The following is a 68864-nucleotide window of genomic DNA, read 5'->3' as shown; positions in this document are numbered from 1 at the left end:
TTAAAAAAGGAAGTTGAAATAGAGAAGCAGCTTAAAACTATTATCTTTTATTAGAATGCTTTGAGGGTTTATTTCTTTTTAATTTCTCTATTCTGCAGCTCCTGCTCTCGGTACCACTTAATGATTTCTTTGTTGTATCAGATTCAGTAACATTTGTTGTGTAAAGCATTTACTGTAAACAGTCTTAGTTACCTCATCTGAGGTATCTCTGGACAGGTCTGTAACCTGTTAAATTCTCCTCCATGGTAACTACAGATTGTAAAGAAGGACGAGTTCTCCACGAAATGCAACCAGACGGATCACCATCGGATGTCAGGGGGAAGGCAGGAGGTAAGAGTGCTCTGCCAGGAGTCTGCACTGAGGCTGTTTGTGTGTCCCCTTTCTCAACATAAGCTCTTAGCTGATGTCAGGGTGGGAGGTGGTCTCCTGCCTTCTGACTTCTGTGTGTTTGGACATACATGAAAACCCAGGCTGGGGGCTTTTGGCTGAATTACTGTTTCAGGCAGTTCTCTGTGCCAAGGTACCCTTTGAGCCCCAGCACCCTCCTCCTTCCCCTGCTGTGACACCATTCCTGTTTGGTAGCAGACCTGTCCAAAGAGAGACAGCAGCACATATTGTACATCACACAACACTCCAGGCACTGATCTCTGTGGTATTGCTGTCTGAGTAATTAAGATCTTTCAAAGGCCTAGGAGTGAGTACCAGCTGCATTTGAATACCTGCTGGTCAGAGAGGCACCTTCCCACTGCTTGTCTTGCTCGAGGGATTAAAGGCTTCATTTGGTTGTTTATCCTGTGTCTGTCAGCTCTACCCAGCAAAGCAGATTCCTGACTCAAGTGCCTGTGTTAAGGTGCAGGTATCAATGTCAGGATAAATACCTGTTCCAGGTACTGGTGTTTGCTGCCAGCTGGCTCCACGTGACAGATCTGATACTTCAGGAATGCTGTAAAATGCCTGTCTGCTAATGGGAAACAGCTGGGTGAAAGGGTTAGTGAGGTGTTTTCTGGTGCTGTAGCAGATGAGAAATGCTTTAATACTTCCAAAGCGCTGCGTTAAGTGTGCGTGGCATTATGGTAATTGGAGGGTCTGGCTTTGGGAGATAAAGCAGGAAGGTTTGGAATATCACTTGGTAGGCTGCTATCTCAGTGTAAGCTGTTATCACACTAACTCATTGCGGGGTATTAACTTGTCAGAGCTGGAGCTGAGGTACTTCAGGAGATGGTTTCAAAGCACTCTTTGGATTTAGATGCATCAGTATTAAGTCAGCAGGATTTAACCTCCTAAACCTTCAGTGCCTTTCAAAAGCTTCCTGTTTTATGTTTCACATCAGGACAGGGCACAGGAGTCAGATGATGGGCACACAAATGAGTTAGTGCAAGATACGTCAGGACGTAAAGAAGTAGTAGATGAGCTACTTTGCAGTAACAGGTGATGTTTGTGGTTTTATTCTGAGGAGGTGTATTGGTTCTACCTGTGATTTATTTGAAGGGGGGCATGTTTATTGTGTGGTGACTGATAGTTACCATTATCACTATTTGTTAAGCCTATTTCCAGGCCAGCTCTGTAGCAACACGTGCTTGTTCCCAAATCCAGCCTGATCCTCTGTCTTTGGCAGAGCATATGCCGTCTGTGGCTCTGCCAGTGAAACATGCTGACAGGGTGAAGTCATGTTGGGGGACATCACTGAAAGGTCCTCATCTTGCTCCTTTCCTCCTTGTGCTGCAGGAATTCCGGACGTGGCTACGGGAAGAGTGGGGTCGGACTCTGGAAGACATCTTCCATGAACACATGCAAGAGCTCATCTTGATGAAGTTCATCTACACCAGCCAATATGAGTAAGAGCTCCAGCTCTTGGTATTGAGGCTGCTGCAATTTCACAAGCACATTGGAGCATTTGTCCTGAAGATAAGGGTTTTCCTTGGGCTCTCACAGCCAGAGGAATGCTCTCTCTCTGCAGGCTCCATGCAGGGATACACAGTGCTTTCCAGAGGTGTAATTACAGCAGTAAGAACAAGGTTCCAAGTTCTGTACAACAAATATGCACAGTAAGGTGCTTTTGAGTCATTTAACTGTGTTTAATTGGAAGACAGGGCAAATGCCTCTGGTCCCAAGGAGTGTCTGCTTATTACCATATTAGTCAGCAATATCCTTTGTAGTGCAGAAATTATACAGTCCCTGAGAAACTGGGGTGTTTTAACCATCACTCCAAGCTTCTAATACCTCAGAATAGTTCAGAGTACAGCCACCTCACTGTAACATATGTTTAAATATGCTTCACTCTTAGGTTTTCTGAAAATTCCAGGGAGTGAGGAAGTTTACTGTGACCTTGCTGTAGGAATTTCCTGGTGTGCTAAGTAGGACTGGGAGAGAAGTGAAGGGAGGGAGAGAGGAAGTGCTTGCAGAGGTGTAAAGCAAAATCCACTAAGCTTGTTGGTATTGCTGAAAAGACAGATCCCACCTCTCTTGGCGACATCCTAAAGCTGCTGGAGGAGCAGAATGCCAACACATTCCTCATGGTAAGGGATTCTCCCTTAACCTCTCTCTAATGTTTTTGTTTTGCACAGCAACTGCTTGACCTACCGCCGCATCTACCTCCCCCCCAGCAGCCCCGACGACCTCATCAGGCCAGGGCTCTTCAAAGGCACCTACGGGAGCCACGGGCTGGAGATCGTCATGCTGAGCTTTCATGGGAAGAAAGCCAAGGGGACTAAAATCACTGTGAGTGCATTTCCCTTTCTCTCAAGTGCTTGTTAAAGTATTCTCAATGCCATGGATGAATAGGAGGGATCTCTGTGTCAGAGATAGTCAGTTGTTGCCACCCTAAACCCTGTTCCCTGGGGGGGTTGGTGGCATTGGGTGAATCTCAGCGCATGCAGAGTAACTAGAACCTCATCTGCAAGGTTTCTTCTGATTCCACCTAGCTTCCCCTTCCCTTCCTCTCCCTTCCAGCTGCTTTCTGTGAGCAGCTGGTAGCAAGTCACCGGAGATCCCTTGCGTGTGTCTGAGGAGCAGGTACCAAATGTTGGCAGCTCTCCACTGAAGTCAGGCAAGTGAGCTCCTTCCTCTGCAAGGAGGATTCTGGCAAAATGCAGCCACAGCTTTGACTTTCTTTCACCCTTGCAAGTACAGCCTGGCTTGTAGCTTTTGATTTAAAACTGTTTCTGGGAGAGGGGGAAGCAGAGATGACAATTGACAGCTCAGGGGACCACAAGGTCCAAGTGGCCCTTTTTTGTTGCCAACTCGTTGACTGTAGAATCGGGTGAACTCTGTCGAAGTCAGGTGATGACGTGGGGAGGACACAGCTCTGAACTCTGTAGCTCCCTGCCTCTGCAGCTGTGCTGTTGCTTCCTGTCTCTAGGGAGATCCCAACATCCCAGCTGGACAGCAGACTGTGGAGATCGACCTGGCACACCCTCTGCAGCTGCCCGACATCGAGAACCTGCGTGACTTCAGCGAGCTGTCCCGCATCGTCCTGGAGGTGCAGGAGCAGGTGCGGCGGGAGGAGCAGGAGCAGGAGCAGCGGCAGGAGGAAGAGGAGCGTTCCCAGCAGGCTGCCTCCCAGCCTGCTGCCAGTCCCCTGGGAGGAGAAGGTGCCGAGGGGGAAGAGACTGCAGCTGGTGCAGAGGGAATGACCCCGGACAAGGCACCAGCTTCCCAGCCCTTCGTGCTGCCCATGGGAGTCATTTCGAGGAATGAGGACTATCCCCGGACCTGCCGAATTTGGTAATGGGGACTGCTGGTGCCAGTTGTGCCAATCACTTTTTGAAAGGGAAGGGGGAGTCTTTGAGGTGTGTCCTGTATTTGTGTGCCATTTATCTGCCTGCAGATTCCCAGTCCCTTGGGATCAGATTTCACAGAATCCCAGAATGGTTTAGGTGGGAAGGGACCTCAAAGCGCATCTTGCTTTACCCCCTGCCGTGGGCAGAGACATTTTCCCCTAGACCAGGTTGCTCCAAGCCCCATCCAGCCTGGCCTTGAACACTTCCAGGGATGGGGAGTTCACCACCTCTCTGGGAGTTCACCACCTCTCTGGGTTCTGCCTCTGCCACCCAATCTCCCACACTCTCGTTTGCTCCCTTTTTCACCACACTGCCATCTGCCATCCCACTTCCTTGCTAGATCTTATCCTGCTTACTTCTGAAGCCAGCACCTCTCCTGTGTTCCACACACCTCCTTTTTTTTTGGTGTTTTGTTTCCCAGAGCTGCCCAGCTCATATATTTAGAACTCTGTTCAAGCTGCTTCCCGTTCCTGTGTGTGTCATTTGTGTTCCTTGGCTCTGGGAACACAGTGCTCTCTCCCACCCTTCCCTGGCCTCTGGTGCCTTAGGGCCAGACCTGGAAGGTGTTGAACACTCCAAACAGTAGATCCAGGCATGCAGAGAGCCTTGTTGAATGGGAGCTGGAGTCAGTGAAGCATCACACTAAATGAAGTGTGGAAAAAGAGCCCAAAAGCTGAGGCTTAGGCAGGTGACATTCAGCCACGCATCTGTGCTCATGGAAAAAACTACCAATAGCTGGTTAATCCCAGAAGGCTCCTGCTGTCACAACTGAGTTGTGCTTGGATAAAACCCTGCTCCACCTGCTGCTTGCTCGGAGGTGGGACTGACCTTTATTCCTCCTCAGATCATGGTAGATTTTTCTGCTTTTTAGATTTTTCTGTCCCTTCCCTTCAGTTTTGCACAAGGTTTGTCTCTCAGGTCACCCTCTCAACATGCCTTTCATTTCCTGTGAGGATTGTCTGGGCCTCTGTTGATCCTTGAGTTGCAGAAGTAAATCTCAGATGGGCTTCTGGGCTGAACTACAGAATAATTAGGATGTGCAGGTGCTAATTAGAATAACCCAAAGCAGCAACCTGCAAATAGCAGTGGAGAGTTTCTTGTCTTAAAATGGCATCAACAGGTGTTTAAGAAAAGACTGGATGTGGCACTTAGTGCCATGTCTAGTTAGGTCATAGGTTGGACTCAATGATCTCAGAGGTCTTTTCCAACCCCGTTGTTTCTGTGTCTGCACAGCGTTTTATGTGAGGAAAAACCGAGTGTAAAACTCGCTGTTCTGTGGCGCCCATCAGCGTGTTTGACAGTGACTTCATCTGTCACTAATGTTGTTCCACGTTGTTCGTTTTTTTACTAAACACTGGGTGATCCTGGCTGTTTCTCACCCCTCTTTTGCTCTCCTCTCCTGGCAGTTTTTACGGGACGGGGCTCATCGCCGGCCACGGCTTCACCAGCCCCGAGCGGACGCCGGGGGTGTTCGTGCTCTTCGACGACGACCGCTTTGGGTTCATCTGGCTGGAGCTGAAATCCTTCAGCCTCTACAGCAGGATCAAGGTCTCCTTCCAGAACGCAGAAGCGCCTTCCCGTGAGGCCTTTGATGAAATGCTCAAGAACATTCAGTCCCTGGCGACCTGACGGGTGGTTTGTGACGGACAGGGCTCGGGGTTGCAAAGGCTGCTGCGCTCCCCCAGCCAGAGCTGGGGGGGGATTCCTTGCTCTCAGTACCTCTGGATAAAAGCATGCACTTTTAATAAAAAGCCTTTTTACCCCAAATGTACACACCCCAGTTAAAATATCCATGACTGCCCTTTCCTCCCTGCCACTCCACGCTGCTTCCCAGCAGTCCTTGTTACCCAGTCTGTGGCATAGCTTTGTAGAGCTGAAGGGATCCTGCAGAGGAGGAAAAAGATCTTTCTTACTGCAAAAAAAAGAATGTATTGGGACAAAAATAATGCCAGATGAGAGGGACAGGCAGTGACAAAGCATGTCCTCCTCTCCAGAGAAACGTTTCTCTGGGTGTAGCATTGCCAGGAGAGGGTGGTGTGATACCTTCATCCTTGGCTTGGGAATTGGAGTGTGTGGTTTCCTTTGGAGAAGTACCCTCAGCTTGGCAGCGAGGGGAGGATCCCCACTGCAAATGAGTGTGTGTAGCATTATCCTGGCTTCTGGAGCTTGATGGATGTGCTGTCCCTGGGGCTCCAGGTCTGTGTGTCTCCCTGAGGAGATGGTTCTTTTTTCTTACAGGAGCTGGGTGTGGAACTGGAAATGGGTGTAAACTGCAAAAGCTGATGTGTTCCAACTGCTTTGTATCTGATTCACCTCAGATCTTGTAAAAGTGGGTCTGAAAACGTAAAGGAAGGAGCAAAAAGAAAACCAACTGTGAGATAAGGGCAGCTGGAGCCTGCTGGCTCTGATCTGTGATGGGCAGCAGAAGGTGCCACGTGTCACTGTCACTGGTGTGACCCCAGCTGGGTGTCATTCCTGTATCAGGTTGCCCTTTGCAGTCCAAAGGACCGACTAGGGATTCTCCTTGTGTTGCTGTGGCTCCTTCTGGCGCCTTTTGCAGTGGGTGCTGACAGGTGGGTGCTGCTGCTCCACTCACAGCACCCTTCTGTTCCCTTTCTAGTTGTACTTGTCTCATCCTAGATGATTGTTGCTTCCACAGAAAGCTTTTGAGCTTGATTTCTTTCCATGATACCTGCATTCTGTGGCAGATCTGAGCTCCACTGGGAATTGTGGGCTGCAGGCAAGGAAGTAGATTCCCTATAGACTGTTCTGTACAGGAAATCCTGGCCAGTGCTCATCTACAGACTCTGAGTTGTGCTATAAACCATCAGCATTAACATGATCCTTTGTTGCAGTTTCCCTCTGGCTGTGATGACAAAGTCCAGATTCCTTCTCTTCTACCCAGATCATTGTCTAAAAAAAACCTCTGCCTTTACATCTTCTGCAGGTTTAGGTTTGTAAATGTGTCTGTACATGTGCTGGGAGTTCAGTCCCTGCCTGGTTCCACTGCCTGTGAGCAGCTTTTATTCTCACTCTCACAAGGGCTTTTTGCCATTTCTGGCTGTCGTGTGTTCCCTCAAGCTGTGTGAGAACCCAGGCTCCAGCAGAGACGTTGAGCAGCAGGTCATGTCACTCACAGGATTAATTCCTGTCTCTTTGGATAGAGTTTTACAAACGTCTGGGAATTTGAAGGTGATTTAGGGCACTTTTTTCTTTGTTTCCTACAGCTTTGTCAGGAGTGGAAAAGCTGCCTCAGTGTTAGAGGTGAGGAGCTGAAGTGTTGTTACTGTCCTGGTGAATAAGCTGTAAAAAGGAGGTTGGTTGTGAGCAGCCTGTCAGAGGTGTTCCTGTGGGCATCAGCAGAAGGAAGAGTCAGTTCAGATCACACAGGGCTGGGAGAGAGGGAGGTGGCAGTTCCTGTGCCTTGGTGAGTGGGCAGAGAAGTGACCTGGAGCTAAAATCAGGCATCTCAGCCTTTTGCTGTAGCTGCTGAGCTCTGTGCAGAACATGTGCCTGATGTTGCAGACAGAGGTTTCCAGGTTTGATGCAGGTTTCTGGGACACCTAAAGATGTTCAGTGCTGGGTTAATGGTTGGACTTGATGATCTCAGAGGTCTTTTCCAACCTGAATGATTCCATGACTAGGACTCTGGTAACTGGGTGGCCAGTTTATCTTGGAGTTTGCTGTTAGGCTGGTGCAGTCAGCGTGTTGGCTGCCTTGTGTTCTCTTTAACAGCCTAAAGGGATGAGAGATGTCCCCTTTGGAAGTTGTTTCCTTTGTTTGTCCCAAGAAACAGCTTTTCTTCTGCTGGATCCATAGCTCTGATTGCAGATTCCTCCCCACTTCAGTGTCCCCACAAAAAATAAAGATGATAGAGTTTTACACAACTGACTTGATAGTTTTTGCATTCGGTTTTTAAATTAAGATTAAAAATTTTAAAATTGAGATTAAAATTTTATAAATTGAGATTTTAAAGTCCAGACTGCATTGAATGCCCTGCAAGCACTTGCCTGAGGCCTGAGTCACTCTCCTGAGTACTGACCTGACTCTGTATCCTCCCTCCTCCTTGCAACCTGTTACAATGGCTTGGCTGAGTGTGTAAAGTGCCTTCCACCGCTGTCATGAAAGTTGTTACCTGCAGCTTCCCAGGAGGCTGCTGGGGAGTGCAAACCCATGGATACCAGTTGTCAGGAGGGCTTTGCTCCGTGCTGAGTCTGGATCTGCTTTGTCACCTGGGCAAGGACTTGTTGGTTGGCTGTTGGCACAGGTCGTAGCTTGTCGCTTCTGAACCTTTCCAGTGTCAGTATCAAGGGTCTCCTGAAGGCGAGACCTGCTTGGCTGGCTGGAGAGAAGGGCTTTGTGGAGTCTTGATGCCTTGTGGGAATTTTTCACAGCTCAGCTTTGCCCCTGTAGTGGCATCTTTTTATTTATAACTCACCTGGTTGGCCTCAAAATGTCAGGATGTGCCTGATTAAAGGCAAAACCGCCGGGACCCCCTGGCTTTGTTCTGTCTAGAGCAAAGGAAATAGCAAGTTTGGTATTAATATTCCTCCTCTGACACCTTTTCTCACCTTCTGCTGCTCCAAGCCTGGCAGGTTTTTCAGTTTTTTGTGGCATTTCAGAACAAAATTCCCCCTGATTTGGCTGGGGGTGAGTAAAGCCGTGAAGATGGTGAATTTGGAGACTGGCAGAAGTGCTGGGGGTGCTCCTGTGCCTGTTCCTCTGTGCATGGCTGCATCAGTGCTTTCAGAGCAAAGCAGGATAACATGATGGGGAGTTAAAACTCACAACTCTGAAATCTTTGGGAAAGGGGAACGAGCAAGGGGAGTGGGGACAGATTTAGGAGCAGGCAGTTTGGATCTGAGGATCACCCATGGCTGAGGGGGATGTGACCAGTGTCCTGATCCTGCTTTTCCTAAAGGGAAGCAGTGCTGACAGGACAGGCTTTTGCTGTGCTGGTTCATCTTCAGTACAGGCTGTACCACCCCCTGCACAGCATGTCTTCACTGCATACCCTGCTTCTTTCCCAAACCCTAGTTTTCCAGCTTGTTGGGATCTTTCTGTGAGCTGTTGACAGGGATAATGTGTGGTGGGGCCTTGCAGATGGCGATAAATTCCTGGTGCTGACGTCTCCTCGTCCTGTTGGCTCTGTGGAAAATCTTGGGGACAATTGGCTTGATTTCTTGATCCCAGATGGGTGGAAAGTGCTGGCGAAGATGGAAAACAACTTGTCAGGGGTAGGAATACTCTTGGCAGAAGCCTTTTGCATTAAACAAAAGCATTTGCAATGAGGCTGCAAGAGCCCCAATGGCCACAGCAAGACCTGGGCCTGAATTCTGGCTCAGGAACAAGTGAGTGGTTTACGTGCTCAGACTGTTTTGTGCTCCTCAGTCCTGCCCTCTGTGTTGTCAAAACACACGGATTTGGCCAGCTGGAAAGCAGGAGCATCAAAGCTCCTCATGCAGCCAGTTTGTTTGCCTTGGGCCTTATTTCAGAGCTGTGAATGTGCTGTGCTCGGGCGTTGTGGTTGTAGGAGACTCTGCAGTGCACGGGGATTTGTCAGGCTGGTTTTTACTGAGGAGGAGGAAAAGGTGGAATTATTTGTAAGTTTGGGTGTGAGCTTCATTCTGGAGTGAACAGCAATGCTGCCATAGGAGTCTGGAATGGGACAGCAGTAGTCAGAGGGCAGTTTGTTGGGAAAAGTGCACTGGGGAGAAAGGGAATTCCTGTGCAAATGTGCATGGAGGTGTCAGCTACCAGGAAAAACCCAAACTGCAGCTGGCTCAGTGTTTACTTTTAAACAAATGACTTTTTATTGCTTTTTATTAATTTAAAACTAGTGGAACCTAATGGGAGTGTTGAGTGTTGTGTGGAAATGGATTGTCTAATCTCAATTTGCTAGTTTAGGGAATGATAATGGATTAACTCTCTCTTGTAGCTGGTTGCTCACGTGGCCAATAACCCTCCGTTGTGTTCAGCTGCCAAAGGATTGTGCTGCCCTCAGACAGCATCACTTACCAGTGGGACAGTGAAATATTTGAGATGTGAAGTGGAGGATAAGGTACCAAACTGTGAGTGCCACTGACCTTTGGGGTTTTTGCGTGCTGAATTAAAATGTATGATTCTGGTTTTTGTTTGGATTGCAGTCTTTTTAATTTTTGAGGCAAAGAGCACTCAGATCAACTGTGTTTATTAGCTTAATTAAAGCATTCTGCACTTTTTTTTCATTGATTGATACTCCTCCTTCCCTGTTTCCGTGTGTATTTTGCACTCACCACTTTAACATGACACTGATGGATTAATCTGGGCATCTCCTGTAGGCCTTGAGTGTAAATAAGTCTCTATAAAGTATCCCGTGGTACTTATTAAAAATGAAGGTGAAACACCAGATCCCTGCTTTGTACAGAGGGCAGTGGGAGCAAAAAGGTGAGATTTTCATTCCAAAATACCATTTGACATCCAGCACCTTGGTTTCATGCCACAAATATCCTTGTGGAACATGGTAACTTGTAGTTTAAACACCTTACCTGCCCAGTCTGCTCCCCTGTTCAAGGGAGGGGGTTTTGCCTGTCCTTTTCTTCGTGGGTTTGAGAGGAATGGGATGTATAAACCCAACACTTGGCCTACTCCATCCTGGGTTTTGGAAAACTGAGCGAAACGTGTGTGTTACTTTTACACCTGATCATTGTTACCCGAGAAGCCTTTTCCAATTTCAAATAATAAAAAGCAATGTTTTGTGAACTTACTTCTGGTTGCTTCCTTTTTTTGTTTTGTTTTGTTTTGTTTTTTGTTTTGTCCCAAAGGAAGGTGTTGGGTGGGTTCCACCCTTCTGACGTGCAGCTGCCTGTCTTCCAGTGCGTGATAGGAATTAATTTTCCCTCGTTTTGGTGCTTGGTGAGCAGTTAGGATTTCCTCAAAATGTCAGGCACGTCCCACACACACCTCATGCTGTGAAATCCTGCTTTTTCCTTTGTCCCTGTTTCCTGTTCTTTCCTCCTGCATCTTCCCTGGGGTGCCTGTGGTGCCCGACCCCCTCCTGCAGCAGAGACTGGGGTGGCAGAACTAACGACCTGAACCCTCACTGCCCTCCCAGCCACAGCTTTCCCTTGCTTAAAGGCAGCATGAGGTAATCCTGAACTACTTTTTTCCATTCTTCCTTCCACTTGATCTGAAAGGGATCAGCTGGCACAAAACCAGCACAAGGGATGGTGTCAGCCCCCTTCTTCGTGGCATCAGACTTAAGAGTCGTCTGTATTTCTTACACTTCAAGTTCACACCCACTTCAGCTCTGAACTACTTTTCCAAGTGAGGGATTATGTTGAAATGGGAGAACTTGTGGCATGAGCTCAGCTGCCACCATGGAGCCGTTCATGCTCCTGTGCCAGGACGTGAGTTGGAGCCCCCAGTTCCCCGTGCCCTGCCTTTCCTGGAGTGGATGTTGTGCTTTGAGTTTTGCAGCCCCATTCTGCGGGTAAGTTACTTGGCAGATGATTATTTCTGAGAGCAAACCTTGGCTGTGGAGGACTAAACTACCGAAGTTTGGCATGAACTCCTAGTCTGGAAATGGCTCTGCCTTAGTGCTGGTGGTTAATCCAGGCTGGAGTGCACTGTTAGAGCTCCCCAGTGCCTCTGTGAATGTCTGGCCTCTTCCGTTTCCCCTTTTTTATGTATTTTTATACCACCAATGCCTTCCCCTAATCCCATGCCTTAATTTTCTGGTGCTACAGGCTCATCTGACCCCACTCCTTTAGGCTGTGTTATATGTATGATCACACAATCATTCCAGCCTTAGCAAGGGAAGAGTAAAACACACCCACAAAGTGTGCAGTAACTCCTACCATATGTTTGGCCTTGGAGGAGCACAAATGGAGTTTCTCGAGTGGCAGCATTGCTGAATACCAACCACATGCACCTCCCAAATGCTGGCTTGGAACCTTCCCTCTCCTTCCAAAGGAGCTGGGAGGTGTGAGGGATCAATGCTGGGCACTTCTGCTTGGGAGGGTTGGAGTTTTTCACTGTTCTCTGCTTCTCAGCCATGTGTTTTACTCCGAGCTCCTTCCCTGCTTGAGAGGGGAGCATCACCTGCCTTTCCTCCTAGTGCAGGAGGGGTTGGAGTGGGACAGAGCCTGGAAGTTCCTGTGTGGAATGTGGGGACCAGGGGAAGAGGGAGGAACCTTACCCATCTTGCTCAGTGAACCGAGGGCTGGCATTTCCCAGTTTCCAAGCCTTTGGAAGGCACCTAAATGGGGGAATGTTGGTCTGTTCACACTGGGTTCTGCCCTCCCCTCTCTGCATCATCCCAGCGCATCGCCTGGAGGAGAATGAGCAAGTTGGTGCGTGCTCTTCCCAGCAGGGCTTTGTTTCCTCCTTTTCACAGTGCAAAAGGTTAATTAACGGCTAATTAAAGACTCCTGAGATCCTTTTGCGGTTCCTTAGAGCCGTCTCCCCTCGCTTTGCCCGCTGCCACGTTCCTGCCGTCATTAACCTCTGTGGGTGATGGGCTCCGCTCCCGGCTCCCCACGCGTGTGGCTCTGCCCGTGGGACTGGAGTTTAATGTCGCATCGTCCTTTCAGAGCCCCCCGTGGGTGTCACCCCCGTTGGAGTCACACCGACGGTCCCGGGGCCGCGGCGGGCGCTGCGGGGCCGCGCCGTGTCCGCCAGGGGGCGCCGGGAGACCGGACACGGACACTCGTGGGATCGGGATCCACATGGACACGGACAGGGACACGTGTGGGATCGGGATCCACATGGACACGGACAGGGACACGTGTGGGATCGGGATCCACAGGGACACGTGTGGGATCGGGATCCACAGGGACACGTGTGGGATCGTGATCCACATGGACACGGACAGGGACGTGAGTGGGGCTGGGATCCACATGGACACGGACAGGGACACGCGTGGGACCAGTATCCTCATGGACATGGACACTCATGGGACTGGGATCCACACAGACATGGACACGGGACCAGGATCCACATGGGATTGGGTTCCACACAGACATGCATGGGACCACACTCATCCACACGGAGACATTGCACCCTGGTACCTTTAGGTTCTCGGGATTGGGCACCCACAGGACTTGAGATCCCTAAGGCATCCCCTGGATGGGACATATGAGGGCACTCATGGGACTTGAGACCCTGTTTCCCTGCTCCTGTCACCCTGTGCTGGCTCTCACTGTCAGCCCAGGTCACTCTCTCGCTTGGTCTGTCAGTCCAGGCTGTTGGTGTGTCCAGTGTCCCCCCAGCATGGGCAGGGTGCCTGCTGGAGGGAGCTGGGGGGGCAAAATCATTCCCGATGGGGCTCCCAGTGGGGAATGTGGGCTGCTCCGGGGTCAGGCTGGGAGAAGCACGAGCTGGAGTATCTTTCCTGCTCACCCCCTGGGCTGTCACACCACCCACTCCTTCCCACTCGGTCCCAGGCAAATCAGTTCCCATCATCTTGTCTCGGTCTGTCGCTCCAGTACCTGGGGCACAACGCAAAATTCCCTCCCCTCCCTCTCTCCCTTTCAGCCTTTGTGTCTCACCTCTCTTGGAAGCGTTTTCCCCAGTGGCTGGCTTCTCCCTGGGGCTTTCTCATACCTTGCCTCACCCGCAGGAACACAAATTAGTCACGACCTGGGACACAACTCCCCACCCACCCCGTGCCCACAGTCTCAGCTCTTCCCACACTCCCGTTTGACCCTGTGTCCCTCAATCCTCATTTCCATAACACCTGAGCTCCCGGAGCAAGTGTCCTTTTGGCAGTGACCTTGTTACCAGCTCCAGTGTGTTTATCCCACCCCTGCTCCCAGCCTATTAGTGGGGTGATTTGCAACCAGCTGCCTGACGTTCCGTGATCCCGGCTGGAGCAGCCGAGCTCCGTTACCTGCCTGGCTCAGCCCCTGCGTGTTGCTGCTAATTAAAAACAAACGAGGAGGGAATGGCTGCTGAGTGATGAGCTGGGTGGCTGTGACGGATCTGCTCCATTTAGGAGTTCTGTGAGTTGCCTGGATAAATAATGCGGAAATTTAATTTTCTGCCGCTGTGGAAAAGAGGGGTCTTGGATATTCCTTGGGAACCTTTCAAAGCATCTTGCCTGCTGTAAAAGGGAAACCTGCCCTCGCTTGGGACCCTTCCCAAAGGCTCCCGCATGGATAACGTGCTTGTTTCATCCATGACCACATCTTGGCTGGTGCTCGTTCATTAGGGAGAAGGTGCCAAATTGGCCCTGTACCACACGGTGTCTGACATGGGGGCAGCTCAGGGGGAGCCTTTTCCTCTCCAAAACAAGTGGATACGGCAGCGCTGGGGAAAAACACGGCTTGGAGCCAGGAAGCAGGAGCTGTACCCCGGCCCCTGCCGGGTTGGACGTACAATTCCCCTCTCCCTCTTTGTTTTCTCTAATTGCACAGCGAGGCCTCCTGGGCACAGCCTGTTTCTTACCCCGTGCTGGTACAAAGCTCTGTGGATTGGGGCTGGGACGTGCTGACCCGGGAACAGGGAATACGACCTTGGGAGAGGGATCTAACCGGTTTGGGCTTCCCTGGGGAGCGATGCTCGGCCGCTCAGTGAGCCGTGATGGTAACTCCTCTCCCGTGCTTTTCCCTGGGGGATTTAAGTGCTGCTCCCAGGGCAGCTGCCCACGGAGCAGAGCCAGATGGATCTCCCCACTCCGGCTACCCCAGCTGGGGCATCCCCAGGTCCCCTGGGATGGATGGAGGTGCTGGGGCAGCACCACAAACAGCCAGAGCAGAGTCCCTACTGGGGTCTCAGCAGATTTAACACTTTCCTTTAAGCCTCTAGGGTGGGATATCAGCTTCTCCTGCTGGGCACGAGTCCCCTGCAATCTCTTTTCCCAACCACTTCCTTGCCTGCGGCTGGGTTGTTTCCCACTGGAGAGGGCTCAGGGAGGCAAGGTGGAATTACAGCATTACAGACAAAGCCTTAATATAATCTTCCCTGCATGAACAGCGTTGCAGGGGGAAGACACGGGGAATGTTCTGCGGAGCGGGCTCCAAATGAGGCACGCAGGATGTAGGCGGAATTGCTCCATCACCGCTCCTAATGGCTTAACCAACAAAATCCATATTCATAAATCAAGCCAGGAGCGGGAGCGACCTCTGTTCAGCTCTGCTGCCGAGCCGTGGTGCAGCCAGAAATAAAGGCAGATTATATATTGCAGGCAGCAGCTCTGCAGAGATCTGCTGCAGCTGCCACGACTTGGCCTTGGCGTTAAGTGAGCCCAAGGAGAGACGATACAATCAAATCTGTCTGTCGGCGGCTGAAGGATTAGCTGAGTCAACCAGGAAAAAGCTGAGCTAATTTATTGTGCTATTTTCAGTGCTGAAATGCACCCTGGATGGAATTTTACCCTCAATTAGAGATCTCGCAGTTCTACAGAACGTAATCATCAAAACTGTGCTTTTTCAGTGTGTTGGCGGTTTGGATTTGGGCACTGCAGTGGTTGGTGGAAGCTCTGTGGCTGAGGTGAGCTGGTGAGATCTGGGAAGTAGAGCCATTGAAGAGATGAATTGGATGGATCTCTTCCCTCTGGCCAAGGGAATTGTGCAGGGAGGAGACTGTCAGAGACGTGTTGGCAGAAGGACTTGGCAGTGTCTTACCCATCATGCAGGGCTGTCACCAGCACTGGCTCTGATCAGCTGAGTCTTTTTCCTTCCCCCCAAGGACACAGAATCCACCATTTTCCACCTTGAACCCCCTGAAGTGTCACTGTAAAGTCCAGCATGAAGTCTGGCTCTGCCCTTTTGCAGCTCTCCTTCAGGTATCATACAATCCCAGAACAGTTTGGGTTGGAAGGGACCCTAAAAACCATCCAGTTCTACCCCCTGCCATGGGCAGGGACACCTTCCTCTAGACTAAGTTGCTCCAAGCCCCATCCAACCTGGCCTTGGACACTTCCAGGGATGGGGCAGCCACAGCTTCTCTGGGAAACCTGTGCCAGGGCCTCACCACCCTCGCAGGGAAGAATTTCTTTCCAATATCCCATCTAACTCTTCCCTGAAGTGTGAAGCCATTCCCCTTTGTCCTGTCCCTCCAGGCCCTTGTCCAAAGTCCCTCTCCATCTCTCTCAGAGCCCCTTTAGGCACTGGAAGGGGCTCTAAGGTCTCCCCAGAGCCTTTTCCTCTCTAGGCTGGGTCACACCTCTGAGCCAGGTGAGCATCCCCTGGGATGCCAATGAGATCTCCCAGAAGAGATGCCATTTCAAGGGCAAAAAGACAAACAAACAAAAAAAAATCAAATCAAGGTGAACTGAAGTTTTAACCAAAACTGTTTCTATTTTACCCAAAATTGAGCTGTTTGCCGGTGAGTTTGGCAGGGGGGAGGAAGGGGCTCTGCAGGGATCCCGGGGGATGCAGGGCTGGCTGCTCTCCCAGCCCAGAGCGGGTGCAGGCAGCAGCTCCCTGTGACGGAGGGGCCAAAAATAGAAACTTTCCCGCGAGCGGGGAGGAATAATACTTTTCCTGACACTGTTCAATAGCCTTGAGGCTGCAAACGTGGTGATAAGCAGCTGTTTGCCTGTGTTCTGGAACAAGCGTGGTTTATCTCTTCCTTGTTCCAGCCCTGGAGGAAAAAACCCAGCGATTTTGCTGCCGTGGGACCCCCAGGTCTGTATTTTATTATTTCTGTATTCCAGCAGCACCTGGAGATTTGACTTGAATTACCAACCCTGACATGGCCCCGCCGTGCTCTTGGATTAAAAGCCAGAAGCAGGAGGTGCAGGGGAGCTCTGCAGGTTTTAGGGGGGGTGATCTGGGCCAGTCTGATTCCTGAATTAGTGGTATTTTGGGGATTTGGGAAGTCGGGGATGTGGGTGCCCATCCGAGCTGCTCCCCCCGGAGCTTTTCGTGGCGCCAGGAGGAGGAAACGTTTCCAGCCGCCTGTGCAAACAAGAGGCCCCGAGGAGGAAACACAGCAAGTCATGCTGGGGAAAATCCTAACTTCCTTGTGTAAAGCTCAGGGCTCCAGTAGAGGATTAAATCCCAGGTAAAACTGAGATTTCCCCCCTCCTTCTCCTGCCCTGCTCCAAAACTTGTGCTTTCAGGTGAGGCGACGCCGCTGTCTCGTGCAGGGCATGGCAACGTTGAGTTTAGTGGTGCAGAGTTTGGTGGTCAGGAGAAAACCTTCCTGATACCCTCCATAAAAAAATTATATTCAATATTAAGCTGATTTTAGGAATTTTATTAGCCAGCAGCTCTAGGTGATGATGTCTGTAACACTTTAGCGGCCACAGCCTCTTGCAGCACCAGCACGGTGCAGGTTTAGCTGAGTTTTCCCCTCTATAAAACTCCTCAAATCCTCTCTGCTTTCCATCTTCTCTGATGCATGGCTGATACAACCAGAGGCTTTTCCCAGCTTCAGCCCATCTCTGGGAAGCGGGATGACATTAAATTCAAAACAAATTACTTTGTGCATTCGAGTGAGGCTGCTCGAATGCATTTTCTTTCCCTAATGACGGAGGCAGTGGGAATTGCAGCACCATTAATTCCTGCTTTTGCCTCCTGTGAGTTGTCAGGGACTCTCCCCCTCGCCTGGTAAATACCTCATTCATTGTGTCAGATGCTCTGCTGTGTCCCTGGAATCTTTTGTACAACCTCAGTGCTGAAAAATACCCCCAGCAGCCTGGGAATGCTGTGGGGTGAATCCCGGAGCTGTGGGATGCAGCAGGGATGAAGGGTTTACAGTGAGCTCCGGAAGAGACAGCCCAATCCCAGCATCCCACAGCGTTTCCTTCTGTTTTGTGCCTTTTGAACCCTTTGGGGTTCCTGGCTGTCGGTGCAGAGTGAGGAGATGGGGCAGCTGCCAGGCTCCAAAGAGTTTCCAGCCTGGAGGAAGATCAGCCGTGCTGCTGGCTCTTGGAATGGGAAACTGCCGCTCAGAGGACAATAAAGGTTATTAAATGTCAGGGAGAAATAAAGCTGCCTTTTTCCCCCCCTTTTTTTTCTGTTTTTTCCTCCTGGCTGCTCTGGTTTGCAGGCACTTCGTGCTGCAGTCGGAGCAGGGGAGATGGGGATTGGAAGCAGCTGCCTTAGGGCATCCCATCCACTCTGGATTTGGGATGGGGGGTTACTCCTTAAGCATTTGGGGGTTCCAGCCACAGGCCAGGGGCCTCCAGACAGATTAAATGGTTGTATTCCCTTAGTGGGCACAGCCTCACAGGGGGTTAAATAGGTTTGTACTCACTTTCTGGGATGTGGGATGCATCCAGCCGGCTGCTAAAGTGTCTCCAACCCTTTACCAAGCACAGGGTGTTGGTGACGGCACAAGGGGTGGTGACACCAGCTTTGCTGGCCTCTGCCACACCTCCTGTCCCAGCCCTCTGTCCTCGTGGCTCTGGCAGCAGGAGCACCAACAGGTCTTTCCAGTCCTGCCTGTGGCTGTGTTTTAGCACACGGTCCCTCCGGGAGCTCCCATCGGCACGTCGGGGCGGCACCCGGGGAGAGGGAAAAGCTGCAGGTGCATCACGGCCTCACCTTGTTTGGCCTTTACTTTGTCAGCTGTAGCTTTAATTAATCACTGGACACCGGTAAATGGTGGCGGAACTGCCCCTGTCACGCCAGGCTGTGTCCGCCTGGGACTGGGCACGCAGGGCATCGCCTCTGCCAGACACTTTGGGAAGGAGCAGCTCCAGGAGGCACCGTCCGGGGGCTGAAGGTAAAGGGCATTTTGGGGCTGGGGGGCAACCTGGGGAGTGGGCTGGGACTGAAAGTAAAGGGCATTTTAAGGCTGGGGGGTAACCTGGGGAGTGGGCTGGGGCTGGAGAGACCCCTTGGGGTGCCTGGAGGGTGGGTGTCACCCTGTGTCACGGCTGATCCCATCTGCCAAAGCTGGTGGAGTCTGCTGGGAGGAAATACTGAGTGCTGACCTGCACCTCCCATGGCAAGGAGGAGGTGTGGAATGGTAACAGTTGGCATATCTGGTGTAGTTTGGAAATTGGGCATTTTTTCGGGTGGTGAGAAGGGTGACCCCAGGGGTCAGTGATCAAAGTGAAGCTCCCACGAGACCCCACATTGTGGTATCTCCCTTGCTCCCCCTCAGAGGCTCATCCACAGCATCGCTGTGACATATCCATTCCCTGGATTTGTCCCTCCACTGCTGCCTGGTCCCAGTTAAACAGATGGCTGGAGTGACAATTACTGCCTCCAAAGACGATATTTATAAATTCCTTGTTGGGCTGTTATCCGGCATGTGATGGAGCTTTACACAAACAGAGAGCTGGGAGTCACTGCTGGCTGCTGGAGCTGGGAAGGAAATAACAGTGCACAAGGCACTTCCAGAGAGCGGGGGGGGTTGTGCTGGGGAAGCAGCTTTGGAGGGTGCAAGTAAAATCATAGAATCATGGAATGGTTTGGGTTGGAAGGGACCTTAAAGATTAACTTGTTCCAACCCCAACTTGAAATGAGTTTGGTTTGGGTAGATTTGGTCTGTGTTAAGAAATAGCACTTAGGGGTGACTGGCACTGGCTGGCTGGCATCTCATCCCATTCCATCTCAGCCTGACCTATCCCATCTGATCCCACTGGGAGGAACGTGCTGCATCACAGAGAGCTGCAGGACCATGAGGTGAAGTTGCCTCTCATGGCTCCTGGAGTTAATTTAGTTGCTTTTATCCTTTTCTTGGTTATGTTGCTCATGAATTTGGAAGCTCTTAATGCAAAACAATTAGGGATGGAGTTCCCGGGGGGTAGACTGATTCCCTTTTTGGAAATGCAATGATTCTTTTGTCCTCTGTGTTCCTGCCCCTTGCTGCTGACCAGGGCAGTTGATGGCAATGCCGATGCTCCAGGCTGCAAGGTGGGGATTGCAGAGGTGCTGGTGATGTTGGGAAGGAAAACGCAGAGAGCAGGGAGGTCTGCAGGGAGGTCACATGTGAACCTCAGTAGAGGATGGGTGAGGTGGCCTTCTCAGGAATCCTAGTCTTTGTCAGAATTTGGAAATAAAAGCAGGAAAATGGCAAACAGTCCTCTGCCCTTAACACCTGCATTCCTGGGCTTGAGTCATCTGTCCCCTTGAGCCGGTGACATTCCCTTTGGTGCTGTGGCCTCTCTGTCTCCTAAGCATCCCCTGCACTCATCCTGTCCTCATGTCCAAATGCTCTGGGGATCCTGGGGCTCCCACCACCTCCTCTCCTGTGCGTGGGGCAGTGGTGAGGGACCACGCTCTGCCTGGGGAACATGGTGCGGTTGGAGGTGATGCTTATCCATGGCTTCTAGTAACTGAGCTGGGAAAGGGAGAGGGGATATGGGACACAAGTGCTGTGCTGGGCAAGCGCTGAAGTGTCACAAGCACTGCAGGTGTCACCAACAGCTTGTTTTGGGGAGGCTGGGGGAGGCACAGTGGGGTTTTGCCCAGTGCAGAGCTGCAGTTCCAGGCTGCCTTTCCCCATGAATCCCATTGGTTTGCACGAACCAAGGGATACCCTGCCATGCCAAGGCTCCTTTCATGCTGCTCTGGGAGCCACCACATGATGCTGGTGAGGTCCCCAGCCCTGTGACACTGGGACAGCAGAACACTGAGCTGCAACCTTTGCCCTCCCAGCAGCCCCACGCCCGCTCCTCACCCATCCCGCTGCCTGGCACGGGCGGGAGGGATCAAAACCAACCTCCTTCCTCCCAGCTCTGCCACTGCTGCTGCACCACGTGTGGTTTTCTGTGCTCCCAAGGACTGGCTTACCGGGAATTGAATTCCCCTGGAGCTCTTTCCCAGGGCCATGCAGACTTGCAGGAAGCGAAGGTAGTCACGAATGCCCTCGCAGGCCCGGGATATTCCTGTTCTGAGAGTTTGGTGGAGCCAAACATGATCCGGGTGTGTCTGGAGGGGAAGCAGAGGGAGAGGAGCCCCCCAGTCCTGCTGCTCAAGCCTGTGTGAGCTCAGCCATCTGTGTTTCCCATTATAAATAGGCTCAGCTTTCCTTTTATGAAAGAAAAAATAGGTTTCCTTTTCTGTGGCATAACTTTTTGGTGCTCTGCAGATTCCAGGGAGGCTGAGGGTAATTATAACACTTTCATCCTCACTCGCCTGCCTTGCTGAGCTCCTCTAGCACACGTGCTGTGACAGATGTTTGCTCACTGAGAGGACCCCGGGGAGACACGGGAAGGGTTTTTCCTCCCTGAAGGAATTAGCATCATGGAGGTGTGTGGCTTTGACAGCCTGTGCCAAGCTCTGCTTTGCTCAGCAGAGGGGTAAGCCGTGTCCTCCTGAAATGGGATCCAGCTGTGGGATGGCCTCAGGGAGGGCAGAGCATCCCCAACACCTATCCATGTGCTCTGGCATCTTCTGTGTGAACAACACGCCAAATTGCCGTGGTCTGGGGCTTAGTTTGTAACCTGGATCCCAGCTGAGATTTAGAGAGAAGCTAGAGGTCAGCACAGGGCTTGTCCCCTCCAGGTCTTCCCCTGTGTCTGAATAAGGTGGAGAAAACTCTTTAAAAACACATAAATCTCAGCAAAGGAGAACTCCTGGCTGTGTCTGGCTCTTTATACCAGCACAGAGGGAGGTTTTCCATGCCCAGACCAGTGGTGTGACACGCAGGTGATGTGCCAGCAGGATGTGAAGCTGGGAGTGCGGGCGTATCCCTGTCCTTAGCCACTTCCATACATGAGGAGAAGGAAGCTCTGGTGACTTCTGCACTGGCGAGTCAACCAGGAATAAGGAAACAGAAGGATTTTCCCAACTGCTGTGCAAACAGGGGCGTTCAGTACGGGAGGGTCCAACTTAATGCCATAAACCAGATTGGATTAGGAGGGATTTGCAGAGGGCCAGTCTGGAAGAGCAGCTTATTTAGGTTTTTAGCAGCCGTGTCACAACCATACATGGTGTGGCAACACTCTGTTGCATTGTGCTGGTGTTGGGGTGTTGGGTTTGAGGGCTCAGGGAGTGGCCTGGAGCTCTTGGGCTGGGCAGGGGAGTCTGGGCTGGGAGAGGGCTCTGGAGTCCAGATCAGCACCAGGAACCTGACATCTTCCTTCTCTTGGGAGTCTGAACCAAATCTTTTAGCCCATGAGGTCAAGGAGGGTGAGTATCCCTTGGGGCTTGGATGGTTTCCCGTTGTGAGTCTTTTTAATGCAAATTGATTTATCCTTGTGCAAGAGACTTGGTGATGTTGAAGTATCTTTTTGCCCCTGTCCCTCTCTGTGTGCTTTGGCTCTGCTGTGCTGGTGGCACAGCTCTACCCAGAGCAGTTGCCCCTCTTTTGGGAGACTCAGCCCTCACCATGGGGCCAGCCTGGCCACTGGTGTTACAGGACCTTGGCTTTGGGGCTTTTATCAGAGCTTTTATTTTGTTTCTCCCTGCTCTTGCTCTGCCCCCATTCCTTACAGTGGGATTTTGCATCATGAGGGGCAGTGGAGGGGCAGCACAAAGCTCTTCTCTGTGACAGGACTTGAGAGAATGACATGAAGTTGTGTTAGGGGAGGTTTAGGTTGGATATTAGGAGAAGGTTCCTCATCCAGAGGGTGGTTGGGCACTGACCAGGATCCCCAGGGCAGTGGTCACGGCCACGAGGCTGACAGAGCTCAAGAAGTATTTGGACAACGCTCTGAGGGACAGGGTGGGATTGTTGAGCCTGTGCAGGGCCAGGATTTGGACTGGATGGTCCTTGTGGGTCCCTTCCAACTCAGGATACTCTATTATTCTGTGGTCCCTCTGCTGTCCAAACCCTGGCTCCTTCTTGGAGCTGCTGCTCTTCCCCTGGCCCTTGTGCCTGGCCCCGCTGCGCAAGGGAGTGAAGCAAAAAATTGCCCAATACCTTAGTAACTTCCACAAAAGAGCTGCTTCCTGTTGTAGCTGCCGAGTAGGTGGGGTTGTCACCCTCTTCTCAGCACCCACCCTCCTCTCTGCCTCCTTCCTGGTGCTGGAGATCCATCCCTGGCAGATGCGAGCTCGGCTGTGTCACTGCTGCTGCTGGAGTCGTGCCGTGTTGTGATGGGGAAGGGAAAATAGGGCACTTATCGTGTGTGACAGACACAGCCACCCCCAGAGCCTTTGTCTGCAGAAAGGGAAGGGAGTGATGAACACCCACGTCAGAGGCAGCTCTCCCTGTGCCAACGCTGCAGCTGCAACCCTGGCGCTGGTGGGGCTGTGGGTGCCCATGGGCTCCGAGTGCACTGAGGAGGGAGGAGGAGGGTGCTGGAGGAGAGGAGAGATGTGGCTGCCAAACAGGGAGGCTGTGGGGGATAATTTCAGGCTGAGGATGGAGCTTGGAGAGGGGTTGCCCTCCCAGGAGCAAGAGTGTTTTTAGGGGAACCACCATGGAGAGGTGCTTGAAAAATCGTGGACATCTCATATGGGTGCAGGAGGGTTGATAACCCAACATGACCCTTGGTGGAAATGGGCTGTCCTGGTCCTTGGCTGCTTCCAGCCGTGGCAGAGTAATGGGGTAGATGATCTCCCAGCACCTTGTTAAGGGGAATAATTCCTGGGGAGGGCTGTGAGTTGAGGTGGAGGAGGTGGAGGTGAAACAGGGAGAAGAGGTGCAAAACTTGCTAGAACCATAGGATGGTTTGGGTTGAAAGGGATCTTGAAGATCACCCCATTCCAACCCCCTGCCACAGGCAGGGACACCCACTAGACCACGCTGCTCCAAGCCCTGTCCAACCTGGCCTTGAATGCTTCCAGTGCCAGGAGGATGTGTGCTGGTGCACTGCTGGGGTTTCCATCTCCTGTGCTTCAAATCCTGGGTCAACAGCAGAATCAACACATAAAAATAACTAAATAAAGATCAGCCATCCACGCGAAAACCCAACCAGCAAGAGCTGGCAAGGGGGAGGCACTAAAACCCTCCCCATTGTGTTATATAAAAATTGGGGATCTGGGAGGTGTTTTTACACATCACTTGCAATTTCTGAAGTCTGGCTTAATTATAATAATCACCCCTGGCAGACAGTCGATTAGTGATGCTCTCGGATTTCTGCTGAGCTAAAACGTTGTGTCACAAGCGCCTTGTTTCCTCCGTGGGCTGATGTGATGATGATGGGGGGGGTGGCAGCATCCCCTCCGTGGGGGTTGAAGAGGGCAATGAGCAGTTTCACACTAATTGGCACCATCTGGGATCTCCTGACGAGGATGATCCATGGCAGGAATGACTCACTCGTCTCCCTCACTCCTGCCTGGCTCCAGAGGACTGAAAAGCCCGCGGAGGACTTTGACTCTCTTCCAAGGGTGCCCTTATGTGGCAGCACCTGGGTTTGGCCAGGCTTTGCCAGGGATACTGCAATCCTCATCCCAGCAATATTTCCCTGGGTTCATACAGTTTGCTGCCCATGGGCCATCCCCCCATGGCATCTCCAGAGGGGGCGGATGCTGTTCTTACAGTCAAGCCTGGTTTTTGCTCCCCAAGGGGATCAGAACAGGACTGGCTACTGCTGCCAGTCTTTCAGGGTGTGCTGGGTCAGCAGTCAGTGTTTCCCTGTACATGGGGGATGCTCTGATGCATGGAAAAGCACTCTGCTCAGGGTTGGAGTGATGCTGGAGCAGGGATGAAAAGCAGGACTAGGGATACTGGGCTGACACAAAGGGGGAGGGGGCGTTCCAGCCTCCCCTCGCTGTCAGGGAGTGCCTTCCACCGCCTGAGAGGGGGCTGTTTCTCCCCCAACCCTCAGAGAGACCTGCTGGGCTAATGCAGGCATTGCCTGGGTCCTTTTGGGAGGGCTGAGATACCCTGGCACAGGTACTGGTGAGGGCAGAAGTGGAGGTGTTTGGTGGCCTTCTCTACACGGTCGTGTAGAGGAGGTCTCTTTGTATTAGAGACTCCTCATCATTGAGAGCACCCCAGAATTGGCATTCAGGCTTGTAACACCCCCTCTGGGACATCCCTCCCAGGGTTCTCACCCTTTCCCTCTGTCCCATCTTTTGACACAAAAACCTTGGAGCTTTTTCTCGGGGGGGCCAGGAAAGAAGCTGGACCCCAGTGGTGTTGCCCCCGAGCAGGCAGCAGTTCCCCTGAGCATTGCCCTTGTCCCGTCGCTGCACCACCCAGTTCCTCCTCCCCACCGCAACTTTCCTGCCTCTGTTCTCATTTGGCTTTTTTTTTTTTTCCCAGAGTGTCTCACCTGGGAGGAGCAGAGCAGGTAACTCACAATACTCAGGGGTCTGAGTGATGGGGAGGCTTAAAAAACATCTAAAGGTGATGGAAAGGGCTGGAGAACTCCCCTTTGATGGGGATTCCACCTAATTTTTGTTAATATTTCAGGTGTCATGCACAGGGGCTTGCACAGGCTGCTTTGAGTGGTAGAATTCCCCTTTGATGGGGACCCACCTCATTTTGGTTAATATTTTGGATATCTGCATGTGCAGGGGCTTGCACAGGATGTTTTGGTCTGGAGAACTCTTTGAGGGGGACCCCACCTAATTTTGGTTACTATGTCGGATATGAGTGCACAGGCTGTTTTGGGCTGGGGAATTCCTCTATGAGGGGGATACCACCTGATTTTGGTTAACATTTCGGATGTCTGAGCGCACAAGGCGTTGCACAGGCTGTTTTTGGGGGGTGACGGTCTCGGTGTGGGGATCCTCCCGGGGGGCCCTGCTCTCTCGGGGGCTGAGCGCTGGCCCGCTGCCGCGGGAAAAGGGGCCGGCGCGGCTCTCGGGAGAGACATCGGCGCTCGGCCGGCCGTGAAAGCCGTGGCCAAATTACACAATGAGGTTTTCCCTTGCCTTTCCCGGGAGCCGCCAGCCGGGCTGTGCGCGCAGCCGTGCGTGCTGCGTGGGCACCCGCGATGCGCCGGGGCTCCGGAGGGAGGGATCGCATCGTCCCTGCCCCGCATCCACCGCCGGCGCCCACGCCGGACACAGCCCTGCCGGATGCTGCTGACCCACCGGCGAGCCGGGGTGCTCCGAGGCTCCTGGGTGCAGGTAAAAGCGAAGGGAAGGAGGGAGGGAGGACGGGGACAGGGGACACCAGCTCCGCTGTGACCCCGCGCGAGGACAGGCCTCGGCACGGCTGGGGTTTAATCCGTCCTCTTTCCCCATCTCCCGCCGGGTGGTGGTAACCTGCTTTTCCGTCAGCACCCACCTCCCACCCACCTCAGCACCCACCTCAGCACATCGGTTGGATGCATCCATCCGTCCTGCGTGGGAAGGATGGAGGGTCTCCATGTGCTCCGAGGGTCCCCAGGCTCCACCAGCAAAAGGCTTCAGCTGTGCTGCCGTGGCGGCTGCATCCTTAACCCATCCACAGGGGCTGGAGGCAGCTTCTCCCGTGGGAGTGGGGGACCGAGTGTGTTCAGGGCAGGGAAAACCACCCGTGTCTTTTGGGGAGCTCATTTCCAAAATACAGCCTGGCCCCCCCGGGATGGAATTTTGCTGGTGAAAATGGGAATTGTGCAATAAGCAGCTGCGTTTTGGGGCTCCTGGGGATGTGTGTGTGTGTCGTGGGGGGTGTAAGGGCTGTGCTGCTGCAAGTGTGAAAGGAGAAGCCGCTGCTCGACACAAAAGCCCGGCTTACGTAGCGCAGGTCTATTCAAGAGACATTTAATTCCCCTCTGAAGTCCAGGCGAATGGGGAGCTGCCATCTGGTGTCTGATGGCAGCGGGGGGAAAGGGCTCTCTGGGAAGCGGAGCAAGCTGGGAGCTGCTGGGCTTCAGATTCCCTGGAAATGGCTCCGTTATTAGGGCCGAGCGAGATGGTTCGATACAGTGCCCCGTGTGGGTAAAAGTTGGTTTGGGGAAGGGGAAAGATCCTGCCTGTGCTGCCCACCCGGCAGCAGTGCCCTGACACTGGGGTCAGGAGAGGAGATGCCGCTGGGGAAAAGACCCAGTCGGCCAACACACATCACGTGCCAAAAATCCTCCTGCATCAGGGACAGGGACCCCAGTGCAGGCTCAGGGCAGAGCTGGGTGCTGACCCTGACATGCACTGAGTGTGTGTGGTCTCTGCTCCACCTGTGCCAGCGCAGCTGAGCGCTGGTCACAGCTCAGAGCCCCCCTGGCATTCAGGGAATTATTTTTATGAAGTTGCAGAGCAGTAATTCCTGGGCAGTGCCGCAGCACGGCTGCGCCTCAGCGAGGGCACAGCTCGAGCCCTGACAAACAGGGAGCGTGTCCCTTCTGCCAGTGCCGGGAGCAGAGCGAATCCACAGCGGGGACAGGCAGATCCAGAGTGGGGGAGTTCCAGATTTCCAAAGTCCCGGTGTTTGAGCAAGGAGGTTTGTGTGTTTGAACGTCTGTGGGGCGCTTTGGGATGGGGTAGCTGCGGTACCTCCGGATTTAGGGTGGTTTGATGGGTCTGGCACTCAATGGGTCTGTGTCCCTCAGCCATGACCCTGCTGCCAGGCTGTTCTCCCTGTGGGAGAGACACAGGGGAACAAGACTGACCAGTTCCCTGGGAGGAAACAGGCCGTTCTCTTACGGCACAGGGAGTTTTCCTTGGCAGGCACACAGCTTTGCCCACGGTGCCTTTGCAGAGCCCTGACAGGCTGGCTCAGTGCCCGCCGTGGCACGTGCTCGGCTGGGACAGACCTGTGGGTGCAGTGAGGGGGATGGTTGTGTGGTGTCCCCAGCGGGAGCAAGTGGCATTCCCGTGTCAGACTCCACATACCAGCTGCATGGTGGGCAACACAAGCCCCCGGGACCTGGGTGTGCTGTGCACAGGGTGATGGGACAAGTGTGGATCTCCATGGTGGGCTGCAGTGTGGAAAAGTGCCAGGACTGGGAAATGGCACTTTTCCCTGTCCCTCCAGCAGTGGTGACTCCCTGTGTGTCCCTCTGCATCCCCTCCAGGGCAGCAGGATGTGGGATGGGAGAAGGCAGCAATGCTCTGACCCCCTTTCCGCAGGTCAGGAAGGACTTGTCCCATGACACAGCTGAGAAACAGAAACATGGGATGTGTTTAAACAACCTCTGCTGCAGAGCAGACTGAGCCCTGCCCTGGTCAGGGCAAGATGCTGCCCACATGCTGCGGGAGCATCTCTCGCCCCCGCACAGCAGCGGGATGAACACAGCCCTTGGCATCCACATCCCTTGGCAGGGCATGGATGCACTGCTGGAGATCTCTGCGGAGCTCGTGGCTGTGTCCATGCACAATGTCCCAGGGAGCAGAGCCATCCCCTCTGGACTGCCAAGCTAAGTCCTGCAAGAATATTAATTGTGTCTTTCCCCCTTTCCTGGAGCTGAATGTCCCCAGGAGCTCTCAGAGCCCTTGAGCTACGTGTCCAGGTGCCATCCAGCACCCAGGGAGCGGAGAGACAGGGGGGATGGACTCCTGCAGCTACAAGAAGACAGCCAGAGGTTTCTTCACTTTAATTACGGTTTTTAATCATCCTGACAGCTCCAGGCTGGAGCACTGTCTCCATGTAGGATGCAGATGCGAGTGAGGGTTCGAGCATTGTCATTATGTGGGATGTCACCCACAGCCTGAGCTGATAACAGGAATTATCTGAGTTTGTCATCCAGCTCTGGGGACAGGGTGGGAAGGAGCTCATGGGGATCCAAGCCTTGTGGCTGGGAAGTAAGGAGAGCTGGGCCTCAGACTAGCCAAATTCTGCTCCCCTCTGGGATTTCCATCGCAGCAAACTGGGATTGGACCCCACTTCTCAGGTGTGGATTGCTGAGGTCCTTCATCAAACCTGACCTCAGCAACCAGCACACCTGGAAAAAGCCCCAGGGGGAAACTATGCAGGATTTAGGGGTGCTGGGAGATCCTTAAAGCTCATCTCATTCCAACCCTCTGCCATGGGCAGGGACACCTTCCACTAGACAAGGTTGCTCCAAGCCCCATCCAACCTGGCCTTGGACACTTCCAGGGATGGGGCAGCCACAGCTTCTCTGGGAAACCTGTGCCAGGGACTCTCCACCCTCACAGGGAAGAATTTCTTCCCAATATCCCATCTTCCCAGTGGGAAGCCATTCTCCCTTGTCCTGTCACTCCAGGCTGTTGTCCAAAGTCCCTCTCCAGCTTTCTTGGAGCCCCTTTAGGCACTGGAAGGGGCTCTCAGGTCTCCCCGGAGCCTTCTCTCCATCGGTGCCAAAAGGGACTTTGCAGCTGCCTTGGGAGCGGGAAGGGCAGGGGGCAGAGGGATGGATGCATGGATGGATGCATGGATGGGTGGGTACATGGATGGATGGATCACAGCGAGGTCCCTGCAGCTCGCAGGGTGGTTGGAGGTGTCAGGTTGCCGGGAATGCCGAGCTGGGCTGCAGCTGGCTGGCTCCCCACGGGCACCCCGCCAGTCCCTGCTGTGCCGCAGCCTCTGGGCTGCTCCTCTCCCAACAGAGAGAGAGGCCTCGGCAGCTCCCTGAGTGCAGCAGTGTCCATGTGGCTCTCCCGGGACGCAGGTTCAGGTGTGTGTGAGGAGAGAGTGTCTTCGGTGTGAGGGAAGGGGGGAGAACAGGCTGCCAGTGGAGGGGGAGGTGATCGCTTGTGGTGGGTGCGTGCTGGTGTCCAAATTTCTGCCACTTGAGGTGACTTGATTTTCTGTCCCTGCCGTTTCTCAGCCCTGGGGACTGCGGGACAAGGGATTTTCCCAGCTATCTGATGCTCAGGGAGGCTGCAGTGTTTTATTCCTCTGCTATCCTGTGGGTCTCAGCACTCCACTACCCTGAAGGGTCCCTGGGGATGGGAAGGAGGAGGAGGAAGATGCTCCTCCTGCACCCCGGGGGTTATTTTCCCAGAGACACTGTGCTCTGCTCAGTGAAACACGTCAGATTTGGTTTTATTTTGAACTCTTTTTTTGTCTGATGAACTGGACATTTGTCCTTTGGGGTATGCTAATAAATCTGGGTACTTTTGCTCTGGGGCTGGTTGCCTATGTCCTGGGTTCAGTTCCCTGGAAGGCAGTGGGGCTGTGTCAATGTTGCTGTCGTGCTGGGTTTGTCACTGTTACCTGTCACCTGTGCTGCTGTCTCTGCTCCTGTGCCACCTTGTGCTGGCCCTGTGCCCGGATGCTGCAGTGGGGCTGCTTGTACCAGGGTCCCCTCTCAGACGTCATCATTTGCCACCTCCTGGGGCAGAAACGTTCTCACAGAGGACATGAGAAATGATGTGATGAAAAAGCAGTTTCAGGGCAGCCCTTTCTTTGCCCTTTTTGCTGCACAGCAGCTGCTGAGGTGCTGTCTGGGATGGGCATGTGCTGGAGCATCATGGTCCATTGCCAGCAGGTGCTCCTGGAGCAGAGCTGCCTGTGGCCTCTGTACCTCCTCTGTAGGACCTTTGCAATCTGGGTTGGATGCCAAAAGTAATTATTTGCAGTTCAGAACCCTATGTTCTCATCCCATTACAGTTTCTGTTGTGTCCAGCATCCCCTTTCCTTTCCCCATTTAAGTCAATGTGTGTTTAGTGCTGGGATGCTCCACCTCAGAGATGATCCCCTTTCCAAATGGGGTCAGACAGACCCATGAGCAGAGAGGAGGGCAGGAGAGAGGAGGGTGTTTCTCCAGGGCTGCCCTGGAGAATCCCCAGTGTGTTGCCAGCTGCTGGCTCACGCCAGCCCAGTTTTGCCCGTCAGGCCGCGAGATGTCACATCCCAAATATGACATATGGAGCTTGGGCTCAAACTGTCTCTTTTCTGGGCTAAAGGATGGAAAACCCTCTTGAACTGTGCTGAAAGCACATGAGCACTGCATGGGTTTGCTGATTCACGTGGCTGATGGAGAGCAGCCAGCCCTGTCTGCCTGGTGTGTCCCTGTCCTGTCCCTCCGCTGCTGATGGACATCCTGGGGACATCGTAGGTGGTGGCCTTGCCCAAGGTCCATGGTGGTGGTTCTCTGGGGACCTGTCCTCACTCTCATCCTCTCTCTGTCTTTCAGATGTCCTGTGCTAACCTGTCCCCCCTCAGAAGGTCCTGCCTGCCTTAGCCAGCATCCTGCCTGTGATGGCCTCCACACCTCAGTGAGGGGCAGAAGGACAAGGAGCAAGTCCCTCCAACACCACCACATCCCCCAGGAGAGCCATGGAGGCCCCTGTGGATGTGCCCGTGGGGAACCTCATTGACTTTGATGCCGAAACACCCACCTGCGACCCCTCAGAGCCTGCTCCTCCCACTGCCCCCAGTGACAACGGGCACCTGGGGGATGCAGGGGACGGGCACCTGGGGGACATAGGGGATGTGGCCGGGGAGGAGAGCGATGCCACCGAGTCGGCGGACAGCGAGAATGACATGGGTGACTCTCCCCGGCACTGGAGTGGCTACCACCGCTCCTCCTCCAACGAGTCCTTCTCCTCCAGCCAGAGCACGGAGTCGGCGCGGGACGAGGCGATGGCCGAGCGCCGGGAGTTCATGCGGCACTACGTGGAGAAGATCTTCACCGGGGGGTAAGCAAGCAGAGCCAGTGAGTGCTGCTGAGCCTGCTGCCAGGGAACATCCCATGGGACGAGATCTGGCTGCTTTCCCACTCTGAGAGCATCGGTTTGTGTCCTTCCCTGGGCTTGGCTAATGCAGCTTGTTGCTCCACAGCGTCAGAGCTAAGAGGGCATGCAGGCTTTGGCTTGCACCCCTCTCCTGAGCACATCCCAGCTCATCTTCCACCCCCATCTTCCCTCCCCTTTTCTTTGTCCCCTTTCCCCTGCCAGGGGCTCGCTGTGCCAGGGGGCTCACCATGCCGGGGGTCTCCATCTCCTCTCCCCACTGCGCATCTCTGCTGATGCCCGTGCAAATGCCGGTGGCTCACACGTGCCCCGGGACCCCCAGGCAGCCCTGGGCTCTGTCCCCATCCCTGTGGTCTCTGTAACGTGGTGTCTCAGCGTGTCAAGCAGGATCGAGCAGACGGAGCGTGATGAGCAGCAACAGGGCTTGTTTTCGCTCTGGGGCACCGCGCCTGTCTCTGGAGCTCAGTTTCTGCTCGCGTTGTCCTTGGCTCTTCCCTTCTCCCTCTGCCTTTGGTTTCCTCCCTGCCAGGGAGGAATAAAAGAGCAGCGTAAGCCGAGGGATGACAAAATGGATGCTTCCATTCCCCTCTTCCTCTGCCTTCCTCCCGGCATCGCAGTGCTGCGTTGTTGCTGCTGAGGAATCATGTGGGGGAGCGCAGCTGTGCTGGCTGGATGGGGGACACCGGTCACATCCTCAGCTTTAATGGTGTTTTTTAAATTCTTCCTCATTTCAGAGAGGATTTGGACCAAGAGGAGAAGGCCAGGTTTGGTGAGCTCTGCAGCAGCGAGAATGGGAAGGGCAGGGAGTGGTTCGCGAGATATGTGAGCGCCCAGGTAAGGGGAGTGATGGGGAGGGAGCAGAGATCCTTCACTAGACTTTTGAACAGCCTGGGCAGGAGGGTCAGAGTCACAGAATCACACACAGAATCACAGAATATTCTGAGTTGGAAGGGACCCACAAGGATTATCGAGTCCAACTCTTAAGTGAATGGCCCATACAGGGATCAAACCAGGCCAGGGGAATTTAACTGTACCCCAAAGCAGTATTTTTGGAGGGCAGAAACTTGAGGAAAGGGAGGAACCTCAGCACAAGGAGTACAGGAGTGAATAAATGCATCTCAAGGCAGTTGAATACATACTTAGTGCAATGTGGGAAAGAACTCATTTGTTTTATTTAAAATTAAATCCCACCAGCACCTGGAAATGCCCTATTCCCTAAAAGAACCATTCAGAGAGGCAAACCGCTGTTTCTGAGTAGGAGCCAAGCTGTGTGTACTCTTTGCCCATGTCCCATGGTGGAGGTCCCAGGGTGGGCTGAGGCTGTTCTTGCTGCTGTGCTGAACCCTGGGCTCTGTCTCTGCAGCGCTGCAACTCCAAGTGTGTCTCAGAGCAGACCTTCTACCGCCTGATGCAGTCGTTCGCCCTCGTGCTGTTTGAGTAAGTCCTGGGGGGAGTCTGGGGCTTCGTTGCAACCACCAAAAGCCCCTGACATCAGAGCCATGAGGCTGTTTGAGTTTCCATCACTGGGTGTCTTCACTGAATCCTCCCTCCATGTCAGGTGTCACCAGATGGATGATTTCAGCCCCGCCAAGAACCTCATGACCATGTGTTTCACCTACTACTACATAGGTAAGAGGCATCTGCACCCTTGTGCAGGCTTTGCTGGTGCTGGGGACCTGTGTGATGTGAGCCCTGTGCATGGGAAGCATGGTGGAGGGGCACCCCAGCTCGCCTTGTTCTGGGTGACACTGATACCGAGTGGAAAAGAGCCTCCATGTCTGAGAATCTGTGGATACCTGGCAGAGCCCCTTGCTGGGGTGGTAGCTCATGGGGATGTTGGTTTGTCATTGGCATTGGCATTCTAGCCAGGGATGTTTGCATGTGACAACCCACAGATGTTCCCCGACCCTGGGTGTAGGATGTGAACACCCCAGCCCAGAAGCACCTTGGCTTGTTACATGGTGTGTGGTGGCCACTCCTCCCATTGGGGTGGGATAGTGGGATAGGATCTTGGGTGTTTCCATCTGGCTCCTGGTCTTCGTGGTGCATCTTGTAGATGGAGCAAGTCCCCCAGGAGCTGTCAGCACTCAGGACCATGGAACTCACTGAGCTCCTGATGTGTTTCCCCCAGGCAAGCCCCATGCTCTGCCCTTGGAGGCCAAGGAGAAGCCCACGGGCAGCATCGACTCGTACCTGAAGTCGGCGAACACGTGGCTGGCGGAGAAGAAGGACATCGCAGAGCGGCTGCTGAAAAACACATCAGCCAAGACAGAGAACGTCAAGGGCTTCTTTGGGGGCCTGGAGACCAAACTGAAGGGTCCTGCCACCAAAAAGAGCGAGTGGGTACCACTCCATTGGGTGGGCAGGGTGGGCTGGGGCTGTGACCAAGACAGAAACCTCCTGGGTTACCATGGCTGTGGGAAGGTGGTCTCTAGCCTGGTCCCATGCTTTGTGCACTAGTCATTGTCACCTCATGGTCTGGGAGTCCTGTGTCCCTTGGGTGTGGAGTTATGTGGTTCCAGGATCGTGGTCTTCTGCGTCATCTCTGTACTGGGTCTGACTGGGATGGACACCACCATGTCCTAGTCACCTTTCTGGCCCCAGGGAAAATGGCACGGGAGTAGGGAGTCTTTCAAATGAGGGTGCTTCCTTCACCAGGGGCATCATGGGCTGTCAGGGGGGACAGGACTTTTGGGAGCTGACAATGTTTTCTGTGCCACAGCGAAGGTGAGGACAAACCAAAGGAGAAGCTGAAGAAGATGGGTGAGTGGAGCCAGGATTGCTGCAGTGGGCATGGTCAAGGCATCCTGGGGGAAGGAGAGAGGGCTGGAAATGCTGGAGTTCCTTGTTTTAGAACAATCACAACTCTTGTCCTTCAAGGAGCTTGTCCTCAGTGTCACAGGCTGCAGAGGTTTGGGCATCCGCTGCCCTGCACTTTTGTGGTGCATCAGTCTCCCCCAGTCGCTGTGTGTGCTGCCAAACCAGTGGTCCAGTCCCTTGAGTATTAGTGGGCTAATACCTGCCCACAAAAAGCAGCCAAAGCTCCTCTTCATGTTGCTGTGGATGTATTGAAGATGAGTGTTTGGTTTGCAAACCATCACTGCTTCTCGGATGCCAAGCTGGGAGGGGGGGCATAAAATCTTTGCTTGGGTGGGAAGCTGGGAGTCGTCCAGACCTTGGCATGTGACTTTGTCCCCCCCCAGTTTCTGTGCAGAGCCCAGAGGAGGAGGAGAAGAAAGGAGAGAAGATCTACCTGTACATGCACCTCAAGCAGCAGCCGATCTGGTAAAGCCCCCAGGGCGAGCTGGTTCCTGCCTGGCATTGGCCTCCATGGGGAGGGGGTTTGTCCTCTTGTCCCACATGTTCTCCAGATGTTCATGAGTGCCTTTAAGCTGCTGCCTCTAACAGAGGTGACCTTGGGCTTTGGCACATCCCTTGTGCTAATGAGAGTGTGTTTGCAGCCACAAAAGAGCTGGTCCAAAAATGGATCAAATCTGCCAGACTTGTTTGGGCCATCCTCGAGTCACCTCCTGACCCCTGGAAGTGGGTGAGCTTGGCTCTGAGAGGATTTGGGGACAGGCTTGGGGGGTTATAGAATCATAGACTGGGTTGGCTTGGAAGGAACCTCAAAGCTTATCTCATTCCAACCCCCTGCCATGGGCAGGGACACCTTCCACTATCCCAGGTTGCTCCAAGCCCTGTCCAAGCTGGCTTTGGGCACTTCCAGGGATGGGGCAGCCACAGCTTCTCTGGGCAACCTGTGCCAGGGCCTCACCACCCTAATTGTGAAAAAACCTTCCTTCTATCTAATCTAAATCAGATATCAGGGACCTTCCCCAACATCTCCCTCCCTCCTGCAGGCACAACCTGCGGTTTTGGAACGCCGCCTTCTTTGATGCCGTGCACTGCGAGCGCAGGAAGCGATCCCCCACCACCAGGTAGGACATTCCTGGTGGGAAAAGGAGACTCTGTGTCCCCTCCAGGCCCCCCAGGGTCTAAGGCCTAAGCATGAACAACCATGGGGAAACGCTCTGCTTTCCACCCTGGATTGCAAAGCTGCTGGGACCACTGGGTGATGGGGTGGGCAGGTGAGATCCACATCCTCTTAGGGATTTGAAGGTTTTCTTGCTTGTTTTGCATTGGTTTTGGAAGAACAAAGCCCTAGAGGTGTGCCCAGAAATCCCAGCCAGGGTTCGGGCTGTTGGTGCTGTTTGCCAGCAGATCTGGGAGATGCTTGGTGCAGCCCTCAGGGAGATGCAGTGGATGGGAGGGGATGTCCTGTCCCTGCTGTCCCCAGGAGGGCTGTGGTGACCAACCCTGGGTAACCCACAAGGACGAGAGCTGGGGATGGCAGCAGGGCCAGCCCTGAGAGCTGGGAGGATTGGGACAAACCCTGCAAGGGGAAGGGGCTGCTTTTGTCACAGGGTGGCTGTGCCTGGGCATGGGGACCCCTCGGGGTGCAGGGGTGGGTGAGACACTCTCCAGGCTCATGCCCATCTCTTGCTCCCCCATGGGGCTGCTGTGAGGGCTCAAACAATTCCCTCCTCTCGACTGCAGTTTCCCTGCTCCGAAGCCAGACCCTCCTGCTGTCTGTGAGTGCCTTGAGGCTTTGAGCTCTGGGGTGAGAGTCCTCGAGCTCAGAGCATTTGAGCGGCCCCTTTTCTGAGCACTGACAGCACCTCTTGAAGCAGCCAGTCTGCCTGTGTCCTCCCCAAATCCTGAGCTAAGCCATAGCAGCTCTGGCTCTCACCCTAGGATGCTCTGCCAGCCTCAGCGCACCGATCAATCCCTTTTTTCCTCTTTAATGCTCTTCCTTTTTTTCCCTAGCAAGCACTGAAAGAGGCTATTGAACAGTAATGGAACCATAACTGCATTTGCTTTGATTAAGCCCCAAATTAGCAGCAGCAAATGTCTCACAAGGACATACGCCACCGGCAGCTGCTCTCTGCTCCGGGTGCCTTTTCCAATTAATCTGATGGCTGAGTCTGCCTCTGCTGCAGAAACAAGCCTGACTAACAAATGAGCTTTGGGAGCTGCAGCCTGCAGTACCCTGAGTATCTCAGAGGGGGTTGGAAGGTGGTGGTGACCCCCCCCTGTAGTCCTCTGCAGAGGATAACAGGAGCCACTGGGTGAACCAGGGTGCTACTTGATGGACTGAGGATTGAAATCCCTGGCAGGAGAAGGTGGTTGGTGAGGGCTGGGTTTGAAATTCCAGGTTGATGCTTGGCCATGGCAGGTGTCCAGAGGGTCCCTGGGGATGGGGTACCCCATCTCTGTGGGGTGCCCAGAGCATCTCTGGGGTAGCTGGGTCGTGTCCTTCTGGGGCTGCAGCGAGACCTGGGGAGGATTTTTCTCCTCTGTGTGGGGAGGGCGGGGAGGGGGGAAAGGAATCAGAACTAAACTCCTCTTTTTCTCTCTCTTTCCTTTCTCTCTGCCTTCTAACAATCTTCTTCCATCTCTTCTTCTCTCCGTTCCCCTCCATCCCTCTGTCTTGCATGGTCTTTTCACGCACCACTTTTGTCGGCCCCGTTTCTGCTGCTGCTCCAGAGGGAACACTGGGGAGGAAGAGGAGAAGAGGTGTGTCTGTCCCTGTACTTCATTAGTGTCCAGAGGTTGATGCTCACTTCAGGTCCAAATTCTGCCCTGGAGAGGGGAGTAAAGTGTTTTGGGGGGCTCTGGAAGGTCCTTTCTCCACTGGGGAGGAATGGCTGCCAAAGGTTTGACCATGAGCATCACCCTCACCGAAGGGCCAGAGAGGTTTAAAGTGGTTCCTCTTTAATGTGGTTTTTGAAAAGGAACATGAATAGTTTTAAGCTGTGAGATTTTGCTGGGAACATCCCTCTGGGCAGGTTTTGGACATGAACTGAGTCTCTTTGTGGAGAAAGCATCCCCCTCTCCTGTCCTTCCCGCTTGCTCCTGGCTTCTGCTGCCACATAGAGGTGCTGAGGATCCTTTGCCAGCTGGAAAAGCTGGTCCTTTTTGGTTTTTTTAATGCACTCTTTTGCTGCCATCCCTTTGTAAAATTAAAAATGCAAATGGGGGCTGCATGTCACAACTGGGATCATGTCCTTGGAGCCACATCCATCCGTGCCTCGAACTGGCATCAGTGCAGAGGACAGTCATTGCTCCTTGCTGGAGCATGGGATCTTGGAGCAAATCACTCCAAGTGGTGGCATTAGCAAGAGGATGAGGGTTTTTTGAAGTCTGGCAGTAAATCTTCCGTGTGGCTGAGGAATGTATTGGCAAATGGATAACCTAAATATTGCTTGGAGTGAGCACTGCTCAGATTTGCTCTGAGGAAATTTGTGAGGGGGAAATGCTGCTGCTGGAAGAGGGGTGATGCTGAGCAGTTGATGAACAGTTCTCACCAGTTCCAGTCACTGCAAAGCTTTCCTGGATACCCCAAAATACAACCCCACAGCCCATGGGGTTGCTCACCCCTGAGCCTGCCCTGCTGGGCCAGTATGAAGATCAAAGGCTTTGAGTGGAGCCACATGTGGGTTTTCCCCCTTCCCAGGCATGTTACTCCCCGAGTAATAAGCCAGAAACACAGCCAGTTTTTTTGAGGGGGCCACTTTGATAATGTTTTTTGTCCCTCCTTCTTCCCTCAAAAACATAAAAAGGCAGGAAAAAAAATGTTACAAACATGCTTCTTCTGTAAGCGAGCCAGTGGGTTCTGTGAAGTTTTGCTTCCAGATTTCAAAGCCCCTTAATTTTTCTCCTCTCTTTTCAGCCTCCCCATTTGGCTGTGGGTTTTATTTGTTATCGTAAGCTTTATCTGGGAGAAATTACACCTTTTTTTTTTTTAATCCTTTTAAACATATTGTATGTGTTTCCAGAGCCCTATAAATATGAGCTGGTAAATGAAGGCTCAGCTTAAAAGCTTCGCACACCCAGGCTGAGCTGGGTTAACGAGGACGGGCTCCCTTCATGAGGTCAGCCTGGCTGAACACTCATCCTCTTCCAGTTTCAGCCACGCAAATGTGCACTGGGCTGAGCCAACCTCACAGAATTTAGGGCGAGACCCCCTTGTCCCAGCTGTACTTTCCACACAACACAGACCCCCCTCCTGCTTGGTGTTCCCGCAAGCTACAAATGTGTGTTCTGCTCCTGGTGTTCTCCTCTTCCTTCTCCTCCATAGAGCTATGTTTCTTCTTCCTATCCCTGTTTTTCCTTGCTTTTCCTTGTCTCATCCTTGGCTGTAACCTCACCTGACTTCTTGGGAAGGGCCTGGCTTCACTGTGGGGCTGTAGTTTCCCCAGCATGCATGCACTGAGCCCCCTGCCACCACCCCAGGGACATCCCTGAGGCACAGGCTTTATTCCTGGGATGGGGACTCCTGCCACTGCCTAGAGCTGGTTGCAAACATCTAGAGCTTAAAACCTTCCACCCTTTAAGGCAATGCTGCAGTTGCAGGGAGCTGGAGTGGAGCTGGGGCATCCTCGGGGCACCACTGGGATTTTGGCGCATCAGCCCTGGAGAGGGGCCGTGGGGAGGGGTATGGGAACCCCCTGCGCTGTCGGAGGGGGAGGTATGTTTGGGGAGCAGCTTGCTTGGGGTTCAGGGAGTTGGAGCCCTGCTGCAGATGGGGAAAGAGGTGCCTGGTACCCCCTCTAGCACCCCTTCCAGTTTGGGGGCCTTCAGCAGAGCCCTGCTGGGATGGCCATCCCCCTGCTTCCTCCTCATCCCCCTCGCTGAAGCAATGGCACCAAAGGTGAGCTCTGTGCTGGAGCAGTCAATGCTAGTTTTAGCTCTTAATCAAGGCCTTTCAGGGCAAAGCCAAGGCTGAATAAGACCTTTTCCTGGGGCATCTCTTGCTTTGCCCCAGGGCAGGAGATCTGTGCATGGATGCAGCCTGCGAGCTCATCCAGCACAAGAGAAACCCTGGATGCCCTCCTGTCCTCCAGCAACATGGCCCAGAGAGGGAGAAGGCAGGCATGGGGTCCTGGGGTGACGGTGGTGCCAGATTGACTTGTGCCTTTCAGAGAGAAGTGGTGCCACATGACGCAGGAGGAGCGTGATGACAGCCTGCGCTTCAACGAGAACATCACCTTTGGGCAGCTGGGGTGAGCAGGGCATGGGGACTGGCCCTCCTGGGGACCAGCTGTGGAGGGGGGACACCTGACAGATGTTCCCCACTGGAGACATCCCTTATGGTGTGGAGGGTGCTTGAAGCTTCCCCCTGGGAGCTGCTCCTGCCCCGTATATTGAATATCCAGGTGCCAAAGGGCGTGGGAGAGCTCTACCACAGCTCAGCACCATCCCAGTGCCCGGCACAAGGGGCTGTGGAGAGGGAGTGGAATGTGGGGGGAAGAAAGACCAGCGTGGCCCTTCCCTCACCAAGAGCATCTCTGTTCTCCCTCAGCACCTTCATTCACAACATGCTGGCATTTGGCCTCAACAAGAAGCTCTGCAGCGACTTCCTGAAGAAGCAGGCGACAATCGGCAATTTGGATGAAGGTAGGGGAGATCCCAAGGGATGTGCACCCCCATCATGGGATCCTGGAGGGATTAAGCATAGATGGGGTGGTTCAGCACCCTCCCAGAGCTCTTTTCTTTCTCCTCTGCAGAGCAATACAAGCTGCTCAGTGACCACATCGAGCAGATGGCCACCGAGTAGCCTCCTGGCTGGCACGTGGTGATGGAGAGACGGCAGCCGGACAGGTGGGGAGGGGAGAGAAACCCACCTCCGGGGCTACCTGAGGCTGAAGCTGGGATACTTACAACAAAAATCACACACACAAGCTGCAATAAAACCTGCATGATCATCCACCAAACTTTAGAGCTGCACCAGGGCAGCCTGTAGACATAGGAGCTGAAGAGCCCCCTGCCCTCGCCAGACCCTCCTGCCTCTATTTTCGGAGTAGACAGTCCCAAAAGTGAACTCTGTCAGTTAAAAAGCAAAACAAATCACAAGGCAAAAGCAGAAAGAGAGCGACTGTGCAGCCCCCAGGCGCTCAGTCTTCAGCCCCCCATGAAAGGCTGCTGTGGTCTCCAGTGTTTGCAGCTCGGTGCTTTTCCAAGGCTGCCATGGATGGTGGTAAATCCAGAGGTATCCAAGGCTGCTTCTCCCTGCCACCATCCCCTTGATGAGCACAGCAGATGCTGGAACTGTACTAGAGATGCAGGAGGAGAGGGCAGGGATCACATCCAGGCGCTGGGGCTGCATCCAGCCACTGAGGAAGCCAGTGCCAGGGGGAGCAGCCGGCTCTGCCCCCAGTTTGATCCATCTCCATATGTCCGTAGTGAGGCACCGGGTGCTGGAAACACGTGGGTTTGTCCTTTCTGCTGAGGAGGATGATGGGATGCAGCAGCCAACAGGAGGCTCTGGGTCACTCAGGTTGTGTTGTGTATCCAGGGATGTCACCACTGGCTGGGGACACGGGCAGTGCGAGGGGTTGGTGGGAGCAGAGATGGGGCTGGCAAAGTGCTGCTACTGTGCTCAGTATACAGCTCCTTGGGAGCTGGAAGGAAATCCTTCCCTTGGGAAACCTTCTCTGCACTGCCTGTGTGGTTTTGTACCTCTGGGCAAAGAGGAAACACAGTTTGCTTCATATCATTAGCCTGGATCAGTAGGAAAAAAGCCATGGCCTTGGGCAGGATTGTGGGAAGAGGAGGCAGAGGAGAACCTCGTGGCTTGGGAGGAGGCAGCAAAGCACATCATCCTGCTCCCTGCTGCCCTGTCAGCGTTGGGATGTCGCTGGATTGTGACATTTCCCAAAGCCTCCTGGCTTCCTGCAGCGACCGTGGTAGCAGATTAATCGCTCTCCTTCCCCGGGCTGCTCCTCGCTGTCCCCTCCTTCCCCAGCCCCTTTGCTCCAGCTGATCATCCATCAAACCTGAAATAGCCCTATCTTAAGGACATCTCCTGTTCTGCTCAAGGGATGGCAGCTCCCACTGTGCAGCATATCTGATTTTTCCCCATGGATCTTGGCATGGTGGTTGCAGAGAGGCTGGGGACATGAGGACATCGCTGGGGACACGGGGACATCACTGCTCCCCTCTGCAAGGAGCATCCCATAGGGTCAGAAACCCCTAGCCCTGCTCAGCCAAAGGTCCAACACTCAGTCTCACCCCAAAAACATCATCTTGAAACACAAGTCTAGGTTTCAAGAGACTGTCAGTCCATTTTTCCCCATGCTGCCAGCTGTATCCTCTAGGATAAATAGCATAAAATGGTATTTTTTCCATGTAGCTCTTAGTTTCTGGTATTATTTCTGAGCATCAAAGTGATGCTTTTACCTAAGCTGGGCTTCCCTTGCTGCTGGGGATGGGACTTGGCTCCACGTTGGGTCTTGTAGGAAGGATGGATCCAGCACAAATTTTCCCTTGGCCATTCCCAAACCTGGATAGAGTTACTGGAGAAGGGTTTTTGCCGGGGTGAGGGGCAGACATTGGTCCCTCCAGCAGCCCCTCAGCTCCATGAACACCTTCCTGATGGACAGGATGTGCTGGACCACAGGCAGCTCAGCATCCTGGAGCATCCTATCCCCATGACATCCCTGTATCTGTCTCCACTCAGGTCTTCCCCAAATCCTCCTTTATTTCTTTATTATTTTTTTTCCCAACATGAAAAAAGAAGTTCAGCGCTGAAGTGTATATTATTTGCATGTGTATTTTTCTATTAAAAATAATTAAAATCAAATAAAAAATATCCATAAACCCTTCTAGGCCGGGACTGTGTAAAGGATGGGGTGAGAGAGAGAGAGAGAGAGAGAGAGAGAGAGAGATTGGAATAAATTACCTTAAATATTAAATTTTTTTGCTCCACTGTTGTCGTGTGTTTTAACCAATGGATCTTCTCCGTGCTTCCTGCTTGGCCTCGATGTCCCTGGTGCCTTCCCAGTTCTGCCCTCATCATCATCTGTCTTTTGCTGACCTATTTTTTAATAGAGAAAAATTGATGCACCTTTTACAGAGACTTTAGCATTTGCCCCGGAGCCAGAGAGGCACATGAAGGAGATTTAATTTTTATTTTCTTTTCCCCTGTGCTCTCAGTCTCTGCCAGTCACCACTGAGTTGATGACAGAGCTGAGATCCTGCTCTGGCCTCGGGACATTTGATTTCAGTGTATTTAAAAATCAATTACTCACTATTATCCTATTAAAAAAAGATATTCCCTTAGGTTAACAGGCTGGGAGTGTCATCCTCCACCCAGGCTTCGGAGTCCACGTCCCCTTGGGTCTCCATATGGCCAAGCTGAGCCTGTTCCTTGCCCTGCAGGGCTGGTTTCTCTCTTGGTAGCCCAAGGGGAGGGTTTTGTGGCCAAGTTTCTCTTAGGAAGGAACTTGCCCCACTCCTTTTTATTTTAATTACCCTCCACAGAAACCACCCTCCCCAAAGCTCATGCTCAGAGGTTTTACCTGGTGTTTTACCTGGATGTGGACTGCCCAGCTATGGAAAACCAGGAGCCATCCACATGCCCTGGGATCACTTTTGTTCCTTCCATCTGCTGAATTCCTTATCACCTTGCTGTGCCTGATAAGTTTGTGTGTATAAGAAAGGAGGGGCTTATTCCTGAGGTATTTGCTCAGCACCAGGTGCCCTTTGCAGTGGCTGCACCCCAGCACCTCCCTGTTCCTGGTTTTGCAGGCTGGGTGCTTGCAGAAGGGTGTTGGGAGGTTATAGGGGCAGCAGGCATAGCAAGAGGGAAGGAGATCTCTGGCCACTTAATCCCAAACTGTGAGGGAGTGAGATCCATGGTGAGTTAACCTGGAGGTGGGGAGTCTCCTGGGAGCAGTGTCCCTGTCCTGCTCGTTGTGTGGTGGTCATTAAGCCCATTTAATCATTAACAAATTAAAAAGTGCTGCATTAAAAGCAGTGAGAGGCAGCTGAGGGGTGTCAGCCCACCCAGGAGGGTCGTTGGCTGAGCTGAAATGACCCTCATTCTAAAATCCCTGAGGGTGGGTTAGACCAGGTGTGATGTGGGGAACTGCAGGAGGAGACCCTGGGAAAGGTAAGAGCAGGAAGGTGCTGGGCATTACAGCCACAGCCCATCTCCCCATTCTTCCCTGTGGGGTATTAGCTACACTGTGCAGCAGCTTTAGGAAAACTGATCCAGCTCTGGGATGATGCCACCCATCCATTAAACCCAGGATCAGCAGTGGCCCAGTGGCTGCTCCAGCTCTGGTCCTTCAAGCCTGAGCACAGTGAGCATCTCTCAGCCCCTCTCCCTCCCTTGGGAGGGATCAAAGGCCGTCTGCTTGCCGGGCTCTGGGGGTTTTATTGCGTCTCTATTAAAGCTGTTAAAAATCTTTCCATTGTAGCAGTGTCTGGGAGTGATAAGTATTCATAACAGAGGGGATTCAAGATGGGTTTGGTTGTAAAAACACCTCTAAGCTGGCTGGATTTATGGCTGTTAAATCATCCCTTCTCTCATCTGTCACAGCCTTTTCAGATGTTCATCACTGAACAACAGTGAAGTTGGGCCATAATTTGTGCCACAGTGTGTGGAGCAGGAGGAGGGGAGTCCTCTCCATCAGTAAGTAGCTCAAGATTTATGGAGACTTCTCTTATTCTTTTTTTTTTTTTTTTTCCCCAAGTAGGAGAGAGGCTTTGACTCACTTTCTCTGCTTCAGCTTGCTCGGCCAGCTGGAGCCAGGTAAGTCCTGGTGGATTTAGGGCCGTGCCGGAAGGTTTGACAGCAGTGTTCAGGGAATTTGGGGCTGGCCCTTGTCTGCAGTGGGATCTGCAGTGTAGAGCTGTGTCTCTTGCTGTGCTCGAGTTCTTCTTTGAGGCTGGATCTCCTCATTCTCTCCTGGCTTTGGGGTGAAACATGGGAAAATCGCACCAATGCAGCTGGCAAAGAATCCTAGAATGGTTTGAGTTGGAAGGACCTTAAAGATCCTCTTGTTACACCCCCCTGCCATGGGCAGGGACACCTTCCACTAGACCAGATTGCTCCAAGCCCCATCCAACCTGGCCTTGAACACTTCCAGGGATGAGACAGCTACAACTTCTCTGAGGCCAGTGCCTCAGCACCCTCACAGTGAAGAATTTCTCTCTAATACCCAATCTAATCCTACACTTTGTCAGTGTGAAGGCATTCCCTCTTGTCCTGTCACTCCAGGCTGTTGTCCAAAGTCCCTCAAAGAGTTGGGATTTTAGGCAGGTGGGAGGTAGGAAGGTCACCTCGTCTTGCAATTGCAGCATAAAACTTAATCAGCATTTTGCAAGGCAGCGCTGCTGGGGATTCCAGCAGCAACTCCCACTCTCCCTTCCCCTCACCACGCTCAGAACACGGAAAAGCTTTTGGAGGTGAAGCCTCCAGCTTAGTCCAGGTGCTGACAACCCTCGTTCAGCTGGAGTATTCAGGATGCAAGTGAAGCACTGGGATGGCACCGGGACCAGCATCCCATGTGGGTGCTGTCAGCTGTCGCACTGCCAGCCTGGTACCCACAAAGCAGGACCCCAAAACATCTGGCAGAGGCTGTTTTGCCCCCCGTTTTTCCAGATGTGCCGGTATCTGGTTTCGTAGCCCCATCAAGTGTCTGCCAAGCGAACTGCACCGCTGGCTCTCGGGTCCGGCACCACTTGGCCCAGGATCGCTCATGGATGTTTGGCTCCTGCTGTCTGGAAAAACCTCCCGGCAGATGTGGCCCCATCTGCTCTCCCGTTGGAAAAACCACAGGTGGGAAGCGGGGGGTTCTGGGCAGTGCCATCGCCCCGTGGTGTCACTGGGTACCTGGTGGCACACAGGGTGTGTGACAGCAGTGGATAAACAGTGAAGGTGAATGTGGAAAAGGCTGTTTGGGTGGGGGTGATATGGGAAGAGAACCCCTTCCCAAAGTGGGGGAGCTGGGGGCTGTGTCTGGGTTCCACAGGAGACCCCCAGAACCTATGCACTGTGCTCAGTCCCCTCTTTAGATTTTCAGATGTCTAATATATGGTGGCTCAGCCTTGCCTTGGTGCTTTGGGGCTCTCCACCAAAAGCTGAATTTCCCACCAATTGTGGGAAGGAAATCTGTTGAAATACCCTTATTCTCCCCTCCAGACATGGAATATCTCCAGGAGATGTTTCTTCTTACCCTGTGGTAAATGTCCAAGAAAACCCAGGGGACTCACCACTGTCCTTCCACCGGGGTTGGGATGTTTAGGTTTTAAGTCTCTAAATGTAGAGAGATGGGCCCCACCACTAAAGCATTAGATTTTATCCTTCTCTGAATAAATTGGAAGATTCCCATGGAGAAATGTAACTTTGATTTGTTTTAATTTATTTTTTTTCCCCTTGCAGGAGCCTGAACTTCCCAAATGTGTTTTATGGCAGCAGAAGGACACTGCTGGGAAGAGATGTGCCGTGGCTCCTTTCGGAAGAGCCTGAAGGCAAGGCTGAGTCACTTAGACAGAGCTGCAGAGAGGGCCTGGACAGTAATAAAACACATCTGTCCTCTGTGGCCACATCCCAGATGTGAGTCACATCCCCTCCCTCTGCGCTTCCAACTCCAGGCTGTGTTTGGACAAGGTCACTGCAGCTTCTTGTCCAGCTGGGAGGCACATGGTGGTGTCTTGGCTGAGTTGTTTTTTTCCCTGCTGGTTTCCCCAAGGACTTTGAGCTCAGCTGTGAGCAGGCCTTGCCATGGGCTCAGCCAAATTTGCCCGTCTGCAAGCAAAGTGGGATGTGCAGCCCCGTAAAAGCTGGATAAGCTGGAAAATTCCAGAAAATCAGCATGCTTTCTCTCCTAACAGATCCCTCTGGAGCTGGCTGAGTATGAAGCTCCTGGTGGTGAGGATGCAGGACTGACAGAGCCGAACCTACGAGGCAGTTCCCTTCTCTCCTGGTGCTGTTTCTGACAGTGCTACAGAAGTTGTTTGCAGGTTTATTCCAGCCCTGGGGCTTTCCCATGTGTTGTGTCTTCCCACAAGCCCCAAGGAGGATGAATGCACAGCCTGGCTGAGCCGGCTGGTTTAGTGGGGAGAAGGCTCTGGAGCTCCCATCAGCAAAAATCCCAGCCCTGATCCTAGGAAGCTTTTGCACAAGGTGAAAGCCTTGTGTGTGTCCTAGCTGGGAATGCAAGTGGAGGCTGAAGGGTGATTTTCCTTTTACAACTAGGATGGAGGCAGGTGTGTTCTCCCTGCAGCACACTGTCTGTATCCGGCAGTCAATGTGCTCAGCTGCATCTCCAAGTTTGTGTTTTATGAGCCATTTCTGCAGTTTCTCCACAGAACAGGACATTTTTGGCTGCAACCATGAGAGAGAAATCCTGTGGGGCCAGGTGGGATGCGGGGCCTCTTGTGCAGCCTCTGCCCAAGGTCACCTTCTCCAGCCTTTAGCTATTAATCAGAGAAAAACACCTTTCCTTCTCCCTGGGGACTGGGCATTCAGGGTGTGAGCAGCCCTATAAATAAGAAATCCAGGGATGTGGCACAAAAAAGAAGATTGAGGTCCCCAGGGGATTACTGTGGGGCTGGCAGCCAGCAAAGCTGCTTCCTTGCCGAAGGGAGGCAAAATTGAGCAGTTTTCCTTGGCTGGCCTCTCCTGCCGCTGTGTGTGCCGCTTCCAGGCAGGATGCTTGGGGGCAGGAGGGACAGGCAGGGCCACTGCTTGCTTTCCTCAGGCTCTCAGCTTTGCTGTCACTCAGGCAGTGCTGGAAATGGGTCTGAAATGACCCTTCCTCATTGCAACCCTGTGGCTTTTGCCTGTGGGTTTTGGCATCCAGCCTCTCCTGGTCCCCGTGGAGGGGATGGATGCTTGAAGAGGAGTCAGACCCTGGAGCAGGCGAGGAAAAGGATGCTGGAACATGCTTAGCTGGGAGGTCAAGTTTCCCAAGATGGCACTGTGGTGGCTTTTTAGAAGCTGTCACTGTCAGCATAATGGGGAAAAAAACCCTCCTGAATAATGTGTATCTGGTGCAACTGCACAGGGCAAATATTTGATGTGCTGAATAAATGAGCAGGAGGAAGACGTCAGGGAGACCGGGGAGCTCTGACTCATGTTCCCACAGCCAGCAGTGCTCCAGACACCTTCCCTGCAGGCAGCTGCCAAATGTCCCTGTCCCTGGAGTGTGACACACAGAGGCAAGCAAGCCCACACCTCTGCTTGCAGCTGGCAAGCCTTGCAGCACTCCAGGGGTGCAATAGATGCCCCTGGGTGGGCTGGGACAGTCCCAGGAGCAATGGAGAGACAGCAGCAAGGGGGGAGGGAGGGGTGTGTCTGGGAAGAGGGTCCTGGGTTGTACATGCTAGTTTGGCCCCTTCCTCCCCTCCAATTTTTGGGGGTGCTGAGTGCAATCCAGTTATCTCCCAGCCTTATTCCCACTTAGAATGCTCCTATTGAACAAACAGCCCGGAGATGCTGCAGCCATCTCACTGTCAACATGATGGGCTTCACCTCCTGGATCTGACACGGGTTTTGGGTGAAAATACCGGGCACTTTCCTGCCTCCCAACCTGCATTTTAAACGTGTGGTAAAGCAGCAACGTTTTTTCTGGCCGTTTGCTCGCCTGGAAAGCTGGTCGGTGCGAGCGTTTGAGCAGAGCTCTTTGGTTTTCCTGCCTGTCCGATTGCAGCTGCAGGGGAAAGGCGGAAGATCTCGGCTGAACTCTCATTTCCCATCAGGGCAGCGCTTGTGCGCGGCGGGGGAGGGATAACCTGCAATTCAGTCTCCGGCTCAGGGTACAATACAGCCTGTGTCCTGCTGCCATCGCGGCCGGCCGTGCAGGGACAGCCTGTCCCAGCCTCGTGCTCACGCTGGTGGCACTGCAGCCTGGAGGGACAGTCTGTGCCTCTGAGGACACGGAGTATTTTGTGATGTGCGTTGGCTTTGCTGCGTGTCTGTGTGTGACTGGGAAACGTTCTCCCCCGCCCACTGCGTCCTGAGGTTTGTGGATATGAAAGTCCACGTCTCTTTCTTCTTTTTAATTGCTGTAATTCGTCTAGCTCTTACCCAGGGTCAGGTCTTACTCGTGGCTTTGAGTTCCCTCCGTGGATTTATTTTGGTTTCGATGCTGTTCAAGAAACAAACCACCCCAGCCCCTTGCGCTGTGCCCTGTGTGTGCATCCCGAGCGAGGGTAATTTTCCTCGCTGGAGTAATTTCCTTGCCCCCAGTGGGACTCCTCTTGTGAATAAAGCTATGTGGGATCAGCGTCTGAAAACCACAGCCTGGGAAATTTATGCAGAGGAGGGAAGGAGGGAGATTGTTCCTAGCAGGCGAGTGGTGGGGCTGATTGCTGTTCTCATGGCAGGCGGACGGGGCTGGTGCTCATTAGCAGGCAATGGGATGGAGGGCAGGGTTCGAGAGCTCACAAATTGCCTCAGAGCAGAGGTTGGTGCCTCCTGCCCTAGATGCCGTGGTGATGAGTGCCCAGGGGGGTGGGGTTGGGCTGGCAGTGCTTCCCTGTGCTGGTGTCAGGAGTGGGATGCTCGGTTCTGCCCCTGTTTTCCATCATCCTGGAGTTTGTAATCCGTTTTCCTCTCTTGGGAAGGAAGAGAGCCTGGATGTGCTGCTGTTACAGGGCTCACTGGCAGCAAGTTGGTGCCTCTACATTTGCACTGTGTCCGGGGTGGGGTGAAGACAAGGTTTGAAAAATCAGGAAAGAGACTGGTTAAGAAAAACAGTGTCTTTCAGTCAAAGAGAGGTGAAATTTGAAAGTATCAGGGGCAGGGAAAGGTAAAGGCTGATGGTTTTGCACTGAGAGAGCACCAGGCACAGCCTGGGCTGAGCAGGGGTCTCTGAGCAGCATGGAGCAGGGGAAGGGGACACGTGTCATGGGACGCATCCCTTGGTCCTTTCCCTGCAGACACAAGCAAAGCCCCCATCCCTGTGGGACTTCCCAGGAGCTGCTCCCACAGCCGGGCTCATCCTGCACCCTCCGTGGCAGCTCCATCCCTGCAGACCAGGCACCCCCAGCCCCTTGGCACAGGGGAGTAGCACGATTCCACCCAGAACCCACTGGGAGTGGGAGCCCCAGCAGAGCCGGCGAGCTGCGTGTCCCCACGCCAGCACTGCCACCCCAGGTGGCCTTGTTTTCCTCGGCAAAGGCGGATGGGAGCCACCATCTTCTGAGCAAAGAGCATTTTTAATCTCCTGCTCCCGCTCCGTGCAATTAACTTGATTCCCTCCCCTCGTTTCCTGCAGAGGTTTAATTAAAATGCATTGTTCGCCTCGCCAATTATTTGCTCTGTCCCCCGGATAACCTCTGTGCAGGGGCTTTTTTTCTTTTTTTTCTTTCTTTCTTTCTCTTTTTTTTCTCCCTTGTTGTTATTGAGGTTCCTCTCTGCTCTCCCCTCGGCATCTCCAGCAGCGTTTACCTGCCTGGGAGAGCGGGATGGGGGAATTATGGAAGCACTGCAGCCCTGCACGCACAGGGGCGAGTGGGGGGCCGCAGCATCCCCGTGGAGCCGGTGGGGGGAGGCACATGGAGCTCCGTGCCCCCGAGCAGCTGAAACAACAAGACCTTGTTGACTTGCCTTTGAGTTCCCGGCACTCGGCAGCTGCTGCTCCAGCAGGTGATAATTGAAACCGGGAACGAACCTGGATGGCGTCAGGGGTTGAGATGTAGTTCAGCCTTCATCCCCCTCCCTCCTCTCCCTCCTGCCACGGCGGAACGGTGCTGCTGGCACGGGGGCTTTGCACAGGGCTGGGGACTCCGGGGAAGGTGGGTGGGTGACACTTGTGTCCCCAAGGAGACGGGTGGTTGGACAGGGAGCCGAGCGGCCGCAGCTCCGCAAGGTCATCTCTCGAGGAGCGGTTTTGGAGAAGGGGTGTTCAGCGCTTTCTAAAAATAACCCCGTTGCAGGACCAAAATAACAAGCTGCTCTCGAGCAGCGCTGTGCTTGAACCCGGGCCAAGGCAGCTGCTGCCGGGCCGGCGGCGGCCCCTCAGTGTGCGGTGCAGCTGGTCCTACCGGGGGGGCCGCCGGTAGTCCCCCCCACCGGCAAGGGGTCGGCCATTGGATGCAGGATGCCTTGGAGAGATGCTGATGCTCAGCCCTAAGATGCAAAAAGAGGAGGAAGGGCAGGTTCTGCTCCTGGGAAGTTCCCTTGGGAAGTAGGGGTTGATCCCCTTTGAGGAGCTGGGAGTTGGGAGGGGACACAGCCATGTGGTTCGCCCCTTTTCCAACAGTTTGGAGAGCAGGACTCATGTCTGGGTCTGCTGGAAGATGCTGGGTGTCTGCAGAGCATCGGTGTCATCTCCTGCAAGGTCTCCCTAGCATGTCCCCAAAGTTTACTCTGCTCTTGCCTTTTGCTGATCCTGCTCCGGTTCTTGCCTGCTCCCCTTGCAGGGGCTCCGGCAAATGTCATCTTCCTGGTGGCCCCACAAACTGGGATTTACTGGTTCACTGATTTCAAGGTGCAGGTCTGGGCTCGGGGTGTGTTTCATCAGGGTCTGTGCAGCTCCAGGCTGCAAACCAGGGGCTCCCTGCTCTGCCAGCCAGGGGGGAAAATTGTGGAGACCTAGAGGGGTGTTTATAGAGACCTTATGGCTTTCTACAACTACCTGAAAGGAGCTGGGAGCTGGGTGGGTGCTGGTCTCTCCTCCCATGGAACAAATGACAGGACAAGAGGAAATGGCCACAAGTTGCTCCATGGGAGGTTTAGGTTGGATATTAGGGAAAAATTCTTCACCAGAAGGGTTGTCTGGCAGCAGCTCGGGGCAGTGGTGGAGTCCCTATCCCTGGAGGGATTTAAAAGCTGATAGATGTGGCACTTGGGGACATGATTTTGTGGTGGCCTTGGCAGTGCTGGGTTACTGGTTGAATCTGATGGTCCTAAAAATCTTTCCCAGCCTAAACAATTCCGTGATTCTGTGACTCTTGTTAAAGTTGTTTCACATGTGAAATCCCAGGGGATGGCATGTGCTGTGTCCTGATCTGTGTTGAGGTGCTGGGAGGTCCATCCATAACTGTGGGGTGTCATCCTCTTTGGTGAGGATGTGTGCTTCCCCCACAATTCTACCCCAGAATGCCTTGTCAGTCACCATGCTGTATCCTCAGCTTCGAGACCACAGGTGCCAAACATCCCTGAATGATGTGGGTGGATGATCCCATCGGCTCCTCGGTGCTTTGGGAGATGCCCCAGCACAATAATGCCAAGCTCCTTTAAAGTATGGGCTTGGAGAAAGGGGGAAACAGGATCACACCTTCGCTCAAGGTCGTGTCAGGGCTGCCGGAGCTAATTACTGCTCAGGGATGAGTCTCGACCGTGGGATATTTCTGGGAAATCAGCGCTGCTTCGGTGCTTCATCCTGAGACGGGAGATTAACTCCAGCTCTGCGCTCTGCCGACGGCCGGTGCGGTGCCTGGGGATGGAGCAAATTGAGCACAGCGTGGCGTGTCCCCTTCCTCCTGAGTGCCAGAGAGAGGGGCCAAATCCGGGCTTGCTAGAGAGACTGGACCAGCTGCTGTGGTGGCTCGTGGTCCTGCTGGTCCTGGGGGTGATGGGGAGCTGTGGCTGTCACAGTTATTCAGTAACGACCTCCATGGCAGGGGGTGGAACTGGATGAACTTTATGGTCCCTTCCAACCCAAACTGCTCTGTGATTCTGTGATTCTCTGATTCCTGTAGGATTTTCCTTGCACTTGCAATCCCCTCCTCCCGAGCATTGTGCTCCCACACCGTGTGGTGCTGTGCATTGGTGTGAAAGCTGGGTGGGAATTTGATGCAGGTTAATCCTGGCCCAGAGGGTGAGGATGCATAGCGAGGAGAACGGAAGGGAGAAACTGGGAATAAACCTGCCACGGAGCCAGGCTGGTGGGGAGAGCGGTCTCAGTGAGGATGTTGAGCAGTGAGATGCTGGAGCTGGGGAGGCCAGGCTGTGTTTTCATGCTCCCTGGAGTGGTTTTGGGGCCTGATGCTGCTCTTTCCACAGATGATGGGATTTATTGACATCTACAAGGGGTTAGTGGGGGATGGGATTCAGCCATTCATGGTCCTCTGCTCCTTAGGATTCAACCCAGAAACCTGGCTGGATCTGGAAGAGCCATCCCTGAGAAATATAAGTTGAATTTAGTCTTACATGAGGATGAGCTGCTTTTTAGGCTCTAGAGTGAGCAGACATCCCTCCTGGGGTATTGTCTGGGTGCTGCACTCGAGCCCAGCAGTGCTGAGCTCCCTTCTTCTCCCACCCACCTTTCCAAATCCGCTGATGAAACTTGGAGCACTTTCCAGTCTAATTGCAGCTTCAGAGTGGGAATCCCCAGCCCTGCAGGGAGGATAAATCCTCTTTTAACCCTCTGGAAGAGGGTACAGTGATAGTCTGGGGAATGCACGCCCACTCCGTGCATCCTTCGAGGGAAGGGTCCAAACCTGTCCCACGTTCCAGCTTAAAGCCTGGCCTCGGGTACAGCTTTGGTGCCTTCACAGCCAGATCTGCAGGGCTGATTTTTTGGGAGAGAAGGGCTAAACTCCATGTCACAAGCTGTTCACACTGAAGCTGAACCAAGCCCGTTCATGGTCTGACAGGGACCTGGTGGTCCCTCTCCACCCAGCCAAGCGGCAGCCGATCCCTCCCAGGACAGCGTGTGCTGTCTCTCATTTTGGTTTTATTTATTTATTTTTTTTTAGGCTTAAAATCCATACTCCTGGCTGTTCCTGCCTTTATATGCATGTGCTCTATAATTGAAAACTCTCAGTTGTGCGCTTCTCCCATGCAAAGCCAAGGCTTCAAAGCAGCAGGTGGAAATTGAACCGATATCTTGGCTGCTGAAGTGAAAATTTGAATGAAAATTTAATTTTTTGCACCTCAAAGCAGGGAACCAGGTTCCTGGGGTCCTGGCCAAAAGCTGGCCATGACCTTGCCTTTTGGGGACGGTGAGGGGAGCAAACCCCAGCTCTGCCCCAGAGATGTGGGTGATGTGGTGAAGGAGAAGGCCTTTCTGGAGCATGTCTTGGCCAGATGGAGTTTCAGCTGCTGTGTAACAACATCGTCTCCTGAGGGTTTTATGGGGTTTATGGGCTGAGGAGAGGAAACTGAGCATCTTCTGGGCTTTGAGTATCACCAGTGAGGCTCAGACCTCTCCTGCAAGGATGCTCAGCAGCCTGAGCACCTTGGTGATATTGAGTGGTACTCCATGCTCAGCCAGGTCGTGATGCTTTCAGACTCCAGGTGTACTTAATCCAGGTGCTTTTCTGCAGCATCAAGCTGCCCTTGATCCTATTTGGCACCCTGCTTTTCATCACCACCAACCAGGTGGCCCAGGACCTTGTGCTGACCTCTGTTGTCACCTGCAGAAGGCAGCGATGACGTTGGCATTGTGCCAGAGATAAAACATTGCCCTGAGCATCTGCTCCTGGGCTGGGGGCATCCAAAGGCTCCTGGGGGGGTGCAAAGGGCTGGATGCACCGTGGAGGGTGTGTGGAGCAGGAGCTTCCCATCTCCATGCTCACACTCTGGGATGGCAGGCAAGGCGGGAAGCGAGGAGAAGGAACCTGGCTGGAGAGGCGCTGTGTGAGCTGGAGCTGTGCCACTGCCGGCTCTGTGAGGGAGGAGTGTTCTCCCGGAGGGGCTGGGGGCTTCTGGGGGGCATGTGGCCCAATGGGAGCATATTCTCTCATCCCAGGTGGATTTGATTTCTCGGCCCACGGATTCCTTTCCGCTGAGGAAAGCCCGCGGAGCCGCCTGCGCGAAGGAGCTGCAGCAGGAGGGTTCCTCTCGGATCTTGTTTTGTGTTTGTTTTTAATTGAAAGACAAAAGGCCTCGTGCTGGAGGCAGCCTGCCTTTCCCTTTGTCCTGCCTCCTCACGGGATGAGGAGAAGGATGTGAAGGGAGCACACGGCAATCCCTGGGCTGATCATCACCCATCCCTGGGGCCACTGTCCCTTGTTCCCATGGGACCACCAGACCCCACCGAGCACCAGCTGCCCCTTTCCTGGGGAGAACGGGAAGCAGCTGCAGGGTGAAGCCGCAGGCAGGTGTGCCATCACGCCTGCTCTCCTGAGCTTTAGTTCTTTCTTTTCTTTTTTTTTTTTTTCTCCTTTTAATCCCTGTAAACAAAGCAAAAGGGCAGCTGCACCCGGCAGCACATCCCACCGCAGCCGCCCCGGCAGGGCTGGGGCTTCACCCTCACGCTGGATCTCGGCTTCGCAGGTGATTCCTGCTCCATGCCTTTGCCAAGGCAAACCCCTCTCACTGGCCATGGGGTTTCCAGGCAGGTCAGGGTGTTGGCCGGAGCAGGGATACTTTTGGGAGCAACCCACTCCGTTGTGCCCGGGGCCGCCCAGCAAAGGGGTGGCTATTTATGGGCTGAAAAAGGAAAATTGTCCAACTGCCGAAATTGGCAGTGAATCCCATGACTATAATAAACAACTTCCCGGCCAAGGTCCCTGGCTATTTTCTCTCTGTTTTGGCTCGGAGAGGAAGATTTATTTTGTTTACCACTTGGAATTTTTTTCCCTTCTCTTTTTTTTCCCTCTTCCTTTGGGGTATTTAAAGCCAACAACCCCCCTGAGCCCAGGCTGGGGTCACTGCTCTACTGAATGTCTCTAGATCCATGGAGGTGTCAATGCCACCAGCTCCCATTGTTGCACTGGAAGTAGAACCTCTTGGAATGAATTTAAAGCCCATCCCTTACAGACATGCAGGACATTTGTATCCTCCAGATGAGCCTTGATATTAAAAAAATTAAATCATAAAACTTAAAAAAACCCAAGCAGAAAAAACTCCACAGGCATCCAGAAAGGGTTTTCCTGGCTGTGAGGCTGACCAGTGAAGCAGGAAGGTGGATTCTCTGTGCACCCTTTTCCTTCCCCATTTTCCCTGGGGAGGTGTGGGCTGCCAAATCCTGGTTTGGGAGCCCCTGCATTGCTGTGCTGTCCGTGGCTGACCCTTTCCCCATCCTGCAGAGATACCCTATCGCATTCCCGTGGGATGCAAAGGGCATCGAGCTGGATAAATCAGGCAAAAGTGGTGGGAGAATGTGCAGCATCTCAGTGCGGTGACAACTCCAGAGGTGCAAAGGACCTGCAGCATCCCAATCCCTGTGCTTGCAGCAGGCTGGAGCACAGGGGCTGAGATATTAGGAGTTGAGATCCATGTTTCGGGACAACCTTCACTCTGTACACATGATGGAGCAGTTACAGTGAGAGACCACCAGCACCCAAATCCACCAGGAGCTGGGGCAGACCCTGGAGCAGGGCTCTCCTTGTAGCCAAAGCAGGACAGAGTTCACAGCTTGTCACAGAGGGGGTTTGGCAGAAGCTGCTCCCCTCTGTTTATTGATGTAAAATTCAGGTTTACTCTCTTGAAAGGACTTTTTTCCCCCCAGCTGATGGTTCCCATCAGATTTCCTGTGGCACAACTTGTTTTGCTCTCCAGCTGGGGAGCAGGGTAAGGTCCGGGTGTGTTTTACCTGATACCAAATCCTTGAGGTGCTGCCAAGGACATGAGGTTTTGAGCAGGGGACCCCCAGGAAGGATCCCTTAGGATTTTGCATGGAATTTTTTTCTTTTCCCACAGACACAAGCCAGCTGCTTGTTGTCAAGCTGAATGTGGACATCTCCAAGGTCTCTTCTTCTGTCTGAGCTGGTGCATCCTTGGAATTACGGGGGGTCATTCCCCACTGGAGGTGGAGGGGCAGGATGGGTCAGCTGGGGTTGGCAGCATTCCCACAGGGGTAGCACCTCCCTGCAGAGAGTCCCAAGGGACACAGGGGGATGTGTCGGCATGACCCACATCTGTCCAGCATTTCTGTGAGGCTGAGAGCCAGCTGGGAGACATGGAGAGCTCCCAGGCCCTGTGAGCAGCTGTGCTCCCTGTGCTGGGAATGGGGCCGGGATGAAGCTGTGCAGAGCACGTGCGATGAGGAGCCCAGGTCTCAGCTGAGCGGTGGGAAAGGCTGCCTGGGGCTGGGGTTTTGCTGAGCTGGATGTGCTCAGAGCCCTGTTTTCAACTCTGCTGCAAGTGGATTTGGTGTGTTTATATGGGCAGCTCATTTCTTGGTGCCCCAAAAGTGTACCCCTATAGCTGTTGGTGCTGGGAAATGAATGGGATATTGGAGGGGTTTCCATTTCCCTCCACGGGCACCCCACATGGAGGCAGAATGATGAGATCTGGAGGCTCTGCCCTTGCTCCATCTCCAAATGAAAACGGGGTGCTGCCCTATCCTAAACCCACGACCCCTGGATCCCTCTGGCACAGGGAGGCTTTGCAGCACCTCTCCATGAGCTGCAGCCCCCGGGGAGCCGGTGCTGACACGAGCCAGATTTCGGAGCAGGGCGCAGGAGGCTGGTGAGGGCTCTCCTTGGCAGAGCAGCCAGGGAACAGCTTGCAGCAGCCTCTCTCCCTCTCCGAGCGCCTGCTGGGGTGCGTTCCCTAACCTTTCCTGCCTCCGTTCCACTCCTGTGTTTCTCTCTCTCTCCTCTTTTTTTTTTTTTCTCCTTTCCCCTAACTGTAAATGCGCCATAAAAATGGATCAAATTGCTTAAATCACTGTCATTAAATCAGTGTGAGTCCCCCCTCCGCCCCTGTGCTCGAAGCCTGGCAGAGAACATTTGTTCCAAAGGCTGAACAGCCGTCTTATTGCTCTGAAAGCATATTTGCTGCTTGATGGAAGGAGGAGAGGGGGAGAAAAACAGCCTGCAAGGGAAGGAGGGGGGTGAAAGCACCGGGGGCTGTTTCTCCTTGGACACAGAGGGGGGAGTGGGGGATGGATCCTGCGGGCTGGGTCCTACCTGCTCAGCTCTCTGTCACTAGTAGGTGATGGATGGCAGGGATGGGGAGATCAGGGACACTCCCAGGGTTGGTTTTGATGGTGAAGCAGGGGGTTTGTGGCATAGGGGGTGGTAAAGTGGTGTGGTGGGGATCACCATGCCAGCACAGCCCCCATAGCCCCATCTTGCAATCCTGCAAGCCTCGGTGGAGACACTCTCCATTCTGACTGGATTGAAACCCAGCAGTGATGCCGTCATATGGCTCAGTCTGGTGCATGCACAGGAGAGCAATGTATTCCCAGTAAACAAGGCAGGTCGAGCTGGTGAACCTTTCTGAGCCCCTGGGTTGATTAAGCCCTGCCAGTCCCAGCTTAAAGAGCGGCTTTAGACCTGCTGGTGTTTGCACATCTGAATAAAAAGCTTTTGCAAACCTTCACTATGGGCCCCGCTGGAGCCGGCGGCTTGGAAGAGCTGGGGAAAAGCGATTGCTCTGGAAATTCAGCGTATTTTAGGAGCCTGGTTTGGCAAGTTAATGATGGAGGCAGAGACAAGGCTGACTTCAGGAACTGCCGCGTGTTCCCACGCCGGCACCGGGCCACACGGGGGGAGTGCAGAAACGCTTCTACCCAGGTGGTCTGGAAAATCCCTATAGAGAAGAACACAAATGCCAAGGAGAGCCAGGAGCTGGAGGCGGATCAAAGGCAGGGGTTGGGGAAGGGGCTGCCACAGGTGGCAGGTGCTGGCAGGGCGAGCACGGCTCAGAGGCACCACTGAGCACATCCCAAAGGCACCGCTGTGCCGAGCTCTCCTGTTTTTACAGAGCTCCAAACCAGGCTCTTGCAAAGCTGTTGCACTTACCAGTGACTTTCTGGACCAGTGCTTTGTCCCTAGGAAGGTTTCTCGGAGGATGCTTATTCCCTCCCCATCCATCATCCTCCACCCCGCTGAGCTGGGATGTCGCCTCCTGCCCTGGAGCTGCCTCCAGGGCTTTGCCTGAGCACTAAGGATGGGCCTGGGGTTTGCCTCCAAGACCAAAATATGACCCTGGGGATGCTGTGCGGTGGGGGCTGCCCATGGACCATGGCAGGGTTGGTTGTAGTCTCCTGCTGCACCAACCCATGCTCCAAAGCCCGCGGGAAAGCAGGAAGATGAGATGCACTGGCACAGAGCCCCCCGCGTGGGGCAGAGCTGGGGGGCACAGGCACCCAGGCTCCTGCCTCTGCCCTGGATACAGTAGCTAAAAGCCAACCGAGCCTAAATGCAGAACAGCTCCGAGGGCTGGAGAGCTGCCCAAATTTCTACAGCGCCAGATTAAAGACGCACCATCTTGCAAAGGCTGCCCGGAGGCTGGGGGAGCTCAGCCTTCCCGAGGCACTGCACGCTCGCTGCCCGCAGGCACAGGCTCAGCTTGCCTCCAGGTATTGCTCTGGGGAGCCAAGGTGGTCCTCCCCATGTCTTTGAATATGCTGTGCCACATGAGCAGGGACCCCCATGCCCTTGAAGACCCTGTACGGCGCAAGCAGAGACCTCCTCGCCATGAGATGGGATCTGGCTTTCGAGGGTCCCCCTTGGAAATGGGAGCGTGGAGGGGGAAACGCAGCCGTTCCCTCCTCAGGGCTTTGCAGATTAATTATTCCCAGGGCAAGGAGCTGCTTAATGGCTCTCCCACTCCTCCCCCCTTCCCATGGGAAACTGCAGGGACAGCTTCTCCTTGTCCCTCTGGGCCAATGCATGTCAGGCTTAATCCCTGAGCATCCTGCTGTGTGCTAGGGACACTCAGAGCTGATCCTTGGCCCTGGTCTAAATCAGGAATAACTCCCTTAAAGGCAATGGGGGTGAGTTAACATCTCCGAATGCTGTGACACATGAATGCTCCGTGTGGGAAAGCAGGACTGATAGGAATAATCAGGTTTTGTTTAACCGTATTGTACTTTGGGGAGAGGAGCAACACTTTCCCTCCATTCCCAGCTTTTGGTCTTTACTTCGGCTTCTGAATGCCTGAGGGCAGATCTGTCTTAACAAAAGTGCTAATGGAGAAAAAAATGGATATTAATTCAGGGGAAGTGTTTTCAGACAGGAATTCATCTCTGTAACCACCACTGAGGTACAGGAGCTGTTCAGTGTGAGTAGTGATTTTCCTTCCGACTGCATCCACAAGGATGCTGAGGGACAAGGCTCATTTTGGGCCTGTCTCCTCTATCCTGGTCTCATCTATGCTTTTCCCAGACCAGCTTTCCACCCCATAGAGCTGTATCCTGGCCAGAGCTGGGCAGAGCAGCCTTGCTGGGCTTGCTGGGTCTGCTTCAAATGTGCTGTAGAGCTCCAGGGACTCAGTGACCTTCACATCCAGTCTCTCCATCCACAAGGAAAGGGGATGTTGGTCTGCCAGGTAGAAACGGAGAGCAAGCAGGAGCAAGAACTAGCAGGGTTGGACCAGATACAGACCTGGGGGTCTCCCAGGCGGTGATGCCAATCAGAGCATCCAAAAGACCCTCTTGCCTCCAGGTTCCCTGCACCACAAGGCAGTACAGGGGAGAGGGTGTGATTTCCCCATTTTCCACCCCAAAACACTCTGAGAAGCAGAGAGGGGTCATAATCTCAGGCATGGTCAAACCCTTGGCTTGATCTCTCCACAATGGGGTAAAGGACCCAGTCAGACTTCATGGGAATGGGTATTTCTGCCCTGGGATGGTGCAGGCAGGAGGGAACACATCCCTCCCAGCAAAGGCAGTGGCTACAGCACTGCAGAGCCCTCACAGCTCCCTTAATTGCAGGTGTGTGTTTATTGCTTCCTGACGGAAAGGGCCACATCTGGGACCTATTTGCTTAGGACCTTGTTAGGGGGTTGTGGTCTCGACCACTCTTTGCCTTGGCCTGACCATAATCCTGCACTTTGGATAATTCCCTGGCAAAGCCTGGCACAGCATGTGGCTCTCAGTGTTGGCATATCCTGTAAACTGCTTCACCAGGAGGACCTCATTGCCAAGACTGACCACCTTCTGCATGTAGGAAGCCATCATGGTGCTGAACTGGCCAAAGACCTCTCTGTGTTAACCATCAAACTCTCCATGAACTTCATCCAGCTGTGCCTGAGGCTACACACACGGAGAGATGGCTGGAATTGCCAGCAACACTGGGCTTGGGGTGGGAATTTAGGCCCTGATGTCCTTCAACAAGACAAGAAAGTGTCTTTCCCAGCTCCTCAATGGCTGAGCTAACATTCTCCTTGACTGTTTGCTCCCTAGGAGCAGTCTGCCCACCAGATGGTTCCTCAACCAAGAATCCAGCAGACCCACACCTGGCCAAGGCTGGCAGGAGCCATGCTCGCTCCTCCAGCCTCCCCATTGCTCCTGTGCTTCCCAGTGCATGGTGCTGGTGGTGCTGCTGGGCTCTGGGCTGATGACTGGCAGGATTGGATGCTGGTGGGATACACGGCTTGAAGCCACCACAGCCACACCCAGCACATTCCCACCACAGCTACCTGCCTGGCAGGAGAGTGGCGAGGATGAAAAGGACTTCTCTGCTGGGAAGAACACCTGGAGGAGGAAAGAGGATGCAGCCTGGCTGTAGCTGCCTGGGAACCTCTTGGGCTCTGGAGCTTTTTCCCGATGAGGCCCCGCAAATCCCACAGTGGGATCTTGGCTCCGATTGCAGGGCGTAACGTATGGATCCAATATAGCACAACCCATGTTTGTCAGAGCAGCCCTTGAGCTCCAGCAGATGCAAAGTTTCGAGGAAATTGTGGTTTCTGCATGTGTTTCTAAATGCTGGATCCAAACAGGGTTTTTCTCCTCCACCTCCAGCTCTTGCTGGGAGGTAGCAGGACAGCAGGCTGCTTCTCTCCCTGCTTTCCTCCCTTGAAAGAGATGCAAGAGGGGCTGTAATTCCCAACACATGGTTTTCCTGGGGAGGCTGTGCTGCCACTTATGCTGGTGGGAGAATAAAATCTCATGTGTTTGGGGAGTGAGGCTGTTGGACAGCCCTGTGGCAGCCAGTTCCAGCATCCCCACGCAGGTAGTCATGGCCAGGCGTCATCACTGTGCTCGTTTTCAATTAAAAGCTGATTTGCTACAGCCCTTTTCTGACCTTCAGCCTGGCAGGCTGCTGTTCTGCAGGGAAAACAGCCCCGCTCACCACCTCCCTCCCTCCCTCCCTCCAAGCTCTTGTTTCCTTCTACTGTGCCCGTGATAACACCCTGTCTTGCTCTGTCATCATGTCTTTATCTTAACCCTACAGATTTTTTCCTTTCCCAGTGAGCTGGATGATTTCTTAATGCTTATTGACAGGGTTTTGTGAGCACAATATAGGACCTGGGTGTAGGACACATAGGATCCTGGGGGTGGTCTTTGCTCCAGTCTCAGGGAAGGGAAGGCTGCTTGGGGCATCTCCCTATAGGGTTGACCCTGCGGGGGTTCTCAGGGCTCAAAACAGACCCGGGGGACTGATGGCAGGAGGTGCCACACACACACAAGACCCTTGGCTTGCCTGACTGAGACCCCCAGCTGTGCCCACCCCCAGCACCTGTAGCTGATGCTGCTGCCAGCATTGCTGCTGCATAACCAGGGTCTCAAGGGATTCTCCTTTCCCAAGAGTCCTGAGGCTTCTCCCATTCCCAATGCCTGATGCTGCTGCCAGAGTTGCTGCTGCATAACCAGAGTCCCATGAGACTCCCCTTCCCTGCAGTTCCAGAGGCATCTTCTCTTCCCACTGCTCACGAAGCATCCCTCCTCCCCGTGTGCTTTGGAGATTTCAAGGCCATGGAGTGGGCAGGAATTGCTGGGCAGGCTCTGGCTCAGCATCCCTGGTGCCAAGCCTGGGGACCCGCAGGCAGGGCAGCTTTGGCCAGGCCCTCTGCCAGCTCTGGGACTGCAACGACAGCTTTGAATTTAGCAAGCTGCAGACTTTGCCTTCCGGATGCCAGCCTTCCAGTACCTCCTATGGATTTGCTTATGAGAGGGAAAAATGTTGAGCTTTGGATCAAAGGAAGGAGGAGGGAGTTACCTGTTGGGATAGAGACCTTTCACCTGGGGATGGAGATGGGAGTGGGAGGCAGGGTGGCTCCAGGGGAGGTTGCAATCCCCTGGGGATGGAGATTTGATTTGTATCCTGGGGATTTGTTTTACTTACTGGAGATTTTATTTATTTCCCATATGGAACATGTCACCCAGCTTGGCTGAGCGTCTCCACAGGCTCAGCCCGTAGCAGGGGCCGTAAGGAAAAGCCTTAAGTGAGAGGTTACAGTGACCTGGATCCAGAAGGGCTCTTTGCCAGCCAGGGGGATAGAACAGCCACACACGAGTTTGCCGAGGCGGTGGGAGACAGGCTGAGCACGGGCACACTCAGCACACACGTGGCAGGAAGGGGCAGAAGGGTCTCCACCAGCCGAAATGGAGCCTGAGGGGTGAGAGCCGGGCTGTCCCCGCTCTCCCTGTCCCTGGACCAGCAGAGGGCAACAGTGACCTTTGCAACCGGCTTGTCCCCAAAAAATCACCCTCCCTGCACCAGTGAGGCTTGGCCGGTGCATCCGGGCTGCAGGGGACAGGGAGGTCCCAGGGGGTCTCCTGATCCTTCCGGGGAACATGGACTTTTCTCAGCATCTGCTGTGCGAAGTGGTAGGTTCGTGCTTGACCTCGTGTGGTGATCCCATCGATGGAGTGACAATTCCCATCTTGGAGTCCGTCAATGGGAGGGAATAGTTGCCCCTGGATGTGCTCCGAAGTGGGAACTGTTCTTTCAGTGAGGGGCTCCAAGGTGGGAATCATTACCATATCAATGGACTCCAAGGTGGGAATCATCACCATATGAATGGACGCCAATGTGGGAATTCTTATCCCATCAGTGAGCTTCAAGGTGGGAATCCTTATCCCATTGATGAGCTCCAAGGTGGGCTATAAAGCAGGGAGAGCTGCTCTGGGACTGAATTTTGGGGTGTGCAGAGCTAGCTCTGCTGCTGGCACTGCCTCCGAGGGTGATGGTGTTGCCATCAGCAGAGCTGCTGTGTTTCCTAGACCATGCATCCTCTCCAGGAACATGGTTTCAGGAAAGGACCAGTAGTACTGATGAAAGATGCTTGGCTGCTCCCCTGAAGCCCAAGTAGCAACCCTAATGCTTTGGGAGGGAATGACATATGGATGTCCACATATGCTGGGATGGGCAGTGGCTGTGGTAGGTGGTGGAACAGCCCTTGCAGAGGTGCTGGAGGAGGGCTGGGATGTGGGAGATGGGCACAGCTGGACCCGGCTCAGCTGTATTTCAGAGGCTGAAGCAGGATGAGTGCTGAGGAACCTGAAACTCAGAGTAGAGATGAATCCTCACCCCCAATCCTCAGGTGCCAGCCCCTCTGCAATTAGCCTCCTGAACCAGCTGGCAGGCTGAAGCCACAATTTTCCTTATGGAATAGCTCAGTCCCTCGCACTGCACGAAGGTCAGACCCAGAGCGGCTGTTAACGTTGGATCGACCTCCCCTTAATGTCCTGGAGCTGCTGGGAGGGGGAGTCTGGCAGCCACAGCCCTGCCACCTTGGCCAGCCAGAGGGGTGGGCGAGGGGGGGTGGGCCTTCGATCTTCCCGCAGATGTGGGAGTCAATCCATTTGCTGAAATGAATGGGAAATGCTTGAAAGGCTAAACCTCAAATGAGGTATTGACTATCTGCCGAGCCGGGCAGCACTACCTGCTGCAAGCTGGGCCGTGCTTCCCATCGCTGTGCACGCGTGTGTGTGTGTGTGTGTGTGTGTGGAATGGTTGGACCCCCTGTCTGTGCCAAGGGGTGGCTGGCATCCCATGTTGTGGCTCCAGGGATGCTGGAGCGGGCACCACCTTTGGATGAGGTTTTCCACTGCCCACTGTACCCACTCGCCGGGGAGCTGGAGCCTTCGGTGAGTGTGCGCGCTCCAAGGCGAGACAGTTGGGCTGAAATCCTGCTGTCACGCTTTGGTTAATATTAAACCATTAAATGTGCTCAGCTCTTAATAGAGGGGCTGGTTGGAGCCTTAACCCTGTGTTTGCTGGCAGCTGGTGAGCGTCTGCCTCTCCTCTCCCAGGGATGGCAGTCCTGGCCCTGCTTTGCACATCCTCGCCACCGAGGTTTTTGCTCTGTAGGCTATTTTATTTTACTTTAATTTTCCCCCTCCAGATATTCTGCCTCCTTCCCCGGTCACAAACCCAAGGCCACCCCGCCAAATATGTTTTTAAAAGTCTATTCATTCGAAATCCCGTGATACTCTGCAAAAATGGTGTTTGAACAAACTCGAAATCATACTTTAAAGAAAACACAGCTGTTTAATTACAGCCTGCATGCAAAGCAGCCTCCATCATGTGAGGGTAGGAGCTGGGTGCTGACTGTGTGTTTGGCCTCTGATCCCCTTTAATCTCTGCAGTCAAAGGATTTTGGTTTGATTTCCTTTTATTTCCCCACCCGGCTTGGAATCTGCAACCAATTTGTTGTTGTTGTTTGGGAAATAAACCCCAGGGAAAAGGTCTGGATCCGGCGCAGCCGGGCTTGCACTGGCTCTTGCCGTGCCGCCTCCTGGTTACCCCAGCGCCAAGAAAAAAATCTGTTTTCCCTTTGCCCATCCTGCTCTGCTTTTTTTGGCCCATCTCTCTCCCGCCTCGAAGGAGCCGATGACTTTCGCATCTGCTGCTGCATCTGTTTTCCCCATCGGGTCCAAATGTGCCGATAACTTCAGCTGGGAATGGGAGCCCACCGGTGAGCCGGGGCTGGGAGGGAAAAAACCTCTCTCCAGGAGGAATTAAGTGTGAAAAAGGTGGGGACATGTGAGCAGCTGGGTGTCCCACCATTGCTCAGACCCCTTCAGAGGTGATAAATCCAACCTGGGATTTTAGGCAAGTGAGATGGGGATGCTGGTTGCAGTCTCCTTCCACAACATCATTTTCTTTTGGGATGGGGAGCCCTTAGTGAGGACACCAGGCTGCTTGGCTGGTGAGGACACAGTGATGTTACTGCAGGCTGCAGCCCCAGGTTCATCCTGGTACAAATCCGTTGCTTCCAGGCTCTGCCTCTGCCGCGGCTCTTGCCTGAGGGGGATTCAACAGCAGCAAGCAACAAGGCAAATAACCCTTGGCCCTGGATTAAAGCACAAAGCTCCAGGCAAGCCCTGGTTTGCATCACTGGGGGGTGGCCGGGGGCTGTTCCTGAGCTCCAGTGGTGGACTGGTGCCCCAGGGAATTGCTGGCTGTGCACTGGGACCTCCAAGGCAGCAGGATGAGCTCCCTCAGTTACAGCAGCTGGTTGTTCATCCGAACAAGATGTGGTCAAGGTGGGAGACTGAGTGTCCTCATGATGTCACCAGCTGTTGGGGACAGTGGGTTATGTCTCCTTGAGCTACGTTGTCTCCCTGGGGTGACCCTGGAATAGCTTTGACCAGGCTCTCCTGTGATGCTTCATGCAATCCAGACCATTCCCTGTGCCTCTCCTTGTCCTGCTGAGATTTATCCCACACATCCACCCTGGTCAGCCCTGCCTGGACCCTGCATGGTCTTCAAACTGTTCTCAGCTTCAGTCTCCAGTTTTGATTCCCCCTTGGAGGCTTGCACCAGCCTTTCATTCCACTCTCCTCCGCCGTGGCCGGTGCCTGTGCCATGAGCCTTTCCAGGCGAACATTAAAGCCTTTGTCTGGTTGGGAGTGCGGAGCAGACCATTTAGGAGGAATTAGTGGTTACATTGAAAGGGGAAAATAAGGGCTCCTGGGTTAAATGCACTTTAAATGTCTTAATAATTGCAATTGGCCAACTCGTTCCTCCCCGGAGCCAAAAGCCTGTAATATGGGAAGCTTTTCTCTAATCAAGAGCAGCACTGATACCTTATGTAGGAAGCCACATAGGATGGAGGGAATTATTTCTCAGAGCTGCCTGTCTGTCATCCCCCAGCTGCCGGGCGGCCCCTCTGAACCCGCCGGTCACCAGCACAGCCGGGATGGGGTTTGGGATGGCTGTGTGCCCTCCCGTCCCCGGTGATGGGAATCTGGAACATCAGTCGTGCTCTCCGCCCCGAGCGAGGGTGGCCTTGCTCTCCCCAGTGCCAACCCCCCCGGGTTGTCCCCCTGCCCGGGAAGCACCGCGGAGCCCCGGCAGCCACCGCGTTGCTGGCGGGCAGCCTGTTAGTGCCATCCAGGTGGCTGGCTGAGCCCCCGAGCAGACACATCCCGGCTCCCTGGCTCCAGCCGCCGCACAACCACGTCATCCATCAGCGATGACAAGCTCCTTTTGCAAGGAGCCTTTGTTGGCACCCAGTGCTGAGCCAAGGAAGGGGGGAAAAGCGGGCTCGCTGGCTTGCGGCAGACCTCCAAGGCGAGAGCATCGGCCCCGGCAAGGACCAGCCCCCTCCCCGCCAGCAGCCGGGGGAGGGAGGTTAAAAGGTGCAGCTTGGAGGAGGTTAAAAGCAAAGCGGCTTTTAATTTATAATGTGGCCGAAAGAGAAATGGTAGCCAAAAAAGATAAAGATGCTGGAATAGCTGGAATTCTCCAGCCGCCACGACTCCGAAGGGTAAAGCCGCTGGAATGTGTGTGTGTGTCGGGTGGGGGTTCTGCTCTGTCCCCCTCGGGATGTCCCCCACATCCCCTCTGCGAGAGCAGGGCAGCAGCAAGAGGCAGGAAGGAGGGAGGTAGTGATGCCCCAGGGTGCGTGTGCACCCACGCAGCTGCGTCGGGAGTGGGACTGCTGGGGTGCAAGTCTGCCCCTGCCCTCGTCCCCCCGCGGCTGCTTTTGGTGCTGAACTGGGACCTGCCACCACCCTGCCTGGGCGAGGGCAGGCTCGGAGGTGCTCCCGGGGCAGGGACAGGGGCCAAAGTGCCTCCGTATTTGGGCTCAGCGCTTGGCTCGGGGTTTGCGAGGAGCACAGCCAAAATTGAACAAATGCCCAAGGAGGAGGATGGTCTGGGCTGCTTCTGCCGTGGAAAGCAGAGAGAGCAGGGGCAGCCCCCCAGCCTGCACCCCTGGGTGCACCCCCCAGCAATGTGGGTGGCAAGGAAGAGGTGCAAGCTGGCTGGGAGGTCTGCTCTTCCAGAGGGGCCATAAGGATGGGTCTGCCCTTTCACAAGGTCTTTTGCATCTCGGGTTTCTCGGATCTGGGTAACCTTCAAGCAAGGCTGGCCTTTAGCACCTGGCTGCATCGCTCAGGGCTCGGGCCACCGGCCTGCGACGGGAGGAGCCCTCTCCCCATCTGCTCCCTTCCCTCTGCCCGATCCGCTTACAATAGCCCATTCACAAATCCATCCCTGGTCCTGGAAGAGGGGAGGAGGGAAAGAACCATCAAACCCCGCCTAGATGGGGAAACCCCCTCAGAAAGGGAGGGGGATTGCTCCATCCCCTCGCTGCCATGCCTGCAGTGATGGGGCAAAGCGCATCCCTGCTCCGGGGATGAAATGCCTCTGCCGGGGAGACTTGAGATGAAGCTGGTAGTGCTTGTGCTGCCTTCCCATGCTGTGCCATCTGCTCTGTGCTGGGAAAGCCAGCTGGAGCCGTTGCAGGGCTTTGGGGACCAGGAGAGGACAGATGCCCCCAGCACACCCATGTGCACCCCGGTGTGCCATGGCAGCACTGCCCCAAGGATGCTCAGTGGGAGCCATGCGTGTCTTGGCTCTGTGCTGGAGTATCCGTGGGTCTCCTTGGACCTGGCAGCAGCAGCAGACATGGGTCAGGGGGAGAAGGGCCTGTTGGAGTGGTACCAAGTGTAGGGCCTGGGTGTGGATTCGTCTCCCAGTCCCTGGCAGAACAAGGAGTCCCTGTGTGGCTCTGGCAGCGAGCGCCGGGCGGGCGGCTCGGCCGCAGACACAGCTTGTGTGTCTGTGAGCGGCTCCATCCGCTCTCCTGGTGTGAGCTGGGATGGATGTCCATGCCCAGGCTGGTGGGCTAGGGCTGGGGCAGGTCTGAGCCTCCTGCCCCAGCCTTGCCAGCTCTGTCTGCACGGATGGATGCCCTGACCCAGTTATTGGCTCTTTGCTATTGCAAACTCCAGTCAGGCATGAAAACCAGGGCTGGGGCTGCCTTGACAGAGATGAGGGAGTTTTGGGGTTTGTTTTCCATACCAGGCTGGAGTGAGATCAGCCTTGTGGCTGGAGGCAGAGCCTTTCCAGCCCCATCCCTTCCCCATACAGTGTGAAACCACTTAGGGCATCTTGGGTGGTGCCGACTTGCCCAGGGCCAGCCTGGATTGCTGACACTTATTTCAACTCCCTGTTTTCTCCTTTTCATGGTTCATTTTCCTTCCCTTCAGCTGGGACACAGGACAAGTGGCTTCCTTGATTTTTTTTTTCCATGGTGTTTGTAACAGCAAATCTTGTTCCTGTAGCCACTTAACAGGGATGGTGTTAAAGCAACAGAGTTTATTTGTTGCTGCAACTCCAGGCTGCCTGGCATCCCCTTTCCAGTGGGATCGGAGGCAAAATCTGGCTTCAGCAGCCAAATTATCCATGTTTTGTTTGTGTGGCAAGGGGAAGCAGCCCCTGGGATGGCACAACCCTGCTGCTGGGGCAGAGAGGCCTGGGATGCTTCCCTCAGTGATATGGGATCCCCCCCAAAATAGCAAATATTTTCTGCTCTATTCTCCAGTGTTTTTGCTCCCAGTCTGGATATGGGGAGTTGTACTAGTAAAATAAAGCACCCCCTTGTTCCTGTGGGTGCTCAGGGAGCAGACCTGATGCTCAGAGCTTTAGGGGTTGGGTGGAAGCCCCCAAAAGGCACTTTTCTCCCCAAACTTCTCTGACAGCTTGGAGTGATCAAGTTTGGCTTTGGGTATTGAGGTCAGGCCCAAGTGCAGTTTTGCACCATGCACCAGAGCTTCTGAGGTGGAGGAGACCCCACTACTGCATTCAGGGGGGAAGGAAGGAGATTATGTCCCCCTGCAGGCTGAAAAAAAAACATTTTCCAGTGCCTACAGGGGAATGTGAAAGGAGTATGTATTTCTCCCCTTTCCTGCCATATTTGCACAGAGGCAGCTTCCAGCATCCTTCTGGCCAGAGAGGATCCCCATCCCATCTCCCCTCCAGATCCCAGCCAAGGTCTGTCTGGCTGTGTTCATCCCAGGATTTAATACAAACAATATCCTTACCAAGAGCTAACGGGGCAAATTATCCTGACTTTCCTGCTCCATTGCTGCACCTTCCTTATTTACTTTGAGTTATTTAGGTGGAAAAAGAAGTAATACCAGGACTGAGCCCTCCCCCATCGCCACTGCTCTGTAAT

General features: G+C 53.8%; 2 protein-coding genes across 7 annotated transcripts in view; both read left to right on the top strand.

Annotated features, from left to right (window-relative positions):
* The window catches only part of FBXO31 (F-box protein 31), a 25262-nt gene extending 14738 nt beyond the window's left edge, over positions 1 to 10524 (top strand). For both annotated transcript variants that reach the window (XM_017816175.1, XM_017816176.1), the window contains 5 exons: positions 256 to 330; positions 1726 to 1835; positions 2565 to 2718; positions 3359 to 3723; positions 5186 to 10524. In XM_017816175.1, coding sequence (XP_017671664.1) covers positions 256 to 330; positions 1726 to 1835; positions 2565 to 2718; positions 3359 to 3723; positions 5186 to 5408 — 927 coding nt within the window. In that variant the 3' untranslated portion in view covers positions 5409 to 10524. The remainder of the gene's footprint in view (positions 1 to 255; positions 331 to 1725; positions 1836 to 2564; positions 2719 to 3358; positions 3724 to 5185) is intronic.
* A 5742-nt stretch (positions 10525 to 16266) lies between these two features.
* KIAA0513 (KIAA0513 ortholog) lies at positions 16267 to 41833 on the top strand. 5 transcript variants are annotated; one of them, XM_017816178.1, is made up of 13 exons: positions 16267 to 16390; positions 30523 to 31027; positions 31816 to 31915; positions 32445 to 32518; positions 32640 to 32710; positions 33213 to 33420; positions 33804 to 33844; positions 34285 to 34366; positions 34942 to 35019; positions 36629 to 36658; positions 39067 to 39147; positions 39447 to 39541; positions 39652 to 41833. In XM_017816178.1, the coding sequence occupies exons 2-13, from the start codon at positions 30666 to 30668 to the stop codon at positions 39699 to 39701; spliced, it is 1272 nt and encodes a 423-aa protein (XP_017671667.1). In that variant the 5' UTR covers positions 16267 to 16390; positions 30523 to 30665; the 3' UTR covers positions 39702 to 41833. The 5 variants fall into 5 exon arrangements, with proteins under 5 accessions (XP_017671667.1, XP_017671668.1, XP_017671669.1 ...); XM_017816179.1 differs by lacking the exon at positions 16267 to 16390 and adding an exon at positions 18120 to 18437; XM_017816180.1 differs by lacking the exon at positions 16267 to 16390 and adding an exon at positions 25500 to 25633 and having other exon boundaries at positions 33804 to 33841; positions 34282 to 34366.
* Positions 41834 to 68864: the final 27031 nt, after the last annotated feature.

The sequence above is a fragment of the Lepidothrix coronata genome, unplaced genomic scaffold, assembly GCF_001604755.1.
Source record: "Lepidothrix coronata isolate B3197 unplaced genomic scaffold, Lepidothrix_coronata-1.0 Scaffold54, whole genome shotgun sequence".
NCBI classification, from domain to species: Eukaryota; Metazoa; Chordata; class Aves; order Passeriformes; family Pipridae; genus Lepidothrix; species Lepidothrix coronata.
The sequence above is the reverse complement of the archived record's forward strand: the minus strand, read 5'-3'. Positions and strand labels throughout refer to the sequence as shown.

Excerpts from the sequence above, each read along its gene's own strand:
- KIAA0513 (XM_017816178.1), top strand. The coding sequence starts at position 30,666 with ATGGAGGCCCCTGTGGATGTGCCCGTGGGGAACCTCATTGACTTTGAT. Across the intron at positions 33,845-34,284 it reads GGAGAAGCTGAAGAAGATGG|TTTCTGTGCAGAGCCCAGAG; the intron begins GTGAGTGGAGCC and ends GTCCCCCCCCAG. Across the intron at positions 35,020-36,628 it reads AAGCGATCCCCCACCACCAG|AGGGAACACTGGGGAGGAAG; the intron begins GTAGGACATTCC and ends CTGCTGCTCCAG.